This window comes from Protomyctophum bolini, assembly GCF_963924005.1.
Source record: "Protomyctophum bolini genome assembly, chromosome: 10".
NCBI classification, from domain to species: domain Eukaryota; kingdom Metazoa; phylum Chordata; class Actinopteri; order Myctophiformes; family Myctophidae; genus Protomyctophum; species Protomyctophum bolini.
In genome coordinates, this window is record NC_137871.1 from 8,595,037 (window position 1) to 8,646,628 (window position 51,592).

At 41.0% G+C, this 51,592-nt stretch overlaps 3 protein-coding genes and 1 long non-coding RNA gene across 4 annotated transcripts; all 4 read left to right on the top strand.

The window, feature by feature from the left end:
- Positions 1-9,963: 9,963 nt before the first annotated feature.
- rap2c (RAP2C, member of RAS oncogene family) lies at positions 9,964-14,125 on the top strand. The gene is made up of 3 exons (XM_080774655.1): positions 9,964-10,694; positions 11,324-11,609; positions 12,826-14,125. Exons 1-2 carry the CDS (start codon positions 10,422-10,424, stop codon positions 11,600-11,602), a joined length of 552 nt encoding a protein of 183 aa, XP_080630781.1. The 5' UTR covers positions 9,964-10,421; the 3' UTR covers positions 11,603-11,609; positions 12,826-14,125.
- Positions 14,126-15,668: 1,543 nt separating this feature from the next.
- On the top strand, positions 15,669-19,338 carry LOC308322513 (UDP-N-acetylglucosamine transferase subunit ALG13). Its single transcript, XM_080773810.1, has 4 exons — positions 15,669-15,828; positions 16,616-16,778; positions 17,360-17,498; positions 17,592-19,338. Exons 1-4 carry the CDS (start codon positions 15,748-15,750, stop codon positions 17,701-17,703), a joined length of 495 nt encoding a protein of 164 aa, XP_080629936.1. The 5' UTR covers positions 15,669-15,747; the 3' UTR covers positions 17,704-19,338.
- A 1,020-nt stretch (positions 19,339-20,358) lies between these two features.
- Positions 20,359-23,669, top strand: LOC308322481. Its single transcript, XR_013964725.1, has 4 exons — positions 20,359-21,039; positions 21,312-21,380; positions 21,490-21,608; positions 23,572-23,669. It is a non-coding gene; the product is annotated as an uncharacterized lncRNA (long non-coding RNA).
- An 8,583-nt stretch (positions 23,670-32,252) lies between these two features.
- sesn4 (sestrin 4) lies at positions 32,253-50,907 on the top strand. The gene is made up of 9 exons (XM_080773264.1): positions 32,253-32,404; positions 38,895-39,092; positions 40,572-40,754; positions 41,687-41,923; positions 42,554-42,668; positions 43,156-43,280; positions 47,264-47,430; positions 47,610-47,754; positions 48,484-50,907. Exons 1-9 carry the CDS (start codon positions 32,339-32,341, stop codon positions 48,571-48,573), a joined length of 1,326 nt encoding a protein of 441 aa, XP_080629390.1. The 5' UTR covers positions 32,253-32,338; the 3' UTR covers positions 48,574-50,907.
- The last annotated feature ends 685 nt before the right edge of the window (positions 50,908-51,592 follow it).

Below are 51,592 nucleotides of genomic sequence, written 5' to 3' on the forward strand. Positions count from 1 at the left end.
ACATATATATTGATTAACTTAAACAGAAATGGCCCTCTCCTAATCAATGAAATGTGTGATTAGAATTTCCAGACAACTTGTTTTGTCTAAAATCCTAATGGCTCTGAAGGACTTGCACTGTCAAGCCCAGAAAACAAAAAGAATCTCCCAATATCAACTATGTTTTTCTTGACTTTTCATTCTGCCTTCGCCAACTGCTGTCCAGTTGGAAATAACAAAATACTTGATGAATAAATTGTGCCTCACTCGGGGCATTCGAATTTTAAGTACACTTAGAGCGTAGTTCGCTCACGCGATTGTCATGTAGATGCTAGAAACCTTTTCCTACCATACTACCCCCCCCCTCTTATATCTCTCTTCTTCCTTGGTTTTCTTTAGGTCCCACTGTACTTAGCCATGTTATCATGAGCTTCACTCTGTGTCCTGTCAAAATATGCTGAATGTTCCGCTCACTGTGTGCAGTGACAAGAACCTTTAGCATGGAACTTGGCCCTGAACATGGTTCTGTTTTCCAGGACGCAGGTGAAAGGACCTTACTCCTGTATCATTGTATAAAAGATGATTGTTATGTATGGGAATAACTATTAGTGCTAAAGTAATATTTCTTTTTAATTTGACATAAGAAATCAAAGCATGGGAATAGAAATCTTCATTTAATACATACAGTACCTAATAGTTTGTGTAGACTGACAAGGAAAATAAATATTTAAAAAAAACTACATTTGTATGCAATGATAGATTCATTGTTGATAACAGTTGCTATTGCTATGGCAACAAAATGACAACATGGCTACCTTTGTATTATCTTAATTGTTAACTAACTTATTCAGAAAGGGAATGTCTTGTTAAGTTTGTCTTGAATGCTACACGATTGAATATTTTCTACGGAAAACATAAATCCTTATAATATCCAAAGGTCCTTTGGGGAGATCAGGTGTTCATTTTGTCATTTTTTTCTTGGGTCTCAATTGATTTGGTTTTCTTTGTCTTATATTGTATTTGTTTCTTTCAAAAGTAAGAATGGATGTTTGCTTTTAAAGCAAACAGCACCGTCCGGGTGGTAAAGAGGCTTTATGGACTGTTTGCAAAATGGCAAAACTTCAGCTTTATCTATGAAATCAAAGACTAAAGGGCCTTTGCTATGAGGCATACTGTATATAGAGAGATGTCTCATTTCATGATTTATTACTATGATTTGATTAGCCTCTTTGGCAACAAAAGGTGGAGTTTATAAGTGTTGTAAGAGTCCATAAGCGCTCTCTTTGCCCCCAGGCCTGCCCAGCTGTGCTGGGATTGATGTCGATTCTCACTTGGGGGTGTACGAATGTGTGATATTCACCTTGTTTGCACTTATGTACATAACTATGTCAAAATATTCAAATTTATTTTGAATAAATATAGAGAAAAGAACTGATAAAAAAAACGAATGACTGTATTGTTACAGATACTGTACAAGTATACAGTTAGCATTTTAATACAGTGTAGAAAAAAATGTTTTGAGGGATCTGTCTTTTCTGTTTGCTAGAGACCTACTCTTTGCAAAGCATGACATTGGCTAGCTAAAAGATGAATGATTTGCACCTAAAGAAGCAAAATTCTTTCTTTTTTTTATATATATTTATTCGGTAATTTACAAATTGTTTGGTATCTGATATGATCAGTGATATGATCAGTGAATCTGTATTTTTCTTTGTTGAGTTAAAAGAAACTGGAACGTATCTGATGAACCGGTGATAAGCTCACCCTTAAATACACGAGTAAAATACTGGTCCCTGGGACTAGATGAAACCTTTATTATCTTCAGCTACATCTCCCTAGTGTTTAGTTCTATGCTGTCTGTTGAAAGGCAGCCATGGACAAAAGAACAGATATCAAGATCAGATGATAGCAGGAGGTGAACAAAGGAATCAAGTTCAAAATGATTCATTACTATTTTGTCTGTGATGGGATTTGGGGATAATCTTTACTCATTCACTGTCATTATATCCAAAAGAATACATCTGAATTAGGATTTCACTCAAAATTGTGAACAGGAACTGGATGTCCAGTGATATCCACCCACATCCCTCAATAGTATTCTTTTTGTTCAAACTTGGACATTTGATGCTCTAACTGCTATTGAAGCCAATGATTTTGTTGCCATGGCACTTTGTCCTAGTGGTGGATTGACTTGAGTCTGACTGTGGTGAAATGGTCCCAGCCCTCAGACTGTAGACAACAGGAGTCTGTGTTCAGACAGTGTAAATAGTTCATCAGCTGTGCCTCTCTAGAACAATGTGCGCCCCAAACACACCAGAGGTTCTCAGCTGTGCTTCTTTCACTCTGTATCCAACCATCCCTACTGTCTCAATATCATCTTAACATATCTGTGTATCAGTCATAATTCATACTGTCTATATGAGAAAACTACCTGTGATATACAGGTTCTATGGTATGGACTAGAAATGGAGAAATGGGTCCCCTGGTACAAAGAAAACATGCACATTTGGTTGAGTTTTTATTTTGAAATCAGTTTAACCTAACCAATTTGAAATCAGTGTAGCTGTCAACCACCGTGCTTTCATTATGAAATCCTGTATTGTGTGTGTTCCTGTACATTTATAATTGAATGTTTTAACACAAATTGTTTGATTTATTTATTCTTCTCTCTCACAAACTCCATGTTAACGGAACATCATTGATTTGGGCGTGTTAGCTTAAGTGCCAGACTGAAAGTCAACCATAATGGTTGACTGTTGAGGACAAAGCCATATGAAAAAACTCCTCTCTCTGCCAGGCTAGGACAAACTTGAAAGTAACTGCTTTGTTTCTTAGTTGCCTATCGTTTCACCCTATATTTTTGCTTGCTGTGCTTGTATGTGCTGCTGTGCTACATGCCAATTTATTTTGCAGTGTATGAATATTAAGGTAGGTTTCTGTGCCTATGATGACATCTGCTGTTTTTATTTCAACTTTAATAAAGCATTTAATGGTGGCCCACTGTGGTGTTTTCATTTCTCTACATAGTTTAGAATTCAGACAATTCTGAATTAAATCAATTTGGCACACTTCTGTGCCGGTAAAGTCAATGTGCTTCACATAAAATAAAATATCAAATAATCATGAACAGATAGAAGAGATCTATAAACATTCATATGGTTTCTGGACCACACCACATCCCGACAATAACACGCACGCACGCACACACACACACACACGCACACACACGCTGAGGAATTAAGGCGTGGAATTTGGCCTGCTTTTAAAAGATGATGTCATAGTCATAAATCTTATACATCTAAGGTCATCAGGAAGTATGGAATAATGTCAAATCTGGGAATACATTTCTTACCAAGAATGGGTTCAGAATGATAAAGACCCTATAGTTTGACACGTCACATGCTACTTAAAGTATGAAATTTAGAACATTTGGCCATTTGGAACATTTGGTTGTTAATGTTACCCCAACTTTCAGCAGCTGTCAAAAATTCCCCTAGGGTGGCTGAATAGAAATGTTAGTACACACCTTTACAAACACATTGGTGAATTAAATTCTTGGTAAGAAATGTATTCCCAGATTTTATTAATATCCTCTGACTAATATGACCTTAACGAGTAATGCATCTTATATGCCTGATGAGTTCTGATTAGGACTGTCAGTGTCGCTAGTTTATTTTTTATGTTTATTTGGACGGGACAGTTCATATTAATGAACACCACACAAAATGCTGTGTAAATACACCTGATTTAGCAAGAATTGTCCCCATACAGTACAGAAAACAAGTAACATTACAAAAAAGCACATAGTGAGCAGAGTTATCACAGTTGTATAGACGAAAGGCTTGTAAATAGTAAGTAGGCCTAATACATCATACATGAACTGAATTATGTGTAGGGTTGTAGGTGAAAAGACGAAAATACCAATCTGTGTGTGTGTGTGTGTGTGTGTGTGTGTGTGCGTGTGCGTGTGTGTGCGTGTGTGTGTGTGTGTGTGTGTGCACGCGTATGCAGTGAAAAGGGGAGGGGTCTAGAATGTGATGTCATTTGCATCACAGTAAAATGTTGCGCAATAATATTTCATTCAAATGCAAAGGAATGGTAAATTGGAAGTTGGAAGCATGCAATTGTATTTCCTATGGCATGCATTAGTATTTGTGTACGGAGAGATTTGTGCAGAGTGGTTTGGTAGAAAAAGGCTGACGGATAACAGGCATACTCTTTGCACTCCTTTTCAATTAGGGTAGTAGGATCTAATTTAGTTACTTATGGGTTGATTGATTGATTGATTTAAATATTTATTTACAGTTTGCAGAATTACAGTAGCCTACATTTCAAGCACAAACTCAATACAAAGGCTGCGTCCGAATTGCTAGGGTTGTTCCCTACTCCCTATCCCCCATACGGGGATCCAGACTCTAGTGGACTCTATAGTGATGATTTCGGACAATACTCCCTGTATGGGGAGCACCGACTCTGACGTCAATATCGATAGAGGGCGCTGTAGTTCCGCGGGTTCATGTACTTTTTACTTGCATAAAATCCCCATTAGGTTTTTTCAGATCGCCTCATAAAGAACTGTTTGAAAAATAAACAAATCATCCCGGCCGTTTCACTCATTTGGATATGAAGAATCAACTGACTACAAGAAACCAATCAAAACGCTGCTGCTGAATTTCCGCTAGGAACAGACTGTATCAAATAAGTGACTGCAGGCTGTCACCTCCCTGCAAGGACAGTTTGTAAAGTTATTTTTAAATTCATGAATGAATAAAGAAAAAATAGGTTAATGAAAATATGTTTGCAGGCATTTAGGCCTATATATCTATGATAAAAAGGTTATTTTAAAATCATAGGCCCATAAATGGGCCTATGATTATTATCAATAAATTAATATTAGGCTATATCCATTATCCAGCAATATGAAAACAGTGCACAACCTTGACAATATATGAAAATATCAGCAGCATGATTGAATCTTAACCACATGAACCCCCGCTAATCCTGGGGCGGGGGGGATACGGCAAAAATAGCCGATCTATAAGCAACGCGCGACGTCCGTGTTGTGAGCTTGTATACTTTTACTTGGGTACTTTTGGTAAAGAATTACCAAAAGTAGCCGATCTACAAGCTCTGCTCACAATACGGACGTTTGGTGTTAACAGAAACAGCAGTCCAATAAATGACTGCCTACACAATGAAGTTTTAATGCATTTATCGCAATTCAATGAAATAATGTTAGATAGCATATTTTTTCATGGCAGGAATGAATGAATATTAATAAAACATATGTTCAGACACAATTAATATGTGTCTCACATGCATGTATTTAGCCTACGTTTGTGATAAAGAATCTCACAAATATATTCTACAGCAAGCAACTGATTCCTCTCCTAACGTCATGCGCTGGGCCTGGGTGATACAATGAATCAGATTAGTAATACTATTGCAAATGAGTAGATTTATTATAAATAAAATAAAACAATTTCAAATAAATGCACAGATCATTTGTCTCGAGATCTGTAGCTTCGAGATCCGCCAGGGAAGAAAAGAGGGGAAAACGAAAGTTTAAAAAGTACATTTGTGTTGATTTCTTTCACTGGTTCAACTTCTGCCTCTTCTGAGTTGGAGCGCAATGAGCGCATGCATGCAGAAGCAGCGCACGTGCGCAAACGCATGCATGTGCGCTCAAGAGCGAGCTTGCGCAATGCATTATGGGGCAGATTTGCTTCGCTGTGTTTTTGTAGTGACCATCGGATGCTCCCTACAATTCCCGGTGCATTGTGGGATACTTCAGTCCACTACGTTAGGGTGCAAAAATGCTCACTACATATTCGGACACTATAACAAAATGGCGGAACCTCAAAGTAGTGCACTATATGGGGCATAGGGAATGATTTCGGACGCAGCCAAAGACTGTTAACTGTGAGTGGACGACCCAATGAAGCATTACACTTGTTTACAAGAGGGTGTAACGGACCCCGGGATGGTCAAACCTTTATTTTGAAGAGTATGGCCGGAAGCGCCAGCCAGCTCCTTCCGGCTGTCATCAGAGGGCTATTTAAATCCAGCTGGGAGAGGTGCAGGGAGAGGAATTGTTTGGCATGGGGAATCGCATGACAAACGGACATGTTTGGTGCGATCCCCATGGACAACTTTGAGAGAACACAAGAATGGACCTTGAGAGAGACATGCCGTTTAGAACTCTATGATTTAGCGCCTAGCTGGAAGGGGAAAAAGGTATTATTGTTTCTTATGTTTTCTTGTTATTGTTCACTGAATGTTTGTTTGGAGTTTCATGTTTCCTGATCTGTCTAATGTGGATTATGATTTATGGTTCAGGATGCATATTTTGTAATAATTATCAGAAATGTAGACATGTTATGCCATAAATATGATTTACTTTTATATTATGAAACTGCTTATATGATGTACTGATATGTGACGCTATTGATGTGATGCTTATTGATCTTTGATGTATGTATTATGTTTTTCTTTCAGTTTTCACGGTGACAGTTTACAAATAAAATGGTAACATTCATCAGTCGATCTCCAACTCCTTATTGCCAGCTGGGTCCGCTACAGTGAAAACTTTACCCGGATCATCTCTACATTCTACAAACCATGGAGGCCTGCTGCCTACAGTACACCTGCAATAAAATGGACCTCTCACTCCAAGGCATCTGAGCTCAACCACACTCTTCAATCTTACACACGGTCAGGAAACAAAGAATGACTATACGGAATCCAACTTTTATAATGATGGACATTTACATTTTTAAAGAGCATATTTAAATTGCATAGGCTATAAGGAAGGTTAAATTTTTCTGCTATTAAGGTTTGCAAATGCAAAGGTTAAGTGTTTGTTTTGTTCATTTGCAATACAATTATCTATGGAAATATGAGTTTACTGTGCTACATTAATCCTGTAATTTAAGGTATATTTAGTTGTTTACAAAATGGCAGACCATACAGATTCCGAGGTTGAGCAGAAATTGAAAAGTATTTTTGACCTATATGAACATTGGAAAATGGCAGCACGAGTAGTAAAGAAACAGTTAAGGTCCAGCGTTACAGAGAGGGACCCAAGACTTCTCCTTTACACCTTGGAGAAGAGTAAAGACATTTTTGAACTGTATGGTGAAATCCGGCAGAAATGCATCACACCACCTGATGGTCTACGAGGCCGAGTGGCTTTATGTGAAAGCGCTTCAAGAGATTTTTTCAAAGTTGTTGCTGAGAACATGGTCAATGGAAAGTTTTACGGAATGGAAGTGCATAATTATTTTCATGAAAAGTTTAGTTATGATTCCTTTCACTCCAAAGCCTCATCATGGACAACAGAGTATGAAATGATACGTGAGCAGAAAAAGAATGAAGAACTGGAGCAGCTAAAGGCCACAGAGGAGAGAGAGCAGCAGAGGAGGCTCCAGGCTGCCGCACAGGAGCGGGAGCAGCAGAGGAGGCTCCAGGCTGCCGCACAGGAGCGGGAGCAGCAGAGGAGGCTCCAGGATGCCGTACAGGAGCGGGAGCAGCAGAGGAAGCGCCAGGCTGCCGCACAGGAGCAGCAAAGGAAGCGCCAGGCTGTCGCACAGGAGCAGCAAAGGAAGCTCCAGGCTGTCAGAGGAGCAACAAAAGGAGATCCACCACTGCCAGACACAACAGCCAGGTCGGGTGCGCTGGATCGCAAGGAAGAAAAGGGCATCGAGGAACAACTGGAGGTGAACGAGGGAGTGGCAGCAGGGAAGCCCAAAGACTCAGCCCAGCAGGGTGCATCAGCCGTAGCCTTCGATCCCAAGAGGCCAGGGGATTCAGTTGGAGCTGGTGTTCTGCAGGTCGGAGGGGCCGAGCCTCATGCCATCCCTCAGAATCAAGTTCAAGCTGAGGGCCAGGCCCCCAAGGCAGTGGCTGCCAAGGAAGACACCCTGACTGCTTTAGTAGCGACACGAGCAGCTAGAGGAGCACCACTGCAACGAGGACGACAACCAGATGACGTACAGGCATCCGTACCCATGGTGGGAGGAGGAATCATGGTGGGAGAAGGGTTGTTCAGATTATTGCTACCTATTGTGAAAATCTTAAATGCGTCCGGGGTCACATGATTTTTATGTAAAAATAAATTGTAATTTTTAACTTTATCTAAAGGGTTTTAAAAATCACTATTTTTGGTGGGAGTGTAACGGACCCCGGGATGGTCAAACCTTTATTTTGAAGAGTATGGCCGGAAGCGCCAGCCAGCTCCTTCCGGCTGTCATCAGAGGGCTATTTAAATCCAGCTGGGAGAGGTGCAGGGAGAGGAATTGTTTGGCATGGGGAATCGCATGACAAACGGACATGTTTGGTGCGATCCCCATGGACAACTTTGAGAGAACACAAGAATGGACCTTGAGAGAGACATGCCGTTTAGAACTCTATGATTTAGCGCCTAGCTGGAAGGGGAAAAAGGTATTATTGTTTCTTATGTTTTCTTGTTATTGTTCACTGAATGTTTGTTTGGAGTTTCATGTTTCCTGATCTGTCTAATGTGGATTATGATTTATGGTTCAGGATGCATATTTTGTAATAATTATCAGAAATGTAGACATGTTATGCCATAAATATGATTTACTTTTATATTATGAAACTGCTTATATGATGTACTGATATGTGACGCTATTGATGTGATGCTTATTGATCTTTGATGTATGTATTATGTTTTTCTTTCAGTTTTCACGGTGACAGTTTACAAATAAAATGGTAACATTCATCAGTCGATCTCCAACTCCTTATTGCCAGCTGGGTCCGCTACAGAGGGTCCACCATGTTCAATTCATCAATTAATCATAGTGATATGATTTTGAAAAGTATGATTAGAATCCATCAACACCCAGATTTTGTATTTATTTATATACCGGTATATATATTTTACCTGCTCACTGGGTTTCCGAGAGTGAATCAAGCAAAATAGGCTACTATACGGTATAGCTGCTCTGGACCCCCAGTAGACAGTAGTAGGGCCTATTGTCTTTTTGTTCAGCTGTACATTTTAGGGACATAATCATTCAATGATGCAATATTTCGTTTATTTATACATGCAAAGTGCATGTCAGGGACATTTGGGGATTCATATTTCTCAATTGAAAATAAACAAATAAATAAATGGGGGGGGGGGAAATAAACCACACACTATTATTACCATGTTATAAAACGTGACCATATCATATTTCAGAAACAGCTTCTATATAAACTATACTACAACTGTAGTTGAATTACTACTTTAAAATGAATACTTTAAAAAACGTATATTTTGAAAATAAGAAATTAATAATTAAAAGTCAGGCCGGAAGTGTGTGTAGATCAACTTGCTGGTGACTTGACAGTGGAGCAAATCAGAGAGAGAAAAGCTCCTTGTTTATTTTAATCACAATCCTGTATGTGACTGCATGGGCTCAAGCCTTTGAGGGAGTGTGTCGTATTTGTGGTGCAGCCATTAACCGGACGGACTGAAACTAAGACTGAAACCCGACGTACTGGGCCAGTCCAGAACCAGGCCCTAACATCATCAGCATTGCGTTTTTGCGACACATGCGTTACACTGAATTCAGTGACCTATCGAATTATGTGATACTGTAGATAACTGTGTTGGTTAATAGTGTTGGATTGGAGGTCATTGTCAATTCTGAGGATACTTGTCAGAAATAGTGCTGGTTTTTTATAGGCTTTTCTATTTTTTATCTAAGTTACCCAACTTACCTTTGCATTGTCATTTGGCATGAGATGTTTCTTTCCTCAGAGTCTGATCCTTATACATTACCCTTGGTATTTTAATTCACCGCGCTGAAACAACGATGCCCACACCACAGTAATTGGCGTTTAATATTCATAGTTAGTTAATATTGCACTAAAACCGGAGTAAACTAGCTTAAAAGTTATGTAGGAAACTCTGAGCAACAGCGACCTCTACTGGCCACCGTATATGATAGGTTCCCAGAGTTCGTGTAACGCCCATCAGTTTGTGTATGTCTGTCTGTAAATGCAACAACCAGGGAATGACATACTCTCTGCTGCTGGAAATGACAACAATAGGAAACGTTGTGTGTTTTGGCGTGTCGGGTTTAGTTACTGATGACTCCAGACTTTAGGATCGGGTTTATTTTGAGGATTTAGCTTTTAAAAAGCTCATTGTCTCCACTGAGGATGGGACACAGTGGATGTAGCCACATGCTAACAGCGGCGAGCTAACATTAAGACCAACAACTTTGCGCTAGCTTAGCCACCTGCTAATTCCTGGACCTGGGGCGTCTGTAACCAACCAAGTCTCGTTTTAGTACCTTTTAAAGCGAAACTTGTGGAATTTTAATCCGTCGGTTGTTTATATTCTTTTATCAATGTTGCCACAACGGGTATAGCAGACTAACCTGAGCCGTTAGCTTGTCAAGTAGCCATTTGGGTCAAGCAGAACCCAAATGAAGGAGTACAAAGTTGTTGTGTTGGGGAGTGGAGGTGTTGGGAAGTCTGCCCTCACCGTCCAGTTTGTTACTGGGACGTTCATAGAGAAATATGACCCGACCATCGAGGATTTCTACCGCAAGGAGATCGAGGTGGACTCGTCTCCCTCCGTATTGGAGATCCTGGACACAGCAGGGACGGAGCAGTTCGCCTCCATGAGAGACCTCTACATCAAGAACGGCCAGGGGTTCATCCTGGTCTACAGCCTGGTCAACCAGCAGTCCTTTCAGGTAGATAACAGATAACACATGCTTGACTCTGAGGCCCCTTTTCCACCGGTTGGGAACCGGTTCAGTTATTTTTGGTTCTTAGTCCATGAGCCAGCTAGAGCTCCAAAATTGGAACGTTATAGTTATGAATTGATTGTGCAAAACCATACATATATTACATTGTTATCACCATGAAACTTCCCCAGATTACATAGGCCTACACAAAGACAATGATTTATTGTATTACAAATCTTAAATTGCAAATTAGGCATTATATAGGAAAATATGCAAAGAAATTAAAATATTAAAAAGCTACTACTGTGGAAGGGATCATATATTAATTTACTTATATTGATCCTATAATCAATTTAATATAGGTATGGTTTTGCCCACTCAATTCATAATTAACTTTACAATTTTGGAGGTCTGGCTCATGGACTAAAAACTGGTTCTGAACTGAACCGGTTCCCAACCGGTGGAAAAGGGGTCTGAGATCTGAGTGTACCTGTACCTTTATGAGTCCATTTGTACCCTGCATTTAAATGATCCAACTACATAATAGTTTTCATATTATAGCCCAGTAATTGACAAGAAATAATTTCCCGCATGTTCAGTTCACCCCACTCTTCCAATCCTGTTTACTCCTGCAGGACATAAGGCCAATGCGAGACCAAATAGTGCGCGTGAAGCGCTTTGAGAAGGTGCCGTTGATCCTGGTCGGGAACAAGGTGGACCTGGAGTCCGAGCGTGAGGTGCCCGGCTCGGATGGACGCGCTCTGGCCCAAGAGTGGGGCTGCCCTTTCATCGAGACGTCGGCCAAGAGCAAAACCATGGTGGACGAGTTGTTTGCCGAAATCGTCCGGCAGATGAATTACTCCACACTCCCGGAGAAACAGGAGCAGTGTTGCACAGCCTGTGTAATACAGTGAGGACTCGGTACGAGCTCTATCATGTCATGATTTCTAAAAATCAGTTATTGTGACTACACTGAGGGAACGTCTTGTTCATACTCTGCTTAGAGAAACTGCAGCCCATATCGCTGTGCTCAATAGCTGTGAAATATGACCACTGTCCTTAAAAATATATATATATTTTGCAAGTCGGTACTATTTGACCCAGTTCTGAACTTCTGATTGGACCCTCTGGTGTACTTGAACTTGAAAATAACAGTCGGTCACAAAGAAATCTCCCTGTCCAGGGGATTAATTTCATTTAAAAAAGATGCAAGCATGACAGATTTACCCTCCATCGATCCCCTTTTGACCTTGCTTTTTGTTAAAAACCAGTATCATTACATAAAACTCTTCAAACTGCATTAACAACAAGCCCAGCCTGATTTGAACTTGTATCCCTATCAAAAACTTTAAGAGAAGTACCATTAACAAATATGCACTTCTCATTAGGACCAGGGGCGCAGCATTTACATTTAGCGAGAGAGAGAGAGAGAGAGAGAGAGAGAGAGAGAGAGAGCTTGTATTCACAGAAGAGGGATGAGTGGGTGTGCTTTTCTGCGAGAGCCGTTGGTTTAGTCTGTTATCATGAGATCACAGGAGGAATGTGGTATGAAGAACCAAAGCTGTCTGAGCGGAGCGAAGCAGGGGTGGGGACAAGCAGAGAAGAGGCAGCTGAAATCCAGAGGCCTGATAGGAGAAGTTGGACAAAGAGAGAGAGAGAGGGGAAAATGTGACATCATGAAAATCATAAATGAAATGATTTTCCAAAACAGGAAGCAGGGTTATTGTGTCATGAGAAATGCTGCCAGCTTTAATGCAGCCAGGATCCTGGACTTAATCTTATTGAATGAAACTTTATTTTAACCAATCTGAACCTGCATGGTGGAGTATGCTAAAAACAATTATATTATTGCTAGTGCATATGCAGTAGTTGTAAATGGTCTACCTAAGTAAGTGCCTATACTTCTATTGAGAGATTTCCACCCTCGATTGAAGTGCACCAGATTGGATACTAGATATGCCACCATCTTTATTGTAGTTCAGAGATTGTTGCAATTACCTCTGTCGGGAGAGGCAAAGGCACAATTATCTTTAACAATTGCCAACAAGAGAGACGCATTTCAAATTGCCATAATCTTAGCCGTTTATATGCCTACTTATGGCAAGACTTACTGTGTATCTATCTCCCTTTCTCATAGGTGCTTCATTTTGTGAGGATCACCACCACAACCATTTCCTGTTTTGATGACCTATATGACCTGGGGCCAACTTCTGTTTGACCCCTATGATAAAATACCACTGGCAGTGTTTCAGCTAGATGGATGGTTTATGACTTTCTACCACAAACCGTCATACAGCCCAGCAGCCTTGTGGGTCTGTCCTATTTTTGATATCTTGACTGTAAAAAGCACATTCTGCTGCGAACATCATGGCCTTTGTAATGACCCTGGTTGCAGCTCTCCTTCATAGTGTAAAAGACAGACCGATGCAGGTGTGTCCGAAGAATTACCATCTGTCAATTGCAAGTATTTTCATTTAAAGTTGGAAGTACAATTAAACGAGTAAGAGTGTTCTTGGGGCGGCGGCTTCTTTTCAAAGCTGCTCAATCATATGCTCGATTCATTTACTTGTGTCATAATTTCTTGAATTTGCTGTCTAATTTTAAACCTGCATTTCACAATGGTGAAATGTTGAATTCTAAGCATGCATACCTCTGTGAGTTTTGAAACCGTTAACCACAATAATGTGCTGCACCACAGGTAATCAATACTTGCCGCTCGCCTTTCTTGGTGTCATTTTTAAAACCTAGTCAAGAAAATTACATTGAACGTTATACAGACTGTGGGGCTGTGAACTGTAGTTGTGTTTGTGCGTCAGTCATACTTTCAAGATTTTATGTTTGTAGGTCACCTGGAAGCAGCACAACTCTTACAGAAGTATGCATGCTGAAAATGTAAAATGTTCTACTAAAGTGAATTAAGACTTGTAAGTGGTGAAGAGAAGCCATTTTAAATGTCCTATACCTGAATTCTGTCAAACCACAGATTTAGTTACTTATACAAGCCTAAATCACTTGTTTGCAAGTTGGACCTTTTCAGTAATCAGTCAGTAATTACTGTATATACTGTTTATAAAAGTTGTTGCAGTAATGGTCAAAATGGTGGATGTGCCTCCCGACTCGTCCCGAGATGATGATTTATAAAATGACCAAAGTGGTGCACAGTGGCTGTCGTAGCTGCAGATTCCTGGGCAGTAAACTACCCCCGCTGCAATGTGGTTTGATCAAAATTCTGGCCCTTTTAATACATTTTAACATTGTATTTTCATATTTTGTTTTCTTCTCTCATGATAACCTATTTATTAAAAACTAATGACAGGAAGAGCCAATTTTAAACTTTTTTTTTTTTACTAGCTTTTTTTGTTCTTTTACTTTTGTGTCATTTCAGGATACATAATGTTTTTGAAGCTGAGAAATTAACAGAGCCTTAAATCATTTCTCTTTCATCCTGGTCTCTTGTGATTTTTTTCCCCTTGTCACCAAGACGAGCAGCAGTCATTAATGGTTGCAGTGTAACATCCGTCATTAATGATCTGGGATCATTTTGGTTTAAAAGAGAGGATTAACCACTTGAACCCTGGATTCTGGTGAGATCATTACAAGGTCACATGTGACCATCTACAAGGTCACATGTGACCTTGTAGATTTACACAGCCTGTATATCATATAGAGCTGTGGTGTAAAGTAACAAAGTACATTTCAAAGTACTGTACTGAAGGTATTTGTACTTGAGTGTTTCCATTTTCCATTACTTTTACTTATAATCCACTACATCTCAGATCCAAAAATGTTACTTTTTACGACACCGTTATTTAAAAACATCTTATCTTTTTGAAAATATCCAATCTACAAGTGTAGCGATGCGACGCATTGTGAGCTTGTAGATCTATTTTCAAAAGATTTATATAAAATTGTGAATGTGAAATGGGACATTCTGCATAATAATGATGTACTTTAAGTACAATTTCATACCAATACTTTAGTATTTTTACTCAAGTACATTTTGATTTCCAGACTTTAACTTGTAATGGAGTAGTTATTACATATATTGATACCTTTACTTACAAATGTGAGTACTTTCTCCACCACTGGTGTAGAGTGAAATCAGTGTACCAAGTACAGTTGGGACCATATTTTACTAAGAATAAGAGGAAGTGGTTAATGGGCTGATTGGGCTCATTCCAGCTGGTTTGAGAGCAGGTGTAACTGCAGCATTCCTTGGTCCGTGCCTCAATGACAACTATGGGTCTGTACTCTGTACCCTGCCAGTTCCCCTACTTCTATACACACACACACACACACACACACAATTGCAGACAGCAAATGATGTAACTTAACCTTTAAGTGTGTGGTTTGGAGAAAGAAACGTATAGACAGTGATCATAATAGTAATCTATACTACTAATTTTAGCCACAGGAAATCATAAAATAACTAGTTTTGGGGAATTTGCAGTCTGTTGTAAAAAAAAAAGAAGTGTGGTTCTTACTAAAGTGTCTGCATCTATGTCAGTGTAGTTTCATATAGTTTATCAGATCCACTCCACCCTTCTATGTCAGTGTAGTACTTACTATATAGTTATCAGATCTACTCCACCCTTCACATCTGCAGTCGCCAACTGCCACTATTAAAGACAAAACAGAATGGTGGTGCACAACAGCAGCAGGGACTACAAATAGTCTGCTCACATTAGATTTGTTATATTCAGTTGTTGGTTTCTGCTGCTGCAGCTTTTCAGTTGTGGTTATTTCAGTTCATTTTAAATATTCAAAGTCTATTAATTAGCGACATTTGAGAAATTCCAAGGCACCTTTAACTAATTATTTTGACAAATGTCATCGTTAAGAGACATTTTAGAAGGGCCAGATAAGTTGCCCCTGAACAGCAGGAGCCACACCAATAGATGGCAGTATGTGCATTATTATTCATGGTGTCATCGTCATCGTTTTCAAGCAACGCGGAAGTAGAAGCTGCAGGAATCAGGATCAGCGCAGGTCTGCAGGATGGTGCGCTAACATAACTATGATGAAGTGAGGTGTTCTGTTGTCAGAAAGCTGTTCAGACATGAAGACCATATTTGTTACTGTTGGGACGACATGTTTTGATGAACTTATTCGTAGTATCACGTCTTCTGACGCTGTTCAAGTGAGTAGTACCTAGGCTAGTAGGCTACACGACAGTAGTTTGGTCTCAGACAATCCACACAGTCAGAAATAAATCTAACTTGTTTCATAGATAAATTAAGGATACATAACATATGTCCTATTTATGGATGATAAATAGGACATATTTTTTAATTAAGAGTTGACAACTTGGTATAAAGGTCGTAATTGGGTGTCCCCGACCCCTAGGGTAGGTACCCTCACAAAATGCAGTAATTCTGACCGGATTATCCTGGTCTCTAAACTGCCTCCCCCTGGCCAGCCGGGGCGCTTGATGGAGGGGAAAGGAACTGGTTGCAATAACGTGTTCCTTCCACTCGCTACGTCCAACCAGGGAAACTGGGGCAACTTGGACACTCGTGCATGAAGGAAGTTCAAGTTCGTTGCTCTCCCCAGGTTGGCGGAGGGTGTATAGAGCCCATGATCACATTAGATAATTGACACAGGGGTGAAAAATGGGTTACAAAATCGTGGGATAAAATATATATATATATTCTTTTTTAAAGGTCGTAATTAAACATTTTGGACAAACCGTCCAAAATGCCGTCATTCACACACTTTTTTGATGAATTGATTACAGGACCACAATGGAAACAAGCCCCTTTAACAATAATTGTAAAATCGTACTATTATCAATCAAAAATCTATCAAAAAAATGAGGGTGAGGTGAGCATTCCGGTTACCACTGAGAATGGCCAAGTGAATAAACCACTATTAAGATTTTGTCATTTTTATGGTGTTTTTGTTCATATTGTTCTCCTCACTGACAGGCCCTGAAAGCTCGTGGTTACGAGCGCTTAGTTCTTCAGGTTGGACGAGGTTCGGTTCTTCCAACCCCTGAGACTTGTCCAGATGTCCAACTAGAGGCGTTTCGCTTCAAAGACTCCATAGCTGAAGACATGAAGTGTGCTGATCTGGTCATCAGCCATGCTGGTATGTAAAACAATAAGATTATCCATCTACATATTGCAGGTTTCAAATACCGTACTGGCAACTGTCCAAAGATAACAAGGATCTATTTTGGATTATTTACAAACCTAGACTAGAGTAAATAAATAGCCAAGTCGTGTGTGTGTGTGTGTGTGTGTGTGTGTGTGTGTGTGTGTGTGTGTGTGTGTGTGTGTGTGTGTGTGTGTGTGTGTGTGTGTGTGTGTGTGTGTGTGTGTGTGTGTGTGTGTGTGTGTGTGTGTGTGTGTGTGTGTGTGTGTGTGTGTGTGTGTGTGTGTGTGTGTGTGTGTGTGTGTGTGTGTGTGTGTGTGTGTGTGTGTGTGTGTGTGTGTGTGTGTGTGTGTTGCCAGGATTGTATCTTAATACATTACAATTTAGACATTTATCCCAGACACTCTTATCCAGAGCAACTTTCAATCTAAATGGTTATCTAAAAGTATTGATACAAGGAAATAAGGAGTGAGGTGCAGTATGGAGAGATGAGTTTTCAGACACATTCTTCATACTTTGTCAAAGTCTCTAGCTCTAAATCTTTTCTTATACCGGTAATCATGATGTTTTCTTAGGGGCTGGTAGCTGCCTGGAAGCCCTCGGTGCAGGAAAGCCCCTGCTGGTGGTCGTGAACGATGGGCTGATGGACAACCACCAGATGGAGTTGGCCAGACAGCTGCACAAAGACTCCCACTTACTGTACTGCACCTGCAGGTGTGTAATTTTCCTCATTCACCTGGTATTGAGGATCTGCTGTGAGACCCCACTGACAACTGACTTATTTTTTTTCCTTCTGAAATGTTTCAGCACCCTCACAGCAACCCTGAACACCATGGACCTGTCAGTTCTTCTGCCATTTGTACCTGGACAGCCGAAGTACTTTGCCAATTTCTTAGACAGGGCCCTTGGTGTTCAATGATTCTCCTTCTCAATTTAACTTCAAATGTATTGTCACATCACAGGTTTGTAGGTGTAAAAGACTGGGAAATTATTTTCTGTATACACCATTGAAGTCTCTTTCCTTAAAGGGCCACTTCACTCCTTTTGCAACCAGATCTTATTTTAATGATGTTTGGGAGACGAGAAGCACTTTCCTGAGGTTTGTATGTGGGTAATATGTGTTTTTTAGATATTTCAGTATTTCAAAGTGTCCATGGGCTCCATGATGTCATGGACAATGAGCTCACTTACTTCCTGGACAACATGTCTCACCCCGTGGGCACACTGGACGCGTCAGGAGCGTCAGAAGAAGCTGAAGTCCTTCTTCTTCCTTCGCGGAGGAGAGCGCGTCCGTGAAGCTGTCCGTCGCGTCCGTCGGGCGCGGAGGTGGAGCTTCTTTTCCATCCACCAGCTGTCTAAAAACCCCACGAAGAAGAAGGGCTTCAGCTTCTTCTGACGCTCCTGTCGCGTCCAGTGTGCCCACAGGGTCAGTAAGACAGCCCTCCCCTATCCACAAGGAATAGTGGACCAAATCATTATTATTATTCTACGTCCGAGCATAGACATGGTAACGCCCCGCCTGCCTCTGATTGGCCTAGTACCGACACCATAGATAGACCGACTACCGGCCTTACCAGAGTTTCCTCCTAGGTGGGTAGCTCTATGCTGGACAGTCTGATGCGAGGTTACTCCTTGGTGGGAAATAAATAATTCAAGTACGATATAATACAAGAGAATGACAGCTTGGCACACGCCACAGTAACTTTTATTTTTGTAGAAGAGGAAAACTAACATTCTTTATGCTGTTTATTTTACATAGATGTGTAAAGTGTAAACATTATTGTACTGTAAAAAGGTCTCTTTTTTTAGTATAATCGTATTAGTTTACTATAATTACCGGTAGATTAATACGCAATTATCAACACTAACACTTTAATTAAAACACACCCAAATTAAATCATACAATGTCCGTGTTCAATCAATCATTCAATCAAAGCAAAAGGCATAAACAATATTAGTTTGCCTCTTCTACAAAATGTAAAGTTACTGTCACGCGTGCCAAGCTGCCATTCGCTTGTACTTGTTTCCCACCAATCGGAGGCAGTCGGGGCGTTACCATGTCTATGCTCGGACGTAGAATAGATATACGCGTGTCCATGACATGGAGCCCATGGACACTTTGAGATATCTATAAACACATATTACCCACATAAAAACCCCAGGAAAGTGTTTCTTGTCTCCCAAAGATCATTAAAATAAGATCTGGTTGCAAAAGGGGTGAAATGGCACTTTAAGAGACTTAAGTATATATACTATGTATATAAATGAGAATAAATAATGTATTTTATTTGTAAAAAAATGTAATTGGCCGCCGACCACCATCTGAATATATGTTGTTCCAGGGACGCCCCCCAGAAGCAAAGATTTGAGTTATAAACGTTTGCTCTGAAAGAATATATATTCAAAGATTTGCACCACATTTTCATGACCCAAAATGGGTTAAAACTCTGGGTGGGTTGTAGCTGGAAATGAGATCAGCAAGGGACGATTAAATTAGATATTTAGTTTTTGCATTCTAATTTATTTTACTTTAAAATGTAATTAAATGTGAATTACGGAAGGACAACGATTGGTTGTGTTCTCATTTCTAAATTGCAATTTGATTTCAAAGCAAGTCAAGTGTGAAAGGACATATCCAGTCTGGGTCATTTGAGTCAAGAGAGGCAGTCTGAGATGAAAACAAATACCTTGTTTGTTCAGTTGAGCTCTGCAAGCAGAAGAAGCAAAGTCCAAGGACCGCAGTCATCAAACCACAATGAAATGGAGGTCGACATCTGCTTTTTCCTGACCTTTTGACTTGGTAAGGAAAGATGCAGCTTTCTGAAGACCCAGTGACGGTGTTCCCAGTCTATTCTTACCAGAGATTCCGGCTCCTTTGAATTCTTTGAATGATGTTCATCTACATCAAACATGGAGGTTAGCTACAGCATCTCTTGATTGATTACCTTGTGACTTGTGTACAGTATATTTTACTGTTCTTGGTTCTAGCACTAATGTGTTTTGATGTTTCCAATGGCTCTCATCCATGGGGAACAGATAACCAGGTGTTTCTCGCCCATCCCAATTGTCCCCTGGTCCTGTTGCTTCAGTACATGAGAACTAAACTTGGCATTCCAGATTCAGGTAGGGAAACTGAGTTTGTCAAGTGGATGATGAAGAGGCAGGCTGTGTTGGTGGTACTGTATAATTAAAAAGCCTAACATTAGACACCGTAACTGTTTTGATTAGATCTTCATAAGTCCTGTTTTTTTAGTCTTTTGTTGACTTTTTACAGTTTTTAGCAATGCAGTTACTACCAGTCCGGAATATTTTCATTTCATGTGCAATTTATTTACCGTTACATTATTGGACAGAATTTGTTTCATTCATTTTCTAGACAATATCTTAAGGACTAGAAGGAATATTTAGTCTGTGTTTTGGAGTGGAGGGTCACTGGATGCTTCCATTAAATATTTCACACTGTTCAACTTAAGAGGTGTCTGCTTTCTGCCATAGCTGCCTCAAGGGAGGTTTAACTGTTGACATGTTTGATTGATAGATTGATTGAAATATTTATTAACAGTTTGCAGAATTACAGTGCATTTCAAGCACAAACTCAATGCAAAGAGTGAGTGGACGACCCAATTAAGCATTACACTTAAGTGAAGACAAATGTACTGTATACTTTGTTGCGTGACAGCTTTTAATAAACAACTGATAATGTGTTGATTGCATGAAAATGAGTTGGTTTTGGCGAGTGTGACACAACTCACACCATTGTGCGATGAAGTATAAATTATTCTTAAGGACTATCATCATTACCACTCATTACTACTAACATTACTGGAGCTGAACTGATGGCTATAATCATGGTATAATTAGTGTGACCACAGTAAAGCTATCATTTGTACCTAGCGCTCTGCCCCTCCCATCCCTGCATCCTTGTTTGTTGCAGTGTTACCTGAGGAGTGTCACTGGCAGGCACTCGATGAATCCAGCATGCTTGTACATTTGAGATATATGGAAGTGTCTTTCTGTCAGTCATGTTGTGTATGTATGCTCTGTAATACTGTTTTATGCTGGGTAAATCTCTCTCTAACTTTAACATGCTATACTGTGTGTGTGCGTGTGTGTGTGCGCGCGCTCGCTTAAGTGCTGGTGGATCTGTGTGATGAACAAGGTACTCTGAAACGACTCTTCTTGTCTCAGCAGTCCCAGGATTATGGCAGTAAATTACTTCCAGACAGGGCTTCATTCTTTTTCTGCACTGTCAACAGTAAGCAGCGCACATATCATCCATAGATGTTATTGAACATCTATGTTATTGATTTTATTCTATTCTGTGGTCACAATGCAAAGATTCCCTGTAATTCTGACCTAAATAGATAATTATACATTAAAAGTCTTAATTATCTCTAATCATTCTTTAGGTAATTCTTTTGGAGACAAACCAATGTTACTGATATTTGAGCAGTGTTAGACTGTATGGTTTGAGCAGAGGAGACGGACATTTCTATAGATGGCTCTGAAATAGTGTGTTCTGATCAGGAAACCCAGAGGATGGTGCTTATGTTTCCATCAGCCCACTGGTGGCCAACCCAGACCCTGCGTTACTTGGTAACTAACTATGTTTATAAAAGCTCAGCTTGTTGCGTGTTGTTGGTACAACACTGTATACACGTTTGTTGGCGTTCCTCATATAATATCTGTGTACATGTTTTGTCAGACATACTGCAGTCACAGGTTAAAATCCTGGAGAAGGCTCGCCTACGACAGCTGTCCTCTCAACAGCACCAAAACCACAGAGTCAGCATGAAGCCGGCCCAGATCCATTACACACAGCCTGTGAGTTAAGGTTTTTGTTGTGTGCATGTCTAAAGTTGAAATTAAAGTAGTTTTTGACACCCTATTATTTTTCCTTTCCTTTTTATATATTTATTATACTAGACTAGTATTAGGGTTTTGCAATCAAAACAATCAAATCCTAAACTGAATTAAACTGAAATGTTTCAATTATTATTGGTAGCAAAAAGCCATACAGTCAGAGAAAATAAAGTGAACGCTACAAAGTGTCAGCAGAAGACAAGTGGAAGGTTTCATTTTCAAACGATTGCTATAGCGCCCCCCTTTGGCCAATTGTAGTAAGGCTGGTTTCAGTGCTATTTGGCATGACTCTACCATACTGTAAAGTTTCATAAACATGTAACGTTGCATGTATGTATTAGGGGCAGAAGAATAATTTTCATAAAACGGCAAATTTCATTGTCTGATAAAACAAAAAACATTTTACTCCTGTGTATTTGATCAAATATCCTGGGAGGAAATAGATTTGAACTGTTTTTCATATAATTCAAAATGGTGGGTGATCTAAAGTTCAGAGGTCAAAGGTCCCCATACCACATTTGTTCCTTGTGAGGAGCCGCATATATGTGTATTGACATTTTATTGCTGGCAGTCAAACGGTTCATGAGCTATGCCTGTTCAAAGTTTGAATTTTCAATTGATCGCTGTAGCGCCACCCTTTGGCCAATAGTTGTGGGCTTCCTGTCTACGCAGGGTGACAGCCCTCTACCATATAGAGCGTCGCAGTCCCGCCCCCTTTCATGACGACGCCAGGCCCAGGAAATAGTTTCCAATGCATTTTCCTCATAGACATTTCAAAAAGTATTTATTTAAAGGTAGAGTAAGTGATTTCACTTAATTCAAATATCACTTATTTTTTTGTTTTGTTGTGATAATCCTCTCTACTATAGAGTGTGCTGACCATATAAGGAGTTCCTCCCTGTCCCCAGTTAACCCCTGGGGGTCAAAAAACCTTAGGTTTCGTTTTTGACTCTCTATCCTGATTGGACGAAGGCTTAGGTCCCACAGCCAAAAACGAAACCTAAGGTTTTTTGAGTGAAATCACTTACTCTACCTTTAAAGACCTTTTAAGCGTCATATGAAGCCAACTCTTGTCGTGACAAATCATGACAACAAACACAATATTTTGGACCAAACAAATAATTACAAAGAAGAAAAACAACAAAAAAGTGTTGTAACCTGCCGTTTTCTCCTTCTTTCTAAATTATTTGTTCAGCCCGAAAAATGTGTGTTTGTTGTCATGATTTGTCACGACAAGAGTTGGCTTTGTCCGCGGCGTAAACGTCTTTAAATAAATATTTTCTGAAAAGTCTATGAGGGAAATGAACAGGGATTTCTTTTCCGGGTCTCTCTCTCGAGGGGGGGCGGGACTGCGACGCTCTATTGCCGCATTTCGTAAACAAAAGGACTGGAGCGCCGACAGAAGAATTGTTTTATAATTAAAATAGTGGGTGATCTAAAGGTCCGATGTCAAAAGTCAGAATACAAAAGTTGTTCGTCATGAGGAGATACATACTGTATGTGTATCGACGTTTTATTGCCGTCCGTCAAACGGTTTATGAGCTATACCTGTTCAAAGTTTTCATTTTCAATTGAGCGCTATAGTGCCACGTACGGTTGCCACCCTATTACCATATTGACAAGTTTCGCGAAAACCGACTGGCAGAAGAAAAATCCAGACAAATACAATAAGGGAAGTCCCTTCGGGCTTGGTCCCTTAAATATAATGCAAGCCCACTTTATTGTTTGTTATTATTGTTTGGTTATCGTATGGTCCCTTCGGGCTTGGTCCCTTAAATATATTATTAATATTAATGCAAGCCCACTTTATTGTTTGGTTATAGTTATGGTCCCTTTGGGCTTGGTCCCTTAAATATATTATTAATATCAATGCAAGCCCACTTTATTAAGTAATTGTTATCCTACAATCTCCTGACCCTTGCAGGCTATGCCGCGTCACAGTCGAGCTGGCACTGATGATGAACCACAGAAACCCATTTCAAGCAGAAGAAATCCAAAATAATGGGGACATCTTGTATAAATAACGGATCTAGGCTGATTAAAACTTCATTATATAAACCTATACCCTTTTGCCTCTCTTATTATTATTTAAATACTGTAGATGTATCTTATTTTCAATATTTAGTATGTCGTAAGCTTTCATGTTTTGATATCCCTGCCTGGGGGAGATCTGTATTTCCTAGTATTTAGCTCATCTGTTTTGCACGAAACTATCCTAGGAGAAGGAGGGACTTGCTTGTTCAAGAGCATGAAACTATCCTGAAACATGATGCAGCATCACAACTTGTGACAAGAATCAAGGTTGTCTTAATTGGTACAATTTCTGTCAACTTCTGTGCAGGTGTTTTGATCAATATACATTATAGCAACATAAATAATAGTAATACAAAAATGTTATATGAAAAGAAAAATGAATATATAAAACATATACCATTACCAACATAATTATAGATTGATTGATTCATTCATTGATATTATGTTTATTGTGCTCCGCAACAATATATATAAGAAATATACTGTATACCAGAATACCAGTTGTGAGACACTCAAAAATGAATTAAACATGCAACATAGCACCATAAAAACAAAATAATACAGTGTTTACCAGCACTAAAATGTGCAAAATGCCTTGCTAGGTGAAGAAATCATTCTAAACGAAAATGTCAGCATAGAGTTCACACTTCACAGTGAGTTTCCAATTCAATAGAACCATTAGATTGCATAGTGTACACTACAGTAACTTATTGCCTCTCAGCTGGGGTGTTCTATGGCTAAAGGAGCAATTCTACATCTGAATTTGGCAAAGGCCAACCCCATATCAATTGGGGTGTAATTACCAACTCCTAAATAAGACCTACTTGCCCAGTTAAAAACAGCATTTACACAAGAATAACTTCTATGATTGCACTCAGAGCTCTACTGGCATGCATCTACAGTAGATGCTTGACAGTTTTATTAAGATCTTTTTTGCCTTTACATAGTATTTTGCTTTGTTTTTGGTGTGTGTGTGCGTGTGCGTGTGTGCGCGTGCGTGTGTGCGTGTGTGTGTGTGTGCGTGTGTGTGTGTGTGTGTGTGTGCGCGTGTGTGTGTGTGTGTGTGTGTGTGTGTGTGTGTGTGTGTGTGTGTGTGTGTGTGTGTGTGTGTGTGTGTGTGTGTGTGTGTGTGTGTGTGTGTGTGTGTGCGCGTGTGCGTGTGTGCGTGCGTGTTGAGTAGGCCAAGTTGTCTATATGGTGATTGTCTACAAGGTGCCTAGTTGTCCAACATAGATAGATACTGGTAGATTCTTTATTTTTGTGTCATGCACCCAAGGCGCCCAGCCCACATGGACTTATAGGACACACCATACAAATCATTGCTTCAATATTGCATTGTGTACAAGAAACAGTTTTTCTTTTTTTTTTCTTTTCTTTTTACACAAACAAAACATTCTGCCTTTTTTCCCAAGCTTTGCATAAAAAGTCTGCTAAAGCAAAAAATACCTTTCCTAAAACAAAATTCCAGTAGTCAATTCGTAGTCCTCTAACCAGAAAAAGTTAGCACAGATGGTTGTCATTTTACAAAATTTATGTCTTAATTCTTCATATAATAGTAAAACAAAAAATGAATTTCATTTTCAATTTCTTATGTATTTTTTGTCTGTCACTGATGTTTTATGTGTGGCTGCAGCTGGGGTGAAAGCCCAAGACAAATTTCTGTTGTGGACAATAAAGTTTACCTTGACCTTGAATGATATTAAAGGACTGCTGTAAAGCCATCTCTCTGGACACAACCTAATACCTATACTACTCCTTTCTCCCGCAGAGCAACGGCAAGAGCTGCCCTAGGCCGCCTCCTAGAGGCCAAAGAAGGTACTGCATGCGCAGTATTAGTCTCGTGTTGTCAGACTGTTGCCTTTCGCAAATGAATATAGTGCATACAAAAATGTGTATACCCAAATACACCTGATGTTGTCTTTGTTGACACCAGTCACAAGGAGGTCCTGATTCTGGAGGTGGGCTGTGTCTTTGATTTGTACATGGACCAGGAATTCCAAGATAAACATTCTAAGTAGGCTACCAACCATTACTTGGAAGTATAACAAACCTCGGGTATCGCTGTAATATCGTGGATATGCACGGCTTAGGCAGCCGTGGATATGCACGGCTTGGGATATCCGTGGACATTGACTCCGGGGTTCAGGTCGTCCCAAGCTATGGACCCGTACGGGTCAATTTGGTTTAATTTTACACTCTCATGAGTTTAATTATTGTTAAACATTGCATAATTTACAAGTCGTTGCACAACTACAGAAAGCAGAATTAAGTTATCTAGCTCTCCTGACTCCTAATGGTACCAACGTCAATAGCCTACAGCACGAAATTGTGGACAAAATCTTATCCAACGACTTAAAATATGAGGCCAAATTGAGGATTAATCTCACCAAATGATGGAGTCCGTACGTTGAATCAAACGCTGCATGAATATGGACCTTGATATGAAAAGGGTTGAAATCCGCTGTGCTCAGTGGAATATAGGAATTTGTTTGGCTATGCGTTACTGGGGAACAGTAGGCCTACTTTTGGGTCATTATTTCCTATAGCCTACCAGCTATTCATTGATATAGCATATCACAACACCGCAATATTAGGTCAAATTGGACCCATTTAGAACGTGTATGTTGTTGTTGTGGTCGAGTCAATAGTGAAAATAACACAACAACTTGCTTTCAAATGGACAGCTCGTGCTGCTGACATGCTTGCTCATTGCTGCTATAGGCACTTGTTTGGGAACAGTGAACTGGGAACAGGTCTGGGAACAGGTTTGGGAAACATAAGTCTAGTGCAGGTTGGGGTGTTAAAAATGATCCAAATTGGGAACAAAGATTTTCTTAAATTTTGTAGAGCTCAGCTCAAGACCCACTTCTACAACATTGCTTTTAACATTTATTTTATTTTTTATTTTTGTTATTCATGTCCTCACTGTATTGCATTACTGCTTGTTTTTAATGTTGCTGCCTTGCTTTTCTTTTATTCTCCATTTTTCTGTAAAGCACTTTGAGCTGCATTTCATGTCATGGTGCTATACAAATAAAGTTTTATTATTATTATTACATTTTGTAGTAGGCTAAATAGCTAGGTTTAAATGTAAGTTACAGGGTGTTCATCACCATGGTCGGGTGACCAGATGTCCCCCTTTGCGTGGGACAGTCGCACATTTCCATGACTTTTCAGGTGTCCTTCAAATTGACACACAGTCCCAACGTGCAGGTGTTGATAGGTGCGCTGAAATCTTTTTTTTTAAATATATTTTTGGCAGGTATTGATAGGTAGACAGTAGTGTGACAGGAAATGGGGAGAGAGATGAGGGGGCAAAGGTCGTTGGGATCAGGACTTGAACCCACACAGTGACATGTCAGGCTGTATTGGTGAGGGATGCATTAAAAAGACTGGATTAAGGTTGCTGAGGGATGCATTAAAAAGACTGGATTAAGGTGGGTGAGGGATGCATTAAAACGACCGGATTAAGTTTGGTGAGGGATGCGTTAATTGCTCCCCTGCTTGCAGTTATGTTTAGGTTAGAGTTAGAGATAACGTTAGTACTAGTAGGCAAATTGGCAAAACCACTTGTGTTCGGTCCAAATAGCTGGCACAGCGCTCCCTACCCCACTGACAACAATCACAAGCCGAGTTTGGAAATGGTCGCCTATGAAAACAATACTCGCACACTGGACACAGCACTGCTCTAGCACATGTGACTTCACTATTTTAATGGTAGAGGTATGTAGATAAAAAATGTAATATCATTCAAGGTCAAGGTAAACTTTATTGTCCACAAAGGAAATTTGTCTTGGGCTTCACCCCAGCTGCAGCCACACATAAAACATCAGTGACAAACAAAAATACATAACAGAGGGAGACGCAACATTACACTATGTTGTGTAATAATAATAATACCAGTAAGACGCCTGAGGGCAAGAAGCGACCTTTTCACTGGCTGCCGGACGCGGCTGCACTAATAACTTTGGGGCAGGCCCGTCTAGAGTTAAAATGGACAGGTATCAGTCAAAAGGGAGACATCGAAGAGGAAGGATGGATGGGGAAGAATCAACATATGGAATGTCAGAACAGGTTCTGACATATCCATATACTGATATTGATGACATCAGGGATGTCCATATATGGGCTAAATTGCGACAGCAGGTCACATTTACTATGAGATGATCCCTGATATACCATCACTCCTGATGATTTCATAGTGGTGTCACAAGACCTATAGTGATGTCACGAGACCTGGGCACAATATATGGGGGCTTTCCACGTGTATGGGGATTTTGAGTGACAAAAATGTATGGGGATTTTGAATGACAAAAACGCAAGGTTTCAGAGTTAACTGCGACCTTAATAAAATCCATTAATGCCATTAGGCCTATGATATAGATTATAGAACATGCCAAAACATGCACAAAGATGACCTTTAATGTGGGTTAAGTGAGCACCAAAACCAACTGGGCACCACAGACATCTGGGCACCAAATCCATCTGGGCACCTTGGACGAGTGGGCACTTGGACAACTGGGCAATTTGGGATCACCTTGAATGAGTGGGCACTTGCACAACTGGGCACTAGGGATATGTGGGCACTTGGACAACTGGGCACCACCTTGACTTAGGGGTCGTGTTTGGGCTCTCTGTAGATCGGCCATTAACTACTATCACAATAGACAACTTGGCCTACTCAACACGCGTGCGCGCGCACACACACACACACACACACACACACACACACACACACATACACACACAAACACACACACACACACACACACACACACACACACACACACACACACACACACACATGCACACACACACATGCAACATACTATGTAAAGGAAAAAACATAATAATAATAATAATGTCAGAAAAAGTCAGGTGGTGCCCATTGTCCAAGTACCCACATATGCCAAGTGCCCAGTCATCCAAAACATATGGTGCCCAGATGTCCGTGGTGCCAACATGTCTTGCATTCTATGGTGACGTTTCCCACTATAGCCTAATAATTATTAATTAATATATGACTCTTAAAATAATATCACTATAGCCTATATATCACACAAATATGAAAGAAATATTGGAACTATTTGGAAAATGGAACTAAGAACACAGGTTCAATGTTCTGTTTCCTTGATTCAGATGCATAATGGAACTATACAGAACACAGGTTCAGTGTTCTGTTTCCTTGATTCAGATGCATAATATGGAACTACAGAACACAGGTTCAGTGTGCTGTTTCCTTGATTCAGATGCATAATGGAAATATACAGAACACAGGTTCAATGTTCTTCAAACGAAAACAGGTGCCAATTTTAGACTTTAAAAGACATTTAGAACAAAAAACAGGCCTCTTTTGTCCTTATGATTAAGAATGGAACACAGCTTCAGTGTTCTGTCTTCATTGTCTCCACCAGGCCAAAGGGAAGGCATGGGGAGAGAGTATGTTTTGCACTCCGTCCGTCCGTCCGTCCGTCCGTGTGTCCGTCCGTCCGTCTGTGAACAGCTAATCTCCGGCACTGTTAACCCAGTCGATGCCAAATTTTGCACATACCCTCCCTGGATGCCAACTGAACCTCCAGAACGGCTTGTTATAGCGCCACCAGGAGGCCAACTTTTGAAAAACACATCTTTTTATATTACTCCTCCAGATTCTGTCCCAAAATCCTGCAAATCGTTACACACTATCTCTATAGTCATGTGTTAAAGACGGATCTGTCCGATATTTCATATTCTGTCCGATATTTCATAACATAGGCTTTCAAAGTTTGCAGGATTGGCCCTCTTGAAACAGCCTCAACTCATGAATGCAGTGTGCAATTTACGTGAAATCTTTCACAGACTGTCCTACTCTGAGGAATATATCCCACCCTTTTCACATTGGGCTGTTATAGCACCACCAAGAGGTGGAATTTTGCAAAACACATTTTTGGAACAAAATGCCTCAATTCAAAATGGTGTAAGAACAAATGGCACCCTTTTCATATTGGCCTATTATAGGCCAGGTCAGGTTGTGGCCTCCTGGAGACCTGTGCCCCGAGGGGCACTTTTTCTAGTTGGTTCTGTTTTACAAGAGAAAATACATAAATGAAACTGACACAAACAGAAAACAGGCGCAAACAGGCGCTGATTTCCAATGTTTACAGCTTAGAATATTATACTCTAAGGTTTACAGACATTCAGAATAACGAAAAACAGACCTGTGTTCTGCTGTTTCATTTCATGTTTAAAAATAAAACATGATATTTTCTTGTTTTCTCAATTTTATTTTGAAGAGAAAAACAAATTATACGTTAGTACCCGGACCGTCGACCCCAGTAGACACATGAAAGTGTATCAGCTGAGGTACAGCTGCTTTCCCTGCTTTATTATTGAGATCAGTTTTTTTTAAATCATACCGTTATTCTTGTTTTCAATATGGTTTAACCCCCACTTAATTCTTTTGGGAATTCTTTTACACATATTCTAGAACATTTTGACCATTTTTGGAGATCGTTGTCTATATGGCATTCCCAAAATAAGGATGCCTGCATGACAGTGGTTAAGCAGGTGTCACATGGTGTATTTAGACAAAGAAAATCTAATTATGGCTTGTTTTGGAGCTGGAATCATGTGGTTTAGGTTTTCTCCACCATAGTTTCTCTTTCTCTCTAGTTGTTTTCATTTAAATGTAGTGTCACAGATACAGAGATACTGTAGATGTGTCATAGTATCCTCTAGCTATATCTATAGAAATGTCTGTACTTCCTGATAAAATCATGGTTTCCATGCAATCTGTTCGGCTACTGAATCGTATCAGTCCTCTACCCTACTGGAACAACATGGTATTGGTATATATGTAGCTGAGTAACAAAAAACAAAAAGAATGTTATACAAAAAAAGGTTTTATTTGAACTCATTGCAATCTGGGTTTGATCTTGCATGCAGCTGTCTAAACATAACTAAATCACATGAAATGTATAGTTTTCGCCTCTGTAGACTATAGACTGTAGGCCTAAGAGTTTCCATTCCATGTCAGAGAGTTTTAGAAATCTGAATCTGTGGCTAAAGGCAGAATGTGTTTACCCATTGCCCTTTAATCAATACATAGATGATTAGTTCCAGCAAAATAATGAATTTATCGGCCGTAAGCAATTAAGAATATTCTACGTAAGAATTTAATTAAAAGGTGGAATAAAACGTGTTCTACTTAATGAAAAGTCACTCCATGAAGAGCTAGTATGCATGAATAAATATCCATAATGTCTGTTTGTCTGTCTGTCTGTCTGTCAATTCAAGACAGAAGGTACTATGAGTCAATTTTAGTGGCTGTGTAGTGCGTACTGTGTTAGTACTGTCTATATTGGATCACATTGTATGACAGTGTAACAGTCTGATATGGTCCAGCTGAATGCCAATACCAAGATTTCTGATGTAGAACAAAGATGCAATTCATCAAGAGTATAGTGGTTTGAATAAGTCCACACACAACTAACAAATGGGACAGAGGAGTGTGTTAATCAAATAAGCCCTCTATCCAAATGGAATGTCGCTGGTAGACATCACATGGCAAAAACAGAGACTGAAGTCAATGATGCTTGTTTACTTCAATTAGGTCTCAGGAAATTAACATGAATGTTCCACCTTGTCTCCACATTTGGAAGGTTTTGCCTTTGCTGGATGAGTTACTTAACTTGGTGGCATTTATTAGCTCTGTGTGTGTGCACACAACACATGATACTTAGTTTTGTCCTTAATAATATTCATATAACATTGATTTATTTTATAATACTTGCTTACTTTTTATGAAACTTTCATCTTTATCTGAATAAATTAATAACTCAGATAGACTCATCTGACTGAATTTCTGTTAATTCACTATTAATATGATGTTGTGCACTTTGACCACACTTATACACCTGTTGAATGCTTTTTCACCACCCATTTCCCAGGCAGCCGCAGTCCAAGTGCATGAGGGCCAATAGTACCATTTGGTAGTACTACTTTCTGGTACTATTTTCTTAATTCCTGATTCGTTTCCCCCCTTATATATAAGTATTATTTTTGTTAGTAGAACTTAGTACTTAGTCCGACTCCTCACTATATTTATTTTCTTCTTCTGTACCTGTCCTGTGTGTCAAATCATAAATACTGTAATGACAACTGCATATCAATACAGGTGTAGGCCTATGCCTATCCATCTATTTGGCCCGTGTTCTGGTGGGGGTTAAAAAGAAGGTAGAAGTCCCCTATGTGTTTGCAGATGTTCATTTGCATATAGACACACCCTCTGTAGAACACCGCCTTCCTGCGATTTGATTGGACAACGCTGTCACTGGAGCTGTCAGCACGGCTGGGAAGATTTTGGAGGTTTTCTCGTTTTCTCCTGGTCGAGTCACGCAACCCATAGCCTGGAGGGACAGTCACTTTGTCATAGGCTGTTGGTTGTCAGAGAAAGTTGGATATTAGACGACATTGGACGACGTTGTATATCTGACAACCAACCAGCCAATCACAGCGTTCCCATCCTTCCGGACTATGTACTCCTTACCTTTTCTTTTCCTCTGGAGCTCTGAGCTCCACAGTTGGAGAGGGTCTGAGCTTTGTTAGCAGCTTGGAAGAGCCACCAAGATAGAAAAAAGACTGCATCCATGTAGCAGCAACAGCTTTTGATTTAAAAAATGATCATCTGTACAAATAAAATGGATTATTCCCTCAGAACCCAATGCCAGCGAGTCCAAAAGCAGGTAAAACATCACTGTTTTAATGGCTGTTTAACTCGATTAAAGTTAGTCTATTAACAACTATTGCTAACGGGCTAACTAGCTTCAACCCCTGAGACAAGAAACTGACATTCATTCATTTGTGGGGAATGTTGTCTTCTTTGCACCTTAACCCTTCTAAAATAAATAACGCTTTCACAAATCCAGTATGGTTCATATACCTCGCTGTAGGAAAAACCTACGTAATGTTACTCCTGTCTGAAAATCTTTTTAATCTATTTAAAAATATATATATATATTGTGTTTAATGGACCTTTAACCCTTTTACATTTCTGTCACTGCCTCGTTCCTTAACAAACAAACACAAACCGTGTGAATGTGAAGAGCGAGGGAATTTGTATTCATTATTCAACTTTTCCTCCTTTGCTACAAACGTTATATTTTACAATGGCTAACAATTATAAGGCGGCGCAAACTTCTGGTTGTCCTATAACTTAACGTAACAGACAAAAAAAGCTATAAAACACACGTTACAATAAACAAAGGCGTTAATGTGCATGAATAAATATACACATAATTGAAAATGCTGCATTAATTGATGGAAAGTGACCACCCTTACTTTAAAGCTAGAACATTACCAATTGACTCGTCCCGTCCCCCCCCATGTGTAGCTCGCCACATTATAGTTAAAATAAGGTTAACTGTTAACCAGATAAAAGATGCGCTTTCCTCCAGCAAAATTCATAAAAATGTATCGGTGCAATGCATGTGTTGTAAGCCAGGGTTGCTAACACAGTTGGATATGGATACAATACATGCAATACTTGGCTTTGGGTAATTCGATTTACCCCAGTCTATTGTGCTGTAATGACAAATTGTCTCGTGAAATGTGTCGACATTTCATATGAATTGATTTGCAGTGTTCGCAAATTAAGAGAAGTGACGATGACATCATCTTAAAATTTGCTCAAGCACTGTGTCCCTGTTTGTATGTGACTCAAGTAATGCAGTAGATTTTCTTTTGTCTTTGACATCAGATCGTGTCATTTTTGTAATATCTCATTGAAAAGGATACAGAGAGATCAACGTTTTGATACCCAGTCCGATTAGGAACGTGTTTATTCCCCCCGTTTCCTTCTTTACATGCAAGCGACTTTATTGTGCTGTTATGTTGGCTGCACTCGACTGCCAATCAAAGTTGTTTTTCTCTTCTCCGCTGCCTTTCTTTCTGCAGCAGTGAGGGGGCGCCTTTCAAAGTGCAATCAAAGGCATGTTTGCTGCCTGCAGCTCAGCATCTAGAAGGAGATAGAACAGAGGGGAGGAATGTGAGCAGTGAGGAATTCAGATCTTCTGACTGCTGTTGTCATGCCCACTGTGCATTTCTGAGGGGATAGACGGTCATTGTTTGGCCATTCTTCTTGAATGGCATGTGTAGAGGCTGCACAGCAATGTCACCGATCACATCCGGGTAACTCTGTGAGATAGTTGAGCTGAGTTAACTGTCCCCCTAATTGTCATGTTGTGGTATGATAATGCCTGGTGTAATGGCTCAGACCATGAACACAGACATTTAATTAGTCTACTTCCTGTACCTGGGGATTACTGGGGTTTAATGTTAGCCTCTATGCTCTGAAAACATGGGCATACAGATTAGAGAGCCTGCTAGCCAGACCCTGGCTGTTTCTAACTCCTCTAAACTTGAGTTTCTCTAAGGCCTTTTTAGCTTGACAAAAATTCTAAATTCACAGATGCACTAGACAGTAGACATGCAACGGCAAGCAGTTTTTTAAACAGTAGACAATAGTATAACCTCCCTTTTCCTGAGGGAGAGATGTTATAAATGGCGTTATTCTAACGCATCAACATGGGTCTCTACGACTACCACACTGCATCTCTTTGTTCTACCTGCTTGCCATGCTCACTCGTTCTCTGAGTGGTTCAGTCACTGCTTTTGCCCTGTGTTTCTTCATCATGTAGACTGGTGGTTTGTTTGTCTTGGTTGTGTCTGCTGCTGTCCTACCCAGCAGCTCCCCTCCCCTCTCTCTCTCTTTCTCTCTCTCGCTCTGGGCTGCAGCTGGTTGTTTTGCGCTACTCTCTGAGTTCAGGTTGCAGAGCCAAAAACTGGGCTGGCTTCTGCTTGCATTTCCGGTGGGGGGGACGGACGGACGGATGAGTTGGTTGAGGCTGTCGGGACAACCGGTGTAACGATAAGGACGGACCCCCTGTTCAGCCTGCAGTTGGAATGCAGATTGAATATCCTTCTCCTGTATCTGCAGCCCCCTGCTCTCTCTTCTTCTTGTCCCTCCTCCCACTGACACATTTACCCTTGGAAGACTGCTGGCATCATTTTCCCTCTTCTTTGTTCTGCCTAGGTCATGCTCTCCTGCGTTGATATTCCTTTGCGAGTGGTGCTGCTGGTTCTGTTGTTGTTCTGAGCCTGTTAGCAAAAGCCTGTCTTTGTTCCTGTGTTTCTCTTTTTCCTTTAAGTGATGTCATCGTTGTTTTGCATTTCATTCCTGCCTTGGTCCTCTGGCTCCATCAATAAACAAATGACCTCTCCTGAGAGAGTTTGTGTTTTATGAATATCAAACCATCTGCACCTGTCCTAAATAATAAATAATAAATAATCGTAAGTTATATGACTTATATTCAGCTAGACATATGGCTTTCAGGCCTGTTTGCACTGCAGTGCACATGAGTAATAAATACGATCATGAAATCTACACAATGATATGTAATGCAACATAATGGTCCCATTATTTAACTTTATCTCCCTATATAAAAGCCTATACATCTGAGATATTCAAGAGTAGGTAGTGGACTATAGTACATTATGTCAACTAGCTGAAGTTGTATATGGCTTGTACGGTGGTGGAAATACAGTGAGGTTGGTGGGTACCGGTTTATGTGGATGCAGCGTTGACGCAGCTCAACAGGCCAACTGACTCACTCCTCACTTGTTTATTACCCACAAGTTGACACAACTATTGATTATTTCGTATGAAAAATTGCAATTTTCACAAGGTGGGCTATTCTATTTCTGTGGTGCCATACAATTGTTTCCGTGTCTGAGCTGTGATACTTGACTAACTTCACTGGACTGTAACAGCAATGATACTTTTTTTTTTAGTTTAAATGCTTTAGACTAGAGAAAAACTGAGTGGTACTTTCTACTAACCACAGCATTCTCAGGTCAGATTAATCAGAGTTAATCTTGTAAGTCCTCCTGATATAGAGGTGATGTTTTGCTGTGCGTCAGCAGATTTAGTGCAGACTGTACGATGTGTCACTTCCTGACGTGACATAAACTGTACTTCCTGTTTCTTTGTGACTTATTGTTGCATGTCCAGACACATCGGAGACACATTCTGTCCATGTCATTGTTAGGTGGTCAGAAGTTGGTACTGCGCTGCACCCCCCCACCCCTGCCTCAAATCAGTAGGTGTAATGTAGCCCCCTCTTATAGCTTAGTTATTATTGGAGCTTTACTTAATGTTGCAAGACTGATGACATGGTCTAATTCACGAGTTAAATAGCGAGCGAGCGTCTGCCTTTACAGATGTTTTGCCTGGCTGTGTTTTGAGGTCGGAAACAAAATGGGTGTGCCATGCCGTTATTATCCAGTCCTACTGAAATCTGATGTTATAAACAAGAGGAGTGTATTATTTCCCTGTTTGTAGATGTGCAGTGGTTAATATCCCCACTGGACTAGGGTCAAATCCCATAAGGGTAATCTCTGCTGTGTCTTCCTACAGTACTGTCTTCTCGGCTTTCATAACTCTCTCTCAATAAAGCAAACGCATTAAATTAAGTGGACGAACTGGCTGCTCAACAAAGAACACAAACGTGTTTGTTGGATCCGCGATTGTCTCTCATTCCTGTGTGTTGTGTTGATGGATGTTGAGAGTAGAGCCTGACCGATGACCGAGTTTTGTATTTCTATTCAATCTGAAAAACATAGATTTGCATAGATTTCTAAAATAGGCAATCTACAAGCTTACAATGCGTCACGCTGTGAGTGACACGAATATATGTTTGTGCCTGGATATGCTTTTTTGGAAACATTTGAAAACTTAAAATGGGCACAACAGGTGGACAGATCGACTGCATAATTGCAGATACCGATAGTGTCAAAAAAGGCAAATAATGTCAGATATATCAACCAAAGCTAATATCTAGCTCTAATTTAAATTCTGTATTCTCATGCCAAGATCATCTGAGGCCAGTAACCTACATTATGTTAATTGACATCATCATTGAACAGTAGATACGTGTTGGTGAAAGCTGTTGTCTTACTCTTGACTGTAGATGTTGACTGACAGACACCTGTGTGCCACTGGCCCATGGCGGAATGGTTCCCATGTTCACTTGTCGACACAAAAGTGGGTCAGGGTCTATGTCTCAACATGTTTTTTTTTTTTTTTACTCCAATGCATTTCACAACCCCTTTTCAATCCTCCTCTGTTCTATTTGATCTACTGTGACAGTGGGACTGTAATAACAATAAACCCAAGCAACAGATGGGGGAGACGATAGTTATTATATACCACATTAATATTGCCGTCCGTATTTTAGATTTTCTGTTGTAACAGAAAATCTGTTAAACATTTAGCAACGTAGCCGATCTACAAGGTCACTCACAATGGGACACGCTGTGAGTTTGTAGAGCTGCAATTGTCGTCCTTTGTTGTATGATAAAATATATTGTAGCGTAAGTGGTTAACGTGTGCACGTATCCCTTCAGTCTGGGGGCTGCCTGCTGTTTGTTTATAGGTCGGGAGGTGGTGCCTCCTACAGGTCCGGGCCCCCTCAACGGACCTGTAGGAATAGGGGGTAAGTACGTACGTTACTGAGTTTCAACCACTGCAGAGAGAGGGGGTACGTTTCAATCACTGCAGAGAGAAGTGAAATACCACATGGAGCTACCAGTCATATAAACATAACATGGTGCCGAATGCCAGATAGCTGCCATGACCTTAAAATTAAGTAACAAGCTTCACCGTTCACCAGCCTGGCAGCCCCCCCCCCCCCCCCCTCCCTGTGGTCTCTGACATGCGTCGAAGTGATTCTGATACGAGAACCCCCCCCCCCCCAATACGCCTAGATAATGGGACGAGCTGTTAAAGGGGAAACGGCACGTCCGTCCACACTGCAAATGCCAGTGTGGCTCCCTCAGGCTGCAGGGAACTAACTTGGCTTTGGGCTCTGCACTCGGGTTTCACATACAGGGCGAAGCTCCCACCGTCTGCTAGAGAGACCATTGTATGAGCAAGGCCTCATGCTACAGTAGATGGCTCTGGGTCCTGAGAGCAGGCCAGCTTCCTTCTCTGCATGGGTGTGTTTCTCTTGGCGACCAGGACGCTGCTGTGTTTGTGTGTTTGGTCTGGTCCAGAACTGCTACTGAGGAGAGCGCTGCCCTCTGGAAGGCCTCCTCGGCTCTGTCTGTCTGTCCGTCTGTCTGTCCATCAGTCCCTTCTTGTTCTACCAATGCTTGCTTCCTCATTATTGTGAATCCCCTTTTCAAATGAAGAACTGGGTATTTTTCTTCTGATGATATTGTGTTGCATCATGCATACACTATACAGTACATACTGCTACATTTATGTATGTGCAGTGTGTATGTTTTGTGCCTCTCCTTCACATATCTTGAGGACCATCCATCCGATCCTCTTTCACACTTGGTGGGTTTATTGCTGAGGAACCAAGGCTGTGCCGTCTCGAGTGTCAAGTTGATCAGATCAGCGATTATCCAGAACCAGACCGCTTAATTCGGGCACGCATTCCAAACACCTACACATGTGCTGAACGAGCACACCACTAGTCTATCATTAATCCAGCTTCTTATCCATAAGAGTTTGTTGTTTGAGCAGCAGTGTGACCTCTCTGTATCCTCTATGCATGTCCTTGTTGGCTTTCTGTAGAGAAACACCATAACAGGAGGAATGTTTTTACAACATCACTGCAGACTGTTCTCTCCTCCGCAGTTGTTTTTAAGGTGTCCAACACTACTGTGCGCGCGCGTGCGTGCGTTCCGCTCTACCCACCAGTGGTAGCCGCACTTCAGGGCCTAAACTCCTTTGACTGCAAAATGTGTTTTTCAGTTTTGTTATACATTGTGCATTCGTCATATATTTGTCGCATACTTTATGCTCTGTTGATCTCCTGTAACAGGGGGAGTATGACTTCATATTCATTCATACAAACGACACAACCTAAGTTCTTTCTAATTGTACAGTGTATCTGATATTATATATTTCACACTGACACATCTTCTTTTACATTCTACACGTAACAATACCCAAGCAATACATATAATGCAAAAGCATCATGGAAGGAATACAATGGTATCACTTTTATCACACTGTCAGAATCGGGCAGGAGTATCCCAAGTGTCTAAGACAACACTGTTTCAAATGCCCTGAATGTATACATAATCTGAATGAACGCTGAGGTGAACGCTGATTTATCTCTTATCAGTAACCAAAGTTGTGTGTGTGTGTGTGTGTGTGTGTAGGTGATGGTGAACGGTGAGAAGGACAGAGCGTCTCTGTTGTACATGAAGGCCATGGTGAGCAGGGGCAGCGTGGACGCCGTGTCTCAGCAGATGGCTTCTCATCCCCGGTACTTGGAGAGCTTCCTACGCACACAGCACTACATTCTGCACATGGACGGCCCCCTGCCTCTGCCCTACAGACACTACATCGCTATCATGGTCAGTACCGTACGCCTGCCAGCCGCTCTGCATGCGTGAATATAGTGAACTTATCGTAAGCATCGGTGGGAAATGGTAGAGTATAGAAATAGTATCTCCTTCTTATCAAATGGCCCTGGTAAAAAGAGAAAGTCAGCCATTACCCATTAGAATGCCTTTTGAGTTAAATGTCTTGTAATTTTCTCATTTTAAATATACTTAAAGGACCTACTTTTCAACCTACATTCATATTGGTCCTCACTAAATGCCACACTTTTTTTCTACTCAGTCTGTGTCTCTTAGGAGGGCTGTGGGCAGTTCAGAAACCTGTCCACCAGTGACATCATCGACGGGGAATCCAAGCTAATAGAAACGGCAGGCTATCTATTACTGAAAAGTTGCAATGCGATAATGGAAGCCATCTTTCTTACAATATTAAAAATCTAAATATACAGTATATTTAAATAAAACCTCAAAACCGCCTAATCCGCCTAATGATGATGTCACTGGTGGACGGTTCCTGAACTGCCCACAGCCCTCCTATGAGACACAGACTGAGTAGAAAGAAATTGTGGCATTAGTGAGGACCTATTAAAGATAGGTTGAAAAGTGGTGAAGTGTTAATTATAAAGTTTATTCTGTATGTCTTACAGATGAAAGTGTTCAAATAAACATAAATGCAGTTTTGTCTGAAATATTTGGTTAAATTTGAGAATGCAGAGATTTCATTCCCTAATGGCAGAGAAAGACGTAATTTCAACCCATACGAATTCCTCCTCACTTCAACAAATTTGAACATACAACAAACGCAGTATCTTTTGGATATGGCAGTGGGTGACGATGATTGTTGCATCTGCTCTTGCCATCTTCATCGATAAGTAAATAAGTAGCCCTGGGAACCAACTGTTCCCAAGCCACGTGGCCCATCAGTCTGTTTCTGTGTGAGTCGGGATGATGTATAAGTACACCCCCTGGAGTATGTCAAAGGGACTTAACCCCTATCCAACCCTTGAGAGCCAAGCAGTTGGTAAAGAAAACCCTGACCTCCCAATTTCAGTGTGGACATTCATTCTAACCACAAGGCCACTAAGCTGGTGTATCTTCCATGGTAACAATAACATAGCTTGAACATGCTGACAGCATTAGTGTAACTTTCACACACACACACACACACACACACACACACACACACACACACTATATTTATAATTTATTTATTTTATACCTTTTTGAAATATTAACTTAAAAAAACTCATGTTTTTATACTGGAAGTCAATGGGGGTACGGATTGGGCTGAAACGTTAGCCCAAAATGTGTAGAGCACTGATGGTACACTATCAGTCATAGTGCTCCTTATGTCATAGAATGACAAACATGTCATGCATGATGACATCAGAGATCCACAGGGAAGCCAAACTGTTTTCAAGGACTTGGACTTTGTGACCGCCTGTATGGAACGAATGGTGTTTCTCAACCTCCCCTTTCTCTTCTGCTCCGCAGGCCGCGGCGAGGCACCACTGTAGCTATCTGGTGGCTCTCCACTCAGCCCAGTTCCTGCGGGTCGGCGGGGATGCTCAGTGGTTGCAGGGTCTGGAGGCCGTGCCCCCACGCCTTCGCCACCTCAACCACATCAACAAGGTCCTGGCTCACCAGCCCTGGCTGACTGCCTGCTCACACATCCAGGTATGCAACCACGACGGTCACTAGCACACGCACGCACACACACACACACACACAAAACACCCTGAGAGTTTGACGCATACTGGGGATTAGTGCCCGACCAATGCCAGTTTTGTGGGTCCGATGCCGACCCTTTTTTTGTTTGTTTTTGGATTGACCCAGACCACTGATTACTGATGTTTTGCTAAATCAATTCTGATCTATTTGAAAAAACTTTTAAAAACTTTATATAGATTGAAGGTCTAGATTAATGAACAGACACTTAAAAAGTCCCAGAAGAAATAATCTGGTTTATTTTGGTGTTTTACGGCCGGATGTGTCACTGCTCACTAAGTAATATCAAAGGTAATGTCTTGGCCTTCTATTGGCCAGACGACTGATACTTTTCAAATGGGGAAAAAACATTCCTCCCATGTTCCCACTTACTCTCATTGGATCAAAGAGGTTGTGTAGTTTCCCAAATTCCCTTCCAAGGTTCCCTTTTATACAGCCAGGCAGTGGCAACCTTTTCTTGTCATTTTGTGTTGGGCTCCACTGGAGATATTGGCCCGTGTGACAGTTTGTATCGGTGCGTGTGCATGGTGTGTCTAAAGTTGATATGATGGCTGAACTGAAGATTTGTTAGTGTTGTTTGACCTGCGTATAATAACTGTTCATACAGGGAAACATAAGGGATTAATTCTGTCTAGAATCTAAAAAATCGGCCAGATGACTAGGCACAATACATGCTGGAAACGGGTGTATTATTCTTTTCCAAAGTAATGCAGTCACGACTCATGTTACCCAAACTAATATTAGAATCGGTATCAGTTCCAGAGGTCCCATAAGTGTCAACATCTGATATCGGTTATCTGACCCGCAGGTCAGACATGTGTCCACAATGTGTGTGTGTGTGTGTGTGTGAACCACATTGTGTGGTGTTTTGTCTCCTCCAGACTCTGTTGAAGACAGGAGAGCAGTGCTGGTCGCTGGCTGAGTTGGTCCAGGCTGTGGTTCTGCTGGCACACTGTCACGCTCTATGCGGCTTCGTGTTTGGCTGTGGAACGGACACGGAGGCCGTCCCCATCCCCAAAACGCCCAACGGGACTCCCCCGCCCAGCTACTGCCCATCCGACGCTGCCAACGGCAACACCCCCAACCTGTCCGCCTCCGAACACTTCACCAGACGACGGGTAAACGGACTGATGGGTTTTTTTTTCTCCACACACTCGTGAGCATACCTATTTACACGCACGTTATCGACGGTGGGTGCTGTGCCAATAAGGCATGATATTGAATTATTGATGGAGATGGGGCCCCGCACACCAGTTTCAGGCAAAGGATTTACTTGACCCGATGAAGATCTTGGGAGATTGAGACGTTGTCCGAAAATAAAGAAACTCTGTAAAACTGGTGTGCGGGCCCTATCCCCTTCAATATTTTCACACTCACAACGTCTGCATAACAAATTCTCGAGTTACGTGCATTACAACCGCACACACACACACACACACACACACACACACACACACACACACACACACACATAGAGACGTGGTGCATTTATAAGAGATACAGATCCCTTTTTGCATTTTCTGTGGATGCTGTTTGCATGAAATATGCCGAGTCTGTTCCAGACGTGGGAGAAAATATTACACGGGCCTGCCTGTAATTTAGCAACACATGGTGAAATAACTGACGACCACAATACGCAGGTGCTCAGCAAATGCGAATGCATAAGAACTGCCTCCCCCCCCCAAATGGCATGTGGTCCTTGGTGGTCCTGGGGTGAGGTGGTGACCGTGTGCTTGTTGTCCCCACAGTCTCTGGACTCCAGCTGCGACATGGTGGGTCTCAAAGAAAGGATCCACAGATCACAGGAGGAGAAGGAGAAACGAGAGGAGCGCCTCCTTCTGGTTCACACACTCCAGCAAACAGGTAGCCATTATTGACCTACTTGAGATACTGACACATTTCTGTTATCTTTGGGGGGGACTTCAATGGCAATTTTCCATTACATTTTCACTTGGCCTACTGGCCCAACCTAAACGTAACCTCAAAATCTGTAACCCGGGTCGCCCCGGTGGCTCACCTGGTAAGAGCGCGTGCCAAATATAAGGCTGTAGTTCTTCACACAGCTCGTTGTGTCACTGTCACTGTCAAAGATAACGCGGAAATATTTTTAAAATAATTTACCCTAATCTTAACCAAGGCTGTCCCTCTATTCTTTTGGATGACTTATTAATAACAGAACGCACACTCACTCGCCCATAGGTGTATCCACTCTCTACAGCAGTTAAACCGTGTGTTGTGATATGCAAAGTAGCCGCAGTTAAACTTCACATGAAAGCTGAACGGATAATCATGCGTCATGTGTATATTATTTACTGACTTGCTCCTCCATCCCCCGTCCCGTCCCCGTCAGACACGGAGGAGGAAGAGGAGGTGCTATACTGCGCAGACTCCTCTCGCTTCATCTCGGACCCTGACTTCTACTACCAGGAGATCGCCCGCCGAGAGGACGACCACTTCCAAGTGTTCAGGGTTCAGGTGAGGACGGTCGAGGAGAATCTGACACCAGCCCGTTCACAACAGGTGCTCCGGTCACTAACATGCTGTGGTGTTACGAAACATTGACCCCACAGCATACTTTGTCATGCGGCGATAATTGGCCTCGGTACCCAGGCTTTCGTTCTCGTCGGCGCGAAAAATAAAAGCCTGGGGGGAAAAAAACCGCATTGGCCGCTCTGGTCTAGAAGTGGGAGTCAACCCTTCCCGGGTGGGCGTTGCTGTGATGTGACGTATTGCTGCACTAGGGGGAGGAGAGGAGGGGCCGGGGGCTGACGGACAGATCGGTGAACCAGTCAGGGCGTGTGCAAATCTCAGCCGCGACCCGCCCCTCTAGACCAGGGGTTCTCAGCGTTTTTGGCTGTCTCGCGTCCCTCGCCCCCCCCAATACAATCTTGACTGCAAAAATAACCTTAATATCAGGGAAAATACATCATGAATGAATACTGAAACAAGTCGACGCATCCATAGGACGTGTGTACACGTCCTAGCGCATCCTCAATGTTATCGGGCGAGAGAAGAATATTCTGATTGTCGGACTCTCGACCACCGTACGCTTCGCTCTTCAGTCATATTAGCTTACCGTTCACTAGCCTGTTAGCGCGGCAGAAAGAATGCCTCGTATCTGCTCATCTAGGGCGCTCTCCGTGGTTTTGATCTGATGGAAATACTAGCGCGTCATTTCTGCTCCTCATCCGCCTCTCGTTCAAAATATGAACGCTTTTTGGATCATTTATCGTATAAATGAAATCGAGAGCAAGGTAAGCTAGCAAAGAATATTTCTCAGTTTCTTTTTCCCGGATTGTTTCCGGTGCGGGCCGGGTGGGTGTGCAACTGTGCATCACAATTCTACTTGTCCGTTGGATAAGCGACTCTTGGTTTCACTTTTTCTGTGTTTTTTCTGTGTTTGGCTTTCCAAATAATCACCATTCCAATATTGGTAATAGCCCTAGAATGTCTGTGGTGATCTTACAAACATTTCATGTATTCCAAATGGAGGGTATGCGCGTGACATCATCGTCAAACCCGGAAGTTATGCAGGAATGCCTACTGAGTGGCAAAAAACTACATCTGGCCTTGATAGCCCAAACATCCAAACAGAAAAGTTCTATCTGATTGCATTAAACAACATTAAATAATGTTAAACTCCCATTGCCTGTTGCTTTGCCACTCGATGTGCCATTCACTTTAAGCATGCGCATACCCTCTATACACAGCAATAGATTGGTCCTATCCCCACACGGTTAGCAGACTGACCATGTCTGCATTTAAACTTGTAGCACTGCATTAATTAATGAATTCCTAAGACTTGCAGATATTGTGTTCTAGTTTCATATCCATTTGAAAGTTCTGGCAGAAAACGTGTTTTATGTAAAATATCGCCACTTTTACTTTTATGTCCTGGGCATGACGTTAAACTGTTACGTTCGAGAGGACCGGCGACCCTCGAATGTAAACACCCACGAAAGGACACTATGGATCATTACACCATTACACGAGGAAAACCTGGACAGAAAATATGAGGGAACAGTTGATGTTTTGGAAGCACAAACGTATGGGACACACAATTGATGGGTGGTAACTGATCACACCACCTATTTTGTGTGCTCCATACATTTGTGCTTATGTTCAGTCTTGCACTCATTCCGGGCCCCTCGCCGGAGAGAATGTCGTCCATATTTTACTGAATATACGTTTTCTGCCAGAACTTTCAAATGAACATGAAACTAGTCTCCAAAACGACTCCAAGCCTTAGGAATGATTTATTGGGTGTGTGCACACGCACTGATACAAGTTTAAATGCAGACGAGGTCGGTCTGCTAACCATGCATAGAAACGATCTATGGCTGTGTATTTGGACTACCGGTACATATACAATGTATATTAGATCACAGACATTCTAGGGCTATTAACTTGTAAACTGAGAATATTCAACTAATATTCAAAGTTCAAACATGTATTCCCCAAAACCAACTTACAGTTAGTTAATTTAAAATGTATTTGTGTGTGCTTGTGCTCCGGGCAAGTGACATTTGTGTCTGGACAAGTGTATGGGAAATTAATTGCCTCAAAAAGTTAATGTCAAGCCCTGCCCCCAAAATAATGTATTCTCCCAGAAGTAGTTGAGTATGTGGAGACGGCTCTCACAATATACTGTGTTTATGAATGGGACAGACATGTTAATGTCGGACTCAGCCTGCATTACATACAATACCTTTTAAGTGTATGTGTATTTGTTTTGATTATACCTCAATTTTGTTCTCCGAGGATTTGAGGGGCTATCTATAACTACAAGTTGACATTGGCTATACTATGTCAACATCACTGTTGAATACTGTGCTAGGTCTATCTATGTAAATGAACAACTTTAACCATAGCATCCCTATTCTGGGGTGAAGATTCAGCAAAAATAGTAGTTCTCCAACTTCTCCATGCACATACCATTGCAAAGTGTTCTGAGCGTCTAGATCAGCTGTATTTAGTGTAAAGTGAAAACTGGAAGGAGCCTAGTATTGAACCCTGGGGGACTCGGATTGACTAAATATAGTCTTTTAGTGGTTTTATTGAAGATAATTTACAATAACATAACATTTGTGTATGGTTCATTAAACATCAACTCCAACCCTCAACTTCAACCCTCGTCTCCCAGTGCAGACCCTTTTGAATGCATGCGTTATGATACTTATCCATTCATGTCTGTCAACCTAGCTGCACAAAGTCAAACATCAGAAACACTTAATTTCCATCTAAATACATACAGTATACTGTTACAAGGGATTTGTTTTCCCATGATTTAGATGTGATTGATGGCAGACTATATTAGTTCTACCCAAGAGAATTAAAAATGCCGCTCCGAGATCACCCAAGCTTTATCTTATTTCCTCTTGAACTGTATGTTATGGAATGTTCCCCAAAAGGGATTGGAGCTTAACCCATTCTGACCTGAGATCAGATTCATACGAGGTTTCCACTGGACACACACTGGTCTGATGAACCCATTCTGACCTGAGATCAGATTCTAAAAATGTCAGTCGTTCTTCGAATTTTTCAAAAATAGCAGACCTACAAGCTCGTATCGCGCCACTCGGTGGCGCGATATGAGCTTGTAGATCTGCTATTTTTCAATAGCTAAAGCATAACATGATGCCAACACCAAAATGGGTGCCCGGTCAGAATGGGTTAAAGTGCATATTCGTGGTAAATGTAATTACATTTTAGTTTTTTGTGTTTTTATTTTTTGTGTTCTCTAATAAGTTGTGTTTATTGTTCAAATCCCTGTGCATGTCTAGTCCTTGGACAGTAACGCGTTTCTGATTGTAATCTTGTTTGCTTAGCAAAATGGTTTGATTGATTGATTCAATACTTTATTAACAGTTTGCAAAAGGTACAGTTGTACAATATTGCTAAAAAGATGACACAAAAAGCCCTGACGGCTTGTTTCAATTGTGGTCCTGTATTCAATTCATCAGTCAGGTTAGTTAACTACTTGACTTGCCTGACTGGCCTTTTACTGCTGTCCAAATCTTCTCTTCAGGGCTATATGTCCATTAGAGTTCTCAAATTCTGCCAGAACCCGACACAACTTTTTCGGGCCGGGCTGACAATTATGCTAATTAGTCAAGCCGGGCCAAGCCTCTGGCCCAGTTACGGTCTATTTCAGGCCCATTGAGAACTCTTCATGTTCATAATCTTAGGGAAGTTTTTAAGTGACTATATTGTGTTAATTGAGTCACCCTATAGCAGTGGTCCTTGGACCCTGAGGGTTACTTGAGGGGGTTCCCAAATGGGCGAGCTGTGGGTCTGAGATTGTGCAAATGGACATTTGGTTCCATTTGTACACTCTCAGAGTTTGAATTCCTTGAAATTAAAATGTTGTAGAACCAAGGCCCTAAAGGGATCTTTTTGTTGGTAAGGTTTGGTTTGAAGGTTTGTTTGAAGTTAAGTTTGTGTTGTATTTTTAACAGGACTATTCGTGGGAGGACCACGGCTTCTCGCTGGTCAACAGGTTGTACTCGGACATTGGACATCTCCTAGACGATCGGTTCAGGAGCGTCACCGGTCTCCCGTCCGTCCACAGTCCAGACCTGAAGAGAGCCATATGGAATTACATTCACTGTGTGCTAGGGATACGGTGAGTCCATTTGAAGTGTAAAACTGTATATATTCATCTGGAATGTTTGATCTGCATTACTGTACATTCATCAGGGATATATGATTTGTATATCTGGTTACATCAGGAATATATGATTTGTATAAGTGGATTCTTCAGAAATATATAATTTGTCATAAGTGCATACTGTGTGTTTATAGTTACGATGACTATGACTATGGGGAGGTGAACCAGCTGTTGGAGAGGGATCTAAAACTCTACATCAAGGCTGTAGCGTGTTTCCCAGATGTCACCAGGACTCCAGTCTACCCTCTGCCCTGGACCCCACTCAAACCATCAGAACGGGTCAGTAACCCTTATTGATCGTCTGCTGCCATTTTTACAATTTAGGCATTTAGCAGACGCTGTCTTATCCCGAGCGATTTACAAAGTGCAAGGAGTGAGTTTGTGCCGTGGACCCTGGTCAACTGAGTGCTGAGAACAATTGTGAATTGGAGAATTATTTGGAACAAGACCACATCATTTACAGTGACTTACGGTCGTTATTTAGCAAGAACATCTGCATTATAGCAACAAAGCAAAAACAATAATATATAGGTGGTAAATCATGTGCTGTAAAGACTAACAACATTTCAACACCACGTTAAAAAATATGCAATGTCATGCTATGAGAATAGACTGAATTCAACTTCAGAGACTGCCACATGCAGAGCAAAACGATGAGAAGAAATATTTAAACAAAGTACCGCTGATAGAAGAACTTCTTTGTCTCTCTAGATAAGAACTGTTGAAATGCTGTGCAGATGTACTTTTAGAGTACCTGCTATTTCTTTCATGTTTCACTTTTGCTTCTTCTGAACCTACCTGTGTTATTCACAAGTCTGAAGTCTGTGAATAAAGTGAAATAAACATGGAGGTACATTGTTGGCCGGTGTAACTGGAAGCTTGGATACTTGAGAGTAGTGAGTTGTATTGGATTTGTTCGCGGTATGCTCTGTAAATGTGACGACTGACACACGCTGCTGAACCAGATGCTAACTGATTCTAAATCAGCTCCCCTGGTGTCTCCCACAGATACATGTGAATTTACTGATCATGGAGGCTCGTCTGCAGGCTGAGCTCCTGTACGCGCTGAGAGCCATCACTCAATACATGATCGCCTAGTTCCCAGACACACCCAAAGTCCAACTGCCCAGCGGTACGTACGGAGAGACCAGGTTAAGAGATACAAGGATGGAGATGGCGGGTGGGGGAGAGAGAGAGACACACGTTTCAGGATAAAAAAAACCAACCACGTCTCGCGGATGCGCTCCTTTTTCCGATTCATTCTCCAGTTGTATTTACAGTATGAAAAGCTCCCCTCTTGTCTCCTCATCTCTTCTTTACATTTTATGTGAAGGGTGGCTTGCGTCGCGACATCCTCATATCAAACATCTCTTCTCTCCTAATGGTTATGTGCAATTATTACTAGCAATTTTAATTTCTGTTGGTATTGTTTGTGTTCCAACATTATTGTGATGAAAGCAGACTGTGCTTCATTGTAGCAATGTGATGGTTACCAGTGGCCAAGACCTTGTTGGTTTATCACTCTACTTTTTGTATTCAGCTATGCTCTTCTCTAAAACGAAACAAAAATATTCATCTTTTTCTACAAGTTGAATGAATGTTGTTGAGAGACCTGGCCATCCTTTGTTCTGTGACAATCCTACGTGATTGTTGGTGGTTTGAATGGAGAACGAAGAGGAGAAACATTTACAAAAGTGATGGTCAAGAACAAAGTCAAAGGTGACACTGCTGGAGGATATCACATACCCATAGTTTCTTTTAATAAGCACTTTTTTAACTTTATATATTTATAATGCAATGTACATGTACGTATCTCAATGGTAGAAATTGAGACCCACAGTATGTTGGTCTGATGCCTTGCTTGTTCACTGAATGATGCAGAGCAGACTTGTGAGACTTAGTCCTTCAACTTTCAGACTCCGTTACAGTTTTCAACCATAAATGTTTTTCTTTTTGAGTCAATTGGAATCTAATTCAGGACCTGCAGTGTTAGTTAGGTCTTAATTATTGGGACTGTGCTATGCCCTGGTTTCAGCCATTGCAAAAAAAAAAAAAAAAAACTTTGCTGAGAAATATTGTTTGCAAGGCTGTTAATCAAAACACATTCTATAGAGAAATGGATAAGCTAAAAGAAAATGGATCAGTGAAGGAAAACTGAGCCATTAGCAAGTGTTTTTAATATTGACGTGCTTTGGCAAAGAAATGAAGGAGTTTCCATCTTAAAAGTAACTTGTACTTAGTTGCACAAGTCTTTCAACAAGTGTCGCTCAAAAGAAATCAACTGACAATGTTATTTTTACACTAAAATGACAATTGTCAAAAGGGTCGTATGACAAAGAATAAATTAGCCTGTGAAAGTTAGAAAGACGACAACCATCCCAAAGAAATGCAGCAATGCACTGGATAGATGGATGGATTGAAGGGGTTCAGCACTGCTCTGTATTTTACACAAAAAGGTGTCCATGAGTATAAGTGCACTGGTTGTCAATCACTAATGAATCTTGATTACTCAACAACAGTATGGAGTTATGATAAAAAGCTTTTTGTCAACTTTGTATTTGGTGAGATGTATTAAAGCAAATTACCAGGTAAAGATCCATGGTACAATGTGCAAAGTAGATATTTTATAAACTTGTATCTTAGTTTTCTTTTTTTACTTTTTTGTAAACTGTAGGAGAGTACTATGATTGTCCTCTTGTATCTGGGTTTGCTGCTAAACCTTTCGTGCTGCACCCCCAGTAGCTTTAGAGGTGTGGATGATTTTTAGGTTTAGTACTACAAGATCGAGAGAGACTTAACCGTAAAGCTTCATTTGCACGCCGTAGAATGACGCAGTTGCTTGCCGACCAGAACTTAATTTGAAAGCTAACGTGTCGCGATGGCTTGAACATTCTTGGCGGAAAGCAACGCCGTCGTACTATGAAGTACAAATTGGGCTTAATGTGTATCAGTTAAAGTGAAAAGTGCTGTTAATGCAGATGTTAATACAAGTGTTACAAGTGCTAACGCAGGTATTGATACAGGTGTTAATGCAGGTGCCTTGAGGCCAAACTGAAGTGGCGCTGGAGAGCTTTGGTTACTGGGAAACCTCCACACTGAATAAAATGGAGTAACTGGTGGTCCTTTTTCCTGTAAAGACGGGAAGTGTTTGGAAGCACAGTACAGACCTTATGGTGTTGATCAACACACCTGTGATATGGTGACTGAAGGCTGTAAATGCTTGTCTCTGTTTGACATCACCTACAAACCCCAGCGACTCGGCAAGAGCCTACGACACAGATGGATGTTACAGTTGTTCAGATTTACCACGTAAATTAATGGACAATAAAACTTAACAAAAAAAATGAACAAGTGGGAAAAAAACAAGGAAAAAAAAGTTTTCTTTTTTTGGAAATGTGAAAAACATGTTTTCTATAAAGATGTTATATCAAATACTTTGTTTTGTTTTGTGTTTGTTGTGGCTGTGAAAAGGCCTAATTTCAAAACTATTGGCATTGGCCCACTATTTTTATTTTTTTATTGTGTGTGTGTGTGTGTGTGTGTGTGTGGTGTGGTGTGGGGGGGAGTGTATGTGCATGCACATGCATACAGTGAATGGAAAACCGAGTGGTAAAGTGAGTTCAACATTGTTTAACGTCATTTAATGTAATCAGATAGGACTTTTCTGTTTGGATGTATGGGTTGTCAAGGCCACTCAGTAGGCGTTCCCGCATTACTTCCGGGTATGATGATGTCACGCGAATATCCTCTATATTTATTATATTCACTGTATGATGTGCTCAAGAAAAGGCCATTGGGGCCCCCAAAGTCATTAGAGTTCATCTTGTAATCTGCTTTATATTTGAAGCATACATTTTGCCCTATGGATGGCGATAGAGGAAGGGCAATGGGGCCACCTAAATCTGTACAGGGTTCATGGACAAAGTGTTGGATGTCCCAAAATATACACACCAATCCACAAAATGTCTATAGGAGAAATGGAGGGTATACAGCCCACCACTTTCATACCTGGGCTGGCATCCTCCCATATGTTCAATTTAGAGAGAAAAACAGGATCAACTGTTTTTGATTTGTCACTTAGGGCAGTGATACTCAACCTCAGGCTATTATGACTGGC

Excerpts from the sequence above, each read along its gene's own strand:
- LOC308322513 (XM_080773810.1), top strand. The coding sequence starts at position 15,748 with ATGAAGACCATATTTGTTACTGTTGGGACGACATGTTTTGATGAACTT. Across the intron at positions 15,829-16,615 it reads CGTCTTCTGACGCTGTTCAA|GCCCTGAAAGCTCGTGGTTA; the intron begins GTGAGTAGTACC and ends CCTCACTGACAG. Across the intron at positions 17,499-17,591 it reads TTACTGTACTGCACCTGCAG|CACCCTCACAGCAACCCTGA; the intron begins GTGTGTAATTTT and ends GAAATGTTTCAG.
- sesn4 (XM_080773264.1), top strand. The coding sequence starts at position 32,339 with ATGATCATCTGTACAAATAAAATGGATTATTCCCTCAGAACCCAATGC. Across the intron at positions 32,405-38,894 it reads GCCAGCGAGTCCAAAAGCAG|GTGATGGTGAACGGTGAGAA; the intron begins GTAAAACATCAC and ends GTGTGTGTGTAG. Across the intron at positions 39,093-40,571 it reads GACACTACATCGCTATCATG|GCCGCGGCGAGGCACCACTG; the intron begins GTCAGTACCGTA and ends TCTGCTCCGCAG.
- rap2c (XM_080774655.1), top strand. The coding sequence starts at position 10,422 with ATGAAGGAGTACAAAGTTGTTGTGTTGGGGAGTGGAGGTGTTGGGAAG. Across the intron at positions 10,695-11,323 it reads TCAACCAGCAGTCCTTTCAG|GACATAAGGCCAATGCGAGA; the intron begins GTAGATAACAGA and ends TTACTCCTGCAG.